The sequence below is a fragment of the Zingiber officinale genome, chromosome 6A (genome assembly GCF_018446385.1).
Source record: "Zingiber officinale cultivar Zhangliang chromosome 6A, Zo_v1.1, whole genome shotgun sequence".
Lineage (NCBI taxonomy): Eukaryota > Viridiplantae > Streptophyta > Magnoliopsida > Zingiberales > Zingiberaceae > Zingiber > Zingiber officinale.
The window spans coordinates 36,160,505-36,232,593 of NC_055997.1; the positions used below are offsets into that span (position 1 = coordinate 36,160,505).

Sequence of the window (72,089 nt, forward strand, 5' to 3'; positions counted from 1 at the left end):
AAACTAAAATTGTCTCTATTCTTCCTAAGCATATGTATCAAAACATAAAAAATTAAAACATGAATTTTCTTCTTTCCTAAGCACATATAAGCAGATACTCTATACTGCAAATAATAAAGAAAGCATAAAAGAAAATTAAATCCTTTCTTACTTGAAGACGGCAAGGATGGTGCTGATGTGTGATGCTGGAGAATGGGAACTGCTCTGATACCAACTGTAACACCCCCTCCTCCTCACTACTAGTTTGTGAGGGTGGGGCGCTACTGGACTACTAACTTATCTTAACTAACATTGCACACATGTTGATAGTAATTCCTAAAACTCTCGGAGAACTCAAAACTTACAATTAACTAGCAGCGGAAGACTAAATGACTCATCTAATACATTCTTAATAAATGGTAATCTTAATAAATTCTTATGCTAGGTCCCAAGGCTTCTATAGTCCAGGCATCACACATCCATCCGCACCTCCTTGTCGCCTTTCTTTGCTATAACTTTTCCTTTCCTTTATCTGCAGTAAGAGGAAAATGCATCAATAAGCAAAATTGCTTAGTAAGCGCTATCTAACTCATAAAACTCGAATATGCATGTGAATATACTGAAATCTAAAAGCTGAATGCTTAAAAGGAAAACTACTCATGCTCATCTACAAGCAAAAGAAACATACTGAAATGCTAAACGTGTAAAACAAATCTATACAATCATGCTAGCATAATCTTGCTAAATTTTAAACACTTTTTGAATGTTATTTCACTTGTTTAAAAACTTATACTTTAATACTTCAAAATAATAATCAACTTTCTTCTTGGGCCCAGGCGTAGTACCATCTTATGCGCGCTCCCTAATAGGTTGGGGTAGCGAGCCACCAATCCTAAAAGAGCAGACCTCGGTCTACCATGGCCAAGACCTCGGAATTGGATACCTAGATTTGTTTAACAAAACCTCGGAAGTCGGGTACTAGCCTCTTCAAATAAAGTAAAATACTTGTTATCTTTTATTACTTCTAATATATAATGCCTTGACATTTTCTTTAAGCACCTTGTGTGCCAAAATCCCTAAAGTCTTGACTTTGGGATCTACTTAAGGCTTTGGCCTTTTTCTTTCTCTTCTTTATCTTGCTTATACTTGTTAATACCTCTATTAAAAAGGTGTCTCATATAAAACTGCACTAAAATGCTTATTAACTCTGCACTGAAATGCTTAACAGAATTGCATGGAAATACTTAATAGAACTGTACTGAAATGCTTATTGAAACTGCACTAAAACTAAATATGCATACAAGCATAATCAAATCTGCCTACAAACTTAATCAAAATTCTGCACTATAAGCTTAATCAAATCTGCCTACAAACTTAATCAAAATTCTGCACTATAATCTTAATCAAATCTGCCTACAAACTTATTCAAAATTCTGTACTATAAGCTTAATCAAAATTTTGCACTATAAGCTTAATCAAATCTGCCTACAAACTTAATCAAAATTCTGCACTATAACCTTAATCAAAATTCTGCACTATAAGCTTAATCAAAATTCTGCACTATAAGTTTAATCAAAATTCTCCACTATAAGCTTAATCAAATCTGCACTATAAGCTTAATCAAATCTGCCTACAAACTTAATCAAAATCTGCACTATAAGCCTACATAAAAAATCTATACTATAAGTTTAATTAAAATCTGCTCTATAAGCCTACATAAAAATCTGCACTATAAGCTTAATTAAAATCTGCACTATAGACTTAATTAAAAATCTGCACTACAAGCTTAATTAAAATCTGCACTATAAGTCTATATAAAAATCTGCACTATAAGCTTAATTAAAAATCTGCACTATAGGCTTAATTAAAAATCTGCACTACAAGCTTAATTAAAATCTGCACTATAAGCCTATATAAAAATCTGCACTATAAGCTTAATTAAAAATCTGCACTATAGGCTTAATTAAAAATCTGCACTATAAGCGCTTCTCATGCTTCGAATTCAAGAAGAACAAAGGTCCGAAACTACTCCTACTGCAGGTGAGAAGCACTTACCTTTGCGTTCTTGGGCTTACAACCGGAAAGAAAACTTCTAGGATTTGTGGGAATTGCAAGCTTCAACCCCTCCTTCGTGCTCATGGTTTCCCCTTGACGAGAGGATCACAACCATGTGAAGATCTCCCGGAAATCTCCCTTGGCTGGCCACCGGAGAGGAACCCTAGATCCCCCCCTTTTTTTTCCTTCGCCCAAACAGGAGACGTTGTGCCGTCGGGAGAGAAAAGGAGAGGAGAGGAGAGGTTTAGATTTTGGAAAATAATCCCTAAGTTCTCCCTTTTTATAACTTAATATTTCTGTTAACTATCTTAAATAAATTCGCTACCTTTTCTAAACAGACAAATCCAAGATCAACTTATCCCTTTTATAATCCAATATTCTGTTAACTATCTTAAATAAATTCGCTACCTTTTCTAAACAGACAAATCCAACATCAACTTATTCCTTTTATAATATTCTATTAACTATCTTAAATAAATTCACTACCTTTTCTAAACAGACAAATCCAAGATCAACTTATCCCTTTTATAATCCAATATTCTGTTAACTATCTTAAATAAATTCGCTACCTTTTCTAAACAGAAAATCCATTTGCCCACCTGGTCAGCATGGTTTTGACCGAGTCAAAGGTCGTGGGTTCAATTCTTGGCTTGGACATTTTTTGTCGAAACTTCCTTCGTTTAGTAAAAATACTAAACGACCTCCAAAAATTACGTAAAAATACTCTAAAAATTTCTAAAAATCTCTAGAATTTTTATATAGCATTTCTAAATATTTTTAAGAACTTTTAGAACTCCTAATGAGGAAAATTAGGTCATTACATATATTCTTGGGATCAAAGGGATCACAAGAAAAGAATATATTTTACTTATCCCAAGCTTCATATATCAATACAATCCTAGCTCGTTTTAGCATGCAAAACTCCAAGAAAGGTTTCTTACATTTTCAGCATGGAGTAGCTTTATCTAAAGAGATGTCTCCAAAGACATCAAAGGAGATAGAGAAAATGAAGGCAGTTCCTTATTCTTCAGCTATCGTAAGCCTAATGTATGCTATGCACGAGACTGGATATCTGTTTTGCCCAGTGCATAGTTAGTAGATATCGAAATAACCCAGGACCGGGACACTAGACTGTCGTAAAGCATATATTAAAGTACCTGAGAAGGACTAAGGATTATATGCTAGATTACTAAGCAGATGATTTGATCCCTGTGGGTTACACGAAATTTGACCTTCAATCAGATAGGGACAATAGTAAGTCGACCTCGGGGTTTTGTGTTTACTTTAGGAGGTAAAGCCATAACTATGGAGGAGTGTTAAGCATAGGTGCTTTTCAGACTCCACTATGGAAGTTGAGTATGTGACAGCCTCAAAGGCAGCCATAGAAGCTGAGTAACTCAGTAACCTCAAGATGGACTTAGATATGATTTCTGGTTTGTCCAAAAATTATTACAATTTATTGTAATAATAGTGGTGCAGTAGCAAACTTGAAGAAACCATGAGTACATAAGGCAAGTAAACACAATAGAGCGTAAGTACCACCCAATACGAGACATCATATAACGAGGAGAAGTTGTTGCCGCCTATATTGCATCAAGTGATAACCTGTAGATCTTTTCACTAAGGTCCTTTAGGCAAGAACTTTTGATGGTCATGTTGAATGGATGGGAATCAGATGTATGGCAGCGTTTATGACAGCATAGTCTTTTAGTATAAGTGGGAGATTGTTGGAGTGTATACTAAAAGCCTAGTTTTTGTAAAAACATTTATAAGAATCACATTGGTCAAGTGTCTACATTTATATATACCAAATGTAGATGTTCAATTAATTTATATTGTAGATAATATAGTGTGTGGTGTCACACACAGAAGATCATGTTATCGGTTCATTATAAATTATAAACAGTAGCTCACGACCAAGATGGAAAGGAATAAACCATTAAAAGGTCGTAGTATAATTAGGTATTAGTTTATCTTAACTATATAATTACACTAGTACACTAAAAGTGTATTGAGTAGGACCATTAGAGGTTATTTCTTTTTATACTGACTTTATAAAGGAACAAAGACCTCAGTTATTATGGAAGTGTGTGCTCTTAATCCCAATATAATAACAAGCACATATATTTGATATTTATTTCTTTAATTTAGCAATGGGTGAGATTTAGTTCAATAAATCAATAAGCTCGATAAGTTGGAAATTGATATCACTTATAGTGTGTGTTGTTGATTATAGAAGGAAACTGTGTCCTAGTGATCTAGGTTGATAATGTCCCCAAGAGGAGCTCATAAGGATTATCATGTTAAACCCTGCAGGTGGACTTAGTCCGACATGACGATAAGGTTGAGTGGTACTACTCTTGGAACTAGATATTAATTAAGTGAGTTGTCAGTAACTCATTTAATTAATGGACATTTGATATCTTAAACACAGGGAGACTAACACACTCATAATAAGAAGGAGCCCAAAATGTAATTTGGGATTGGTACGGTAGTTCAATAATAGTTCTTTAGTGGAATGAATTATTATTGATGAAATTAAGTTATGTGTTCAGGGTGAACACAGGATGCTTAATTTCATCGGGAGACCAAAACCAATTCCTCCTCTTGGTCCCTACCGTAGCCTCTTGTATATAGAGAATTATACCCACCTATACCCACCTTTCTACCCACCTTAAGGTGGCCGGCCAAGTTAGCTTGGAGCCCAAGCTAGGGCCGACCAAAGCTAATGGTAAAGCTAAATTTAGGTGGTCGGCCAAAGCTTGGGTCCCAAGCCTAGGTGGCCGACCACTAGAAAATAAAAAGGGATTTTATTAAAATTATTTCTTATGTGGATATCATGGTTTTAAAAGAGAATTTAAAATCTAAATATTTCCTTTTATAGCTTTCTACAAAAGATTAAGAAAAGATTTGAAATCTTTCCTTATTTGTAGATTGAAAGGTACATTTTAATTTTGAGAAAACTTTCCTTTTTTAAACCATGTTCATGATTTAAAAGAGAGTTTAAAAATTAAATATTCTCTTTTATAAGTTTCTACAAATGATTAAGAAAAGATTTGAAATCTTTCCTTATTTGTAGATTGAAAGGTAGATTTTAATTTTTAGAGATAACTTTCCTTTTTGGAAATCATCCACATGTTTAAAAGAAAGATTTTAATTTATAAAATTTCCTTTTTACAAGCCACCATGAAGGGAAAAATTATTGGAGAAATTTTTTATAAATTTCCGGAGACAAATTAGGAAGTTTTAATTAAATAAAACTCTCCTTGTTTATAGCTTTAAAGTGGCCGGCCATGATGTTTAAGAAAAGAAAATTATTTTTTAATTAATTAATTTTTCTTAATCATGGCAAACGAATTGAGGAAGTTTTTATTTAAATTTCCTTATTTGCCAAGACTAAGGATTATAAAAGAGGGGGTAAAGGTGCCTTCATAGCTAACGACTCTATTTATTCTTCCTCTCTTTTCCTCCTTGGTGGTCGGCCCTAGCTTCTCCCTCTTCTCTTCTTCTTGTGGCCGGCGGCAACTTCTCTAGGAGCTTGGTTGGTGGCCGGATTTTACTTGAGGAAGAAGAAGAAGAAGGAGGTTTTGTTTCCTAACATCCCTTGGAGATTGGTTGGAGGTCTAAGTTCTTCATCTCTTGGAGAAAAGAAGGTGGCCGAAACTTGGAAGAAAGGAGAAGGGCTTGGGTGGTTCTCATCTCGGTAGATCGTTGCCCACACAACGTTCGGGATAAGAAGAGGAATACGGTAGAAGATCAAGAGGTTATTTGCTTACAAAGAAAGGTATATCTAGTATTTGTTTTCCGCATCATACTAGTTTTCTTTGTATAGTTATTTTTGGAAATACCAAACACAAGAGGCATATGATTCTAGAGTTTTTGGATTTGTTTTGAATTTATGTTTCTTTTGTTTTATTTTTCGAATTTGTGATTCGATTGTTCTTTTTGGTTAACCTAGAGTTATTTAAGGAAATTAAATATTAGCTTTCCTTAAAAGGCTTTGTCTAAGCGGTGGTGGTTGCTCCCATATCCAACAAGGCCATGTGCCTCGCCATGCAGTCCTGGAAGCCAATTTTGGAAATTAATATTTAATGAAATTAATAACATAGGTGGATTTGAATCAATAGTGTTACGTTTCACTTGCGATTCAAATCTAAACCATTAAGAACAGATAAGTTAAATTTTGAATCAATGATGTTAAGTTCCGTTTGCGATTCCTAATTTAAAGAACACAATAAGTTATTTAAGGAAAGGTTCAACACTTGTACAAAAAAATTTTGTACATTGGAACCGGTACGTTTTCCTAGGACTAACCAACAGTGACAACAGCTTCTGAGCCTGAATCGCCGAAATAGTTGATATGCCATCATCTCTGATGCTAGCGAATTCCCACGAGGGTTGGTTTGGAGGCCGGAATATGACCACCCTCGTTTGACAATCAACAGCGGCATGATATGCTGACAACCAATCCATGCCAAGAATAATATCAACTCGACCATTTCCAGTACTAAAAGATCTACCGTAAGTATCATGTTACCAAAGTCTAACATGCAACCTCTGACCTCCTGGGTGACGTCCAAAGTATCACCGGATAGTAGAGAGATGGTCAGTCACTACGGTCTAAAAGTGGGTAATCTACCAATCTCCCTCATAAAGGTACAAGATATAAAAGAATGCGAGCTACCAGTATCTATCAGCATATCAGCAGATAAGGTATAAATGAAAATCGTACCGTGGAAAATGGATTCATCAGCCCGCTGCGCATCTTCTCTGGTGACCACATGAATCCATCCAGTCTCTGGTGGAGGAGGAGGTGGTAGCGCTGCCAGTAGCGGTTGCATCTGAGCAGGAGTCGGCCACTGAGGCGGTGCTGGATACGGGGCCAGAGGTGGAAGTGAGGGTTGCGACTGATACTGTACTGGTGGTTGTGACTACATCTGGTACTAAACCAGATGCTGGGGCTGCAGATACTGGATTAGGGGCTGAGGCTACAGCTAATATGGCAATCCCACGACAGAACTCTGTGGTACTATGAGAGCACTGGGTGCTCCTGTCCATGCATGCCATAAGCAACAGCTGTAGGGGGAGCTATCCTCTGTTGGCGATGCAAAGTTTGGGCTCTATGCCCGCCTCGCTGAGTCACTATCTGACAGAGCTGACCTCTATGACCAGAAACTCCAGAAACAATATGCTGAGCCTTCAGCGAACAATCTCGGCTCATGTGCCCAGGCAGTTTACAATAATAGAAAACTGACTATCCCAGGGTACAGGCTGATGTGGTGTGCTCTCTGGACCCACACCGGGCGCAATGAATGTCACTGGCAGGTTGTTTCCGGGTCTACTGAGGAGGCTGGAAACGTCCTGATGAAGACCGCCTCGACTTCTGAGGCTGACTAGATGCCCTAGAAGTTCCCTGAACTATCCGACTGCGACCACTCTGCTGCTGTGTAGCCTATGGTTGCTGGATCTGTCCAGATGTCCGATCCATCTGTTTCTTTTTCTTGTCCGGGTATGCTCTCTAGTGAGCTGACTCTATCATCAGGGCTCTGTCCAATGCCTCTATATAGGAAGAATTACCAAAACCGGTAATCTTTACTTGCAGATGTCCATCCAGTCCCTGGATTGTGCTCTGTCACTGAGCAGTTGTTCTACCACAGACTCAGAAAATCCTGCCGATAAGTCATCTGATATGCTCGTGGGCAATACCAGCTCTCAAAAGCCTCCCTGAAACTCGCCTAGGTAATATTCTGCTCGCCTATAATGGAACGCTACGTATCCCACCAGATATCAACCTCATCTCGTAAATGGAAAGTAGCCAGCTCTGCTTTCTCCCACTCAGAGAAAGCCATATAGAAGAAGGTCCGCTCCATAGTCTCAATCCAGGACTGGGCCACGCTCGGATCAGTCTCTCCTCGGAATAATGTGAATCGACTCTTCATCGATTCTACCAATGTTGGGATCCGGGCTCGTGCCATGACAATATCAGTGAGGTGGGTAGGGATCAACGCGGGAACTGGTGGAATCCTTGGAGTTGGTGCTACAGGTAGTACTGCTGGATAGACCGGGGGAGGTACTCCCGGTCCTACTGCATAAGCTGGAGCATGTACCACTGGTGGTATTGCAGGGTCGATATGAGTGGCCGCGACTGGAGGTACGATAGTTGGTGGTACCGGAAATGGAGCAACCAGTATCGCTGGTGTGGGTGATGGGTACACTGTAGGCACTGGTCGCGCGGGTGCCGCTAGTGCCGGGTACACGGTAGATCCAGGTGGCGGTGGTGACGGGTACGCCGCAAGCTCTGCTAGTGGAGGTATCGGGTTTGCCATGAGTGATATAGTGTATAAGGTATAGGTGGGTACCTCTAATGAAGCCATCGGAGTTTGAGAGCCCGACGCACCCGCAGTATCTTGAGTTTGTCCCTGACCGACAAGCTCAATTCCAGTAGGGATCTCTTGCGAGTCCATTGCCAGAGATTCCAAAGTCCTCTTACGTGTCCGTCCAACACCACGTCTCGCAAATACTGTCCATGTAGATCTCCTCATATCTGTTAAGTTATAACTCAGATATTACTACAAGTAACAAAAATTATAAAATTACCTTTTTACTTATTTGTCGTCTGGAGATGTTCCGTCGCTGTTCAGTCCCATTTATAACCTTGGAATTCCGTACGAGAAAATTGATGGAAACTCATACAAATTCGAAAAATAAATACTCAAGTTAACTAGCAAACTTGGGCTAACTCTCAAATCCAGAACACGAAAAGTAGGTATCGTAACCCGCTCTGATACCAAAAAAATTGGTATCAGGTTAACACACAAAACCAAAATACAAAAACCAAGCATCAGAAACTTGGCTTTGATACAAAATAAATTGTCACGCCTTGGGGGAGTCTCTGCTAGAAGAAATTTCGACAGCATCTCCCCTATACGGGTGACAATCTAAGACATACCTACAAGCCCTCTGGGCCACACAAACCTCGGCCAACACAGCTGAAATATATATATATATATATATATATATATATATATACACACACAAGCACCCACACAGTTTAATAGTAAAAACTAAGTCTAAGCAATGATAAGGAAATCATCTCAAATATCCTACTCAACTACACCCATAAAACTCAAATCTTATATCCTACTCAACTACACTCATAAAACTCAAATCACCATCATACATCCAAACCTACCTCTTCTGTCGTCCGGGTAAGCATGTAGGAAGATATACCAAATGAAAACCCATCGATAATAAAGGATCATTCAAGATCCAAAGTGCCAAAAAGACATGAGTATGAAAACATAGATGATAACATAATAAGAAAACCAAAGAAAAGATCCAAAACGAAAATCCTCGCAATCTGGAGGGGGAACTAGTGACTGGAAATCCTTTGGATAGTCTCAACCTAAAATAGTAATATCAACGGGGTGAGTCAACTCCTAAGTGGATAACTACTGACATGCATAGTAAGAAATAACAACTAATAATAAATATGTGTACAGTGTCATAGATATATATCATATGAAAAATGTAAAACTGTAAGGAGCAGGAGTATCTATACTAACTAGGACCTGGGTATAGGGATAACAAGGTCGTCAGACCGAGAGTATTATAAATCCTGTATGCATGTCAAACATATGCATCCACCAAATATGCAGCATATAAAGTGTAGCAAACACAAGCAATAAATGCAGTCAGTGCATATGATGCAACATGTCCTGGTCACCCCTGACGCAGTCAGCCATCTCACACACGATGGTGAGATCGAGTGGGTAGGACTGTGATAACTGTGCACTCTGCCATCACTACTCCTGAGTGACCGAATGGATGTGATAAAGTCAGAGTACACCTATCCTCCTTACCCCAAATCATAAGTGGAGGAGCTCAATGCTCTCATCTCCCTGAGCTAGTCTAGAGGAGGGATCCCTGTCCTACTACCATGCTGTGTCACACTACCTATGAGTAGACCAGCAGAGCCCTTGACAGAGCAACCTATTGCAACACACCCTGCCTGATAAAAACCACTAACCCATGAGTGGTTATGTGTGCAGATCCATATAACTGGCGATGTTCTCAACAATAATGGAGCCAACAATCGCACAACATGCAATCATGCGAGATGATGTATGCCACTAAGCATGGAAATATCCTGATCCTATCCATCCCTACAAAATATGTACTAAAAGATATATGGATCAAATAATATGATCTAGGTACACAAGTCAGGTATGATAAAATAAATCAATGTCCTGAACATAATAAGGCATGGTATGTCATTACCTTAAGGACATAAATAATGGAAGAAACATGAATGCAAAAACAGGTAATAAATACAACATGCTCAGGTAATAGATAATGACATACCAATGTAGAAATGAACATAAATATTACTACCCGTTAAATATTACTATGCATATCAAATGACAATATCTTAAAAGATAAGTCAAAGTACCCACCTCCAATGTAGATCGAGCTAATCAACCTCTATATCGAAGTACTCATCCCGAATCTGAATCCTGTAATAACATACATCTAATTTAGCTACTCTAACTAAATCAACCTCCTAATTCAATTTGGAAACCCTCTTTATTAATCATCCTTAACTAATCATTGATTAACTCATCAACCCAATTTGATTAAATCAGGTTTAGCCAAATCTTAACCCATCCATAAACAAATTAGATTAGGCTAAGCATGAATCATTTAATCTTTCCTAATCATAATCCATAATCCCTTACTCAACCAATCCAGTATAATTTTAACTGAAATCTTACCCTATTACCAGATAGCCCCTATTGACCCACTACCAAGAGGAGTGGTTGCTGGAGAAGGGTAGCTGCTAGTGGTTTCTTGCTTATTTACAGCCGGAGCTCGATCACTGCCGAAATGGCAGCCGAACTAGTTTGATATCGCTGTCCAACATGAATATGCATGCAACTCAGCAATCTAACACTACATCTCCTAGACTAGAGGCTAGGGCCCGCAAATTACCTTATGTGTGGTAGCAAGTTATCTGCTGCCAGAACAATGGTCGAAGGTAGAGGACAATTTCAATGAATCTGGAAGAAAGCTCAGTACTGGATTGTGATCAGAGAAGGTGAAGGTAGCAACGATGTTGGGCATAGGAGGCGGTCGGCGCTAGGGCAGAGGGTGGGGCGGTGCCGACATCAACAATCGGGAATTAGGGTACCAGTGTCGCAGGATCGGGAGTAAGGTCGACGATCGGCGTCGAGTGGAAGAAGGGAGGCGACACTACTGCTTCGGGCTCACGAGGGCATCACCAGCCGTGAAGAACTGCTCCAGCGACGAAGAGGAAGAGGGGATAAAAAAACCTAAAGCACGAGGCAGGGGAGGAGAAGAATGGGAGGAATCGGGAGAAGAAGAAGAGGCGTGAGGCTTCCCTTGGCCACTTCTTTTGTACTGGAGGGGAAGAGGAGGCGTCACGGCGATGGTTTGGGGAAGCCGAAAAGGGTCGGCATTGCAACAGGGAGAGGGCGTCGGGAGAGCTTAGGGCACGCGGTGGGGGAGAGGAAAGAAAATGGAAATAGAAAAAGAAAAAGAATAATAAGAAAAATCAAACATCTCCTCGCTTAAATGGGGTAACCTAAACAGGCTTTCCCGTGGCCCAATAATTGATCCCCTTGAACTCGTCATACGAGCTCCGAAAAATTCTCAAAAAAATTCCTAAAAATTTCTTAAAATTCCTTTATGGTTATTCACCCTTTTTTTTTTGGCATTTTACAGCCCTCGTGGTCCAGGCACTCAGAATGCCAAATTTTATCTCATCACCAAGCTGGAGCATGCTGATTGGACGGGCCTACGTCACGGTCCAGGCGCCAGGAAGGGATCCAAGGGCCTGGAACAACCTATAAAAGTAGCATTCGACCAACACCTCAGATACAACATTCCAAGCAACTTTCACTTCTTCTTACTGCTGTGAAAAAGCTTCCTTGACGCTCAAAAGCTGCCCCGATGACCACTGCCTTGAAGATATAAATTTTTGAGTCATTGGTATTCTTTAATTTTTATAATTACTTGTAATAATTGTACTTGTACTCCTTTCGATTGATTAGTGATTTCCCATCGAAAGCACTCTCACGTGCGGGCGTTGGAGTAGGAGTCGCCACAAGCTCAGAACCAAGTAACTCTTGGTGTTTGCGATTATTTTGTTGTGTTTGTATTATGCTGCCTTTACTCTTTTCGATTGCTTTTTAAAATGAATGTGAAAGCCACGAGCGCTATTCAACCCCCCCCCCCTTCTCTCTAGTGCAACGATCCTACATTTCTGCCATTCTGGTCTTCTTGACCCATTTAGACTTTTGTCTGGTGTTTGGTCCTCAAGAACCATCACACTACAAGAAAAAAGCCTAACAACAACGGTTTTTCACCGTTGTCGTAGCCTATTTTGAACTTTTGTTAAAGGCCGTGTTGTTAAAAGGGGTGCCCAAAGACAACAGTTTTTAACCGTTGTCTTTGAAGGCAAAGACAACATTTTTACAACAGTGAAAAACTATTGTCTTTTCCTTTAAAGACAACAGTTTTTCACCGTTGTCTTTGAGCGTCTACCTTTAATAACAGAGTCTTCAACAACAGTTTTAAACTATCTATGACAACGGTGAAAAACCGTTGTCTTTTTTAGAAAAAAAATTAAAAAAATTAATACACAATTTTCCAATATTATAAATCATTCAAAATACTAAATATCAAAATAAAATTTAATATACAATTTTCTAACATTCAAAAATAATATCTATAACATTCTGAAGAAATTTCATAAGCAACCAACAAAATTTCATAAGCAACCAACAAAATGATAACACTATTAAAACAAAGGTAGAACAATATAACACAAGATTTTCTACTTAGATGTCGGTGAAGAGGAGGGATTGCAGCTCCTAGTGCTCCTTAATTTGTTAAAGTCTCTTTATTTTTTTAGCTTGTCGGCATTCTTCCCAATACTCTTGAGGACACCTAAAAAGAGCAGAATGAAATTATGCAATCCTGTGCACAAGAACTATGTAATTCTAAGTGGTGGATCATGTCTGTCACAAGTTCGCCACTAATTTTTTTGACCATTATGCACAGATTGTAGACAAGCATGAAAATAAGCAGAACCATAAATATAAGCGAATAAAGGATACCTTCCAATCTTCTAAATCTTCTTTTCTGGTTGGCCTGTCTCCTTTTCCTCTCTTCTTTTGTTAACTCTGCCTCTTCTTTGATGTTTCCTTTTCCATGAAAAATCTCCTCAGGGGCAAGGATAGTCGCATCTGAGACGGCCAATGGAGCAACCTGCAAAATCATTGTATTTCAGTGACTCGAAACTGTTTTTACCATAAACTAAAAGACAACTCCAAAAGATATTTTTACCTCTTCCATTGCTAGAGCAGGTACATTGACTTGTATAGACATGTCCTCAATAACCTACATCATAACTTATGGTCAATCAAGAAATAAATACTTAAAGAATTAAACACTTGATAAGCTTTATTGCTAACCGGCTTTGGAGCAAAATGGAAGTGAGACAGTGCATCCAACTTTAAGGAAATCTTTTTGAATAGCATTGTTCCTGCAGGCATAAAAGAAAAAGTGTATGAGAAAAGCTGAGAAGCTACACAAGCAGCCAGATGTTATCGCAGATCAATACAATAGATCTAGTGGATCTGTATTATTAACAAATTCATATTGCAGATATCCCAATGTCAGTTTTTTTTTGCTATAAAGTAAAGTCATTATATGCATCAGTAAGAAAGACATCTATCGATAATATAATCTTCCATCAGGACTTCTGAGAAAGTTTCCCAGGCAAACAAATAGAAAGGAGGGAAAACCCAAAGAGCTTGAGAGGTTTCAATATAATTTCTCAATAGTGAGAATACAACATTTGTAAGGAGCTTAAAGAAAATGCATCGATGAAGACTTATAAACTGACACCTAAGACATACAAATTCTCATTCTCATCAGCCATCAATCACTAAACTATGATTACTATCCTACCAGCAGTTGAAATTAGAAATTGAAAAAAATACAGATAATTTTGGTAAATATAGCTACTAATTGCCAGGGTTCAGTTTGAATTTTTATGACAAAATTTACCACATAGGAATAGTAAATAAGTGGACAAGTAAAATACCTCAATCTTAAGTTTATCAGAAGCAGAAAGAAGAGCTGGAGCTAGACCCGTCTTCTGCGCATATTCTTCCTAAATTACAAAAAAAAAGGAGAGAGAGAGAGAGAGAAGTGAGCATAGTCTATGTATCACGCATTAGCTGATTAATAAAAATGATTTGCATGAATGAAGCAGCGAACCTCATATATCTCAGCAAGACCCTTCTTACTCTTATTTTCATCCTGTTAAAAAGTCCATTATGACATTGTTCCCACTTAGAAGTGTTCAATTTATATATCTTAATGTTGCCAAATTTAGACAGAACAAGAAAATTACCATCTCTTTGGTCTCCATAGGGGGTTTAGATGGCAAGATAGGTGCTCTTTCAACGTCATCAAAATGACCCTGGAAGCAATCATAAACTTGAATTAGATTGTCTGATGATGGCACAAAAATAGTATCCACAATCCTGGAACTGACACTGATTAACTAGACTTAAACTGAATCTTTTATTATTAATTTTAAAATAAAGATGAACGCTAAGACTAGGTATGCACAATGACCGGTTAGCCAGATTGGATAGTTCATCTGCTAAGAAAATTACCATCAACAGAGGATAAATACTTTTGTAAACGAAAGTCCAAGAATAAAATGTTGTAAAGATAATTACTTAACACTTCTGTTAGATAAAAAAATATAAATTAATTCCATAAGTTTGCCTAAACATAATGCTAGAGCACCGAGAAATGCACTTCCTAAATGTTGTTAAATTGTAAAATGAGTGATTTCAGCAAATAAACCTACTCTTGACAAACTATATGTATTATCACACATTTTCAGTAAAAATCTTACAACAACTAGCACATTTAATTGCTCTGCTTGCACTATTGTACAGTCACAAAGAACATTCTTCATAAAGCTAAAATCTAACTTTAGAATATCTTAATCATTTTAGTAAGGACTGAAGAGTGAAGAGCATTAGTTGATCATTAAAGACAAGTGATAACAATTTTATTCTGCTCTTTTTTATGAATGACTATGCACATTGGTGGAAAACAAGTATCAAATTATGCTCTTTTTTTTAGGCAATTATGCAATCCTGTGAACTGTAGGCATATAAAATTTTGGTTTTTCTTGTTGGCAGGAAGATGTGAAGTTGATGCATGACATGGGCCTGGATGCCTACAGATTCTCTATCTCCTGGACCAGAGTCATTCCTAGTCGACATTCACCTTGCAATAATTTATTTTCCTGACCAAATAGTTTAAGCATTACATGATTCTAATTGGTGCCATGTTGCAGATGGTAAAGGGCCAATTAATCCAGAAGGGGTGCAGTATTATAATAACTTGATCAATGAACTCAAGAAATATGGTACAATTAGAATAGTGGTCATACCTTAACAATTTTCAGTCACAATTTTACCAAACTGTGTTTGGCCGGCAGGAATTGAACCTCATGTCACTCTTCTTCACTTTGACCTCCCCCAATCTTTGGAAGATGAATATTTTGGACTCTTGAGCCCAAAGATTGTGTACATTTCTACTACAACCCTTTCATTTGCATCTCCTCAAATAATGTCTAAGATAGTGTCCATTGTGATGCAGAGAGGACTTCACTGCTTATGCTGATGTGTGCTTTAGAGAGTTTGGGAATAGAGTGAAATACTGGATCACTGTCAATGAGCCAAACATTGAACCCATCCTTGGCCATGATCTGGGAATATTTCCACCAAATCACTGCTCTGGTGAGAAGGAGGCAACAAAGATGGCTGAAAGTTGAGGCGACGAGGAGGAGGCGGTGAAGATGGCTGAAAGTAGAGGCCGCGAGGAGGAGGTGGCGAGGCCGAAAGTTGAGGCGACAAAGAGGGTGGCGAGGAAGGAGGCAGCGAAGAGGGTGGTGAGGAGGGAGGCGGCGAAGAGGGAGGCGACGAAGAGGGCGGTGAGGAGGGAGGCGGCGAAGAAGGCGGTGAAGAGGGTGGTGAGGAGGGAGGCGGCGAAGAGGGCGGTGAGGAGGGAGGCGACGAAGAGTAGGGTTTTGGGAAAGAGACAGAAAAAAAACAAGGCGTAAACAACACTTAATAGACAGAAAAATGACGAATGAGAAAAAGTGGCGAAAGAAAAAACAATCGCATTCAACAACACTTAATAGACAACGGTTTTTAAAAACCGTTGTCGTAATCCTAAAAAAGCGCACATAGACAACAATTTTAAAAAACTGTTGTTGTACCCTTTAAAAACCATTGTCGTATCCCCAAAAAAACATAAATAGACAACGGTTTTTAAAAACCGTTGTCATAGGCCAAAAAAATTACTAAACGGCAACAGTTTTTGTTAAAACCGTTGTTAAAAGGCAAAAAGACAATGGTTTGGTATAAAACTATTGTCGTTTGAGTGTTGTTGAATGACGTTTTTCTTGTAGTGGAAGATCACGTTAATTCAGTTTACAAACTTAACAAGAATATCAAATACATGTGTTTTGACTTTAATCAAGTATTGATATACATCAAAATACAAGTTTGATTATTAGTGCATTCTGCACTAACATTTACTTCTTTTGGTGATTAGTTCGATGAAGAGCGGTCTCACTCTTATTCCAATTGTTAGGACATGTATAGAGCTAGGGGGTGAATAACTTCAATCACTTCTTTGAACTTGATTTTCAACGGAAAACTTGAACCAATGCTAACACCTTCATTTTACTCGGTATCCACCTCTTTGAGATGACTAATCCAAGAGTTCACTCCTCATTCTCATAGATGCACTATAAAATCTCCTTCCCTTAAATAAATATTTGATCCTCTCTTGACCTACTTGATTTCTTTTTCACATATTATCAAACATTGAAATTCAAGCTCGAGCCAACTCGATCGTAGTCAAATTGGTCAACCTTGACTTGAGGATGATTGCACCAACATTTGAGATATTGAAATTCTCAGCCGCTAGTGAATTATTCTCCAATACTTCTCAGTTAGTAAATCCTGGCTACAACCTTGTAAGGTTAAGTCCGTTTAAATTGAGTTCTACCATTGTCTCCTATGGGTATAGATCAGTCAATCCTCATTGCTCACTAGATGCTTACTTTTATAACTTGACTTTGTTTCGAATATCTCTTCCTTCAGGTTTCACGTCCTTCAGATGCAGTCAACCCACCGACTCCTCTCCATAACATCTTTCACGTCTTTGCCTGTGAAGTCTGCTTCCCTTGATTACCAATTTTGATACCTTATTGCTCCTCATCCTACCGTCCTTCACTATGCCTTATGTAATTAGGGGGTTAAAATGAGTCTCGTTTAAACTTGTTTATTTATTTAATGATCTTGTTTATGCTTGTTTATTAAAAAGTATTTTATTAAGGTCAACTAATAGAATTGTTGTCCTTGTAAATTAAATTTATCTAATACATCAAACTTATATTATTTTCTTATTTTTAAAATACTATAAATAATTCAAGAATATAAATTAAGAGAAATAAAGTTTAATCAAGTTTACTAGTGTTCAAGTTTGTTTATTTTATATAATCTTTTATTAATGAACAAAGATAAATAAAGTTTATTGAATTCAAGCTTGTTCATAAATGTCTGTTTTATGCTACAATTGCTACCATGAATGATCTGTTTTATTTACATCTCTACATATTCTTCAATTTTCATAGATCTCAAGCCATTAAATGACTAATCTGATTGCACTAGGTCAATATTATAGGTCTACTTTAGCATAGTCACGTTCCTCATCTTGTGATCTCTCTATTGTCCCATTACATCCTTCTTCGATCCCCTAACTTCCAAACCATTGAGTGTGTCACTTTGACCACACTAAATCGCGACCTTTTCATGTTTTATGTGTGTTCCTGTAGTTCTTATACACTTAAAATCATATTGAATTATAAAATAATGTATAACTTAAATCCTTTATCAAACATTAAAATTCAAAATCAAAGAAGTCATAGAAGATACAATGATGTATGTAGTTTACATACACATTTATGCATATTTTATTACATATCCATGGTTTTATCTTGATGTATGTTTTATACTTTTGCACTCCTTTTATCATTATTTCAACATATTTATTCTTTTGGTTTGGAGATCTATTTTTGTGCATTTTGTGATAATAGGAACACTTTTGGAGTAGAAACGAAGCGGAAATGTGCTAAGAACGAGCTTGTGGAGAAAATGGCAGAGCAGGGCCATGCCTTTTGGCATGGCCATGCTACTTTGGCCGAGTACAACGAGAACACGCTCGTGCCCCCATACATGTCCATGTGAAATTTCCTGTGGCCAACAATTCCAGGCCATGTAGTTCTACATGGCCGTGTGGTTCTTCTAGAGCTCAATTCGAGCAAGGTCGTGCTTGTTGGCACGACCATGTCTCACCTCCAAGGATCAACTTCACTCAGGCCATGTAGATTCCACACGGTCGTGCGCTAGTTCCAGTAGTCAATAGGCTTTGGCCGTGCCAAAGGGGCACGGCTCATGGCTGGGGCGGTGCTAGCCTATAAAGAGGGGTTTCTTCCCCAAATGAGAGGAGGAAGTTTTCTCTTTTGAGGAAGACGATTCAAAGCTATGCTCCTGGCATCTTGGAACTTTAACTCGACGATCCAAGGACAGATTCCAGTTCTCTATCTCTCTATTAGTAAGGATTGATCCGAAGATCACTCATCGACACTCATTAAGTTTCCTTTTCCTTACTTTCTTGATTTAGATGTGGAGATTAGTGTTCTTTATCTTTGAGATCAATTTTCCTCTTGTTATGGAGTAGATCTTTTGATCTAGGTGTTGGTCGCTACTCGGAATTCCATTCTGCTTCTCCTGTACAAAAATTTTTACAAGAACAAAACTTTCCTAACAACCTATGTGTTCCTCATGAGTTAAACTTAAATTGGAAATGGAACTTAACATTTTTACTTCAAGTTTAACTCATGTGTTCTTCAGTAATTAAAACTTGGATTGCAAACGATACTCAACATTATTAATCCAAGTTCATCCCATGTTACAAAAGTTGATTAAATATCTATTTCAAGGATTAGCTTCCAGGTTAAACATGGCGAGACACTTGACCTTCTTGGGTAGGGGATCATCCACCACTTCCTAGACAAAGCCTTTCAAAGAAATTGGATATTTAAACTTCTTACAGTAACCCTAGGTTTAACTACAGAGACCTCAATAGAAGCACAAGATTAAAACACTAAATCGAAACACAAAAACGAAACACGAAATCGCTAGCCTCTTGTGTTGGTATTTCAGGAACCATACAAAGAACACAAACTAATTAATTTGAAGCAGAAACAATTAATTAGTTATACCTTTCTTTGTAACTAAAGATCTCTTGATCTTTTGCTGTATTCCTCTCTTTCTCTTGGACGTCGTGTGGGCGACAATCTACCAAGATGAAATCCACCCAAACAACTTCTTCTCCTCCAAGAAATTCGGCCACCAAGGGAAACCAAAATAGGAAACTTCCTACTCTTCTTCTTCCTCTCCAAGCAACCGGCCACAAGAAGATGCCACTTGATGTGTCGTTGGCCCTAAGGAAGCAAAAGGAAAAAAGAAGGGGAAAAGAGAGAGTGTCGGCCACCAAGGAATCCATATGAGCGGCAATAGATAAAATTAAGAATCCGGATAGATTTAAGCATGACTACCGGTGAAAGGTTTCCTCATAATCGATTCCCTCTTTCTGAGTATACCCTTTTGCAACAAGCCTTGCTTTGAAGGTTTTCACCTTCCCATCTGTCCCTCTTTGATTAGAAATCCGAATAAATGTTCATTCAATAAATGTAATTCTTATTACAAAATAAATGTTCATTCAATAAATGCTCATATAAAAAGCTAGGTTTTTAGTATACATCCTAACACTAGAGACTAGGGAGTAGATGTGAATATAGATTTGTTATAAAACTCTTGGATTATACCAATGCTCTATTCAAATGATACTTTCATTCTTGTTTTTATTAGATCTAATGTGTATGTGTGGTTTTGTGCTTATTTCTCATGTTAGATTCATTTGATGGATGTGTGTGGATTGTTATCTTTGCAAGGCATGATCTCTAGATTGTATGACCGGGGGTTATAATGACAAGGATTATATTTCCTGTTAATCGAACATCTAGGATTGATTTAGATGAAGAGAGGTATTTCTCCCACAAGGGAGATCTTAACTTCTCTTAATAGGTTTTTCCTAATCCCATGTACATAGATGATCTGAGTGACTTAGGAATGTATGACCGGGGGTCATAGTGATAGAGATTCTCTCTTAACCAGACTTCTTAGGCTACTATCTTCATTTAGGTGCATTAGATGATAATAGGGATAGCACTCCGACAGAGAGCCACGGATTGGTGTTGGTACATTGGTTATGCTTCTTACACGTATGAGAGTTGATGATAGGAATGGAAGAGTCCAAGTACATTAAGCTCCTTCATTTAGAAACTAAAACCCATAGAACCTTTTACCAAGTAAGAATTCCTCAATCCTCTTATCTCGAGTTTATTTTCTTGTGTTTATGTTATTTACTTTTATGCAAGAAACCCTTTTCCAAAACTTGTTAATTTAGCTAATTCAAGATGCAAGTCTTTAGGTGTTCCCAATCCCTATGGGATCGATATTTTTATTACTGACGATGTAGCCATGCACTTGCGACTTCGTAACAAGTTTTTGACGTCGTTATCGGAGATTGGTCTAACACTTATTGATTGACATTTAGAGTTAATCTAAACTCAATTCATCTTTTCTTTTTGTAAATATACTTACACATGTATCTTGCATTTTTTTAACTTCTATTTCTACATTTCACTTATCTTGCATTTCATTTTCTATTTCTAAAATTCTTTTTTTCTCTACTTTTAAATTTTCTGTACTTTAATTCTTTGAATTTAATTGATTAGTATTGCTCTTGTATGTATGAACTAATATTGTTGAAAAATTATATCCTATTGATCCTGAGATTGATAGGAAATTTCACAAAAGAAAGAACCTGCAAAAACAACAAGTGGAGTAATCACATTCAAAAATGGTAAATAGGCCTCTCACGGACTATGCACTGTCTTATGCACATGGCTTGAGGTCAAGCATCATGATACCAGCCATTGAAGTTAATCATTTTGAAATAAAGCATGTAGTTATTATAATGGTGCAACAATACCAATTTGGGAGAGGACTCCATGAAGATCTAAACCAATACCTTGAGGTCTTTTATGAGATATGAGGGACTATGAAGATGAATGGTGTCCTTACAGATGCCATCAAACTAATGTTGTTTGGCTTTTTTTCAAGGGATAGGACTAAATTGTGGCTTACTTCCTTACCGATTAATAGCATCAGATCTTGGGAGCAATGTGATCAACAATTTCTTGATAAGTTCTATCTCTCCAGTAAAATTTCTCATATCCAGAATCTGTTGGTACAGTTTGCACTAATGGTTTAACTCAGATTTTGATGAATAACAAGTAAGTTAAGTTAGGTTTTGTTGTAATTCAACCACTTAATTAAACATGCAGGAGAAGTCCAGATCGGTTGATGGGCTGACTGGATATCTGGCAAGAAATATAGCTAGGTCAACGGGTGACCAGATAGTTGGTACGAAGTCCAGACAAGTCGACGGACTGACCGGATGTCTGGCAAAGTGGTAAGTAAAGGTAAGTCACTAGAGGAGAGTGACTAAGTAAGTATGCATCCCGGTTGAGGGGACAGTAGACGTCGGTTCAGTTTATGTCCATTTGGGATCCCTAAACTAAGACCCTGACTAGTTCCTGATCCTGGGAGGACAGGAACTAATTATTATTCTTTATTATTGATTGTTAGTGTTCTAATACTTGTTTTGCAGGTTATTTGGACTAACATTATTTTGCAAGAGAAATAAAAGGGGAGCAAATTTGCCTTCAAATGAATAGTATCCAAAGGCGCCTTCCATGGCTATGAAAGACGCCTTTCTCATGATGAAATTTTGACTTCACCGTAGATAAGTGCCGGGCTATTCAGGATCGAATTTATCATGTTGAAGGCGCCTTCAACTGCTATGGAAGGCGCCTTCCATGCCTTGTATAAGTGGGTCTCGAGAAGGCTTCAAAACAGAACAGATATACGAATTACTACGCATTCGATTGGGCTTCCGACTATTTATGCTTCCTGCTGCTACTCTAGAAAGTCTGTCTGCCTTCAAGCTATGCTTCTGAGATGTCTGATCATCTTCGGCAGATCAACAGCAACACACCAAACTCTCCAACTTGTTGGTAACCTGTTATTAGTGTTGCATTTTTTTAATTCTACTGCTTTAAAAGGAAAACGTAGGTTGTTACACTGTTCCTATTCTTGTACTCGATTCCCTCTTCCGGAGGTACCGGAAGAGGCTTATAGTGAATCGCCCATCGATAGGTCCGTGGGATCTGGGTCTTGGAGTAAGAGTTGTCGAAGGCTCCGAACCAAGTAAACCGCTCGTGTTTTTTTGGTGTTGTTTGTTTCTTTTCCACTGCGTTCATATACTTTAAAATTTAAAAAGATAAGTAAAGTTTCTAAAAATCACATGATTCACCCTCCTCTCTCACATGCACATCGATTCAACAAGTGGTATCAGAGCAGGTTCTGCTTTGAATTGGTGCAACCATCAATCAAGCCAGGGGGAATTATTTTATTTTCTTTTTAGATTTCAGTTTTTCGTATTTTGTTTGAATTGGTAAAGTTTACCTCTTTAAACAATTCTTTCTCGTTTGGTTTTTACTCGAAGTTGGTACAACACAACTCGAGTCGTCAATATTTCTTTTTTTTTACTTCAAACTCTATTAATCCAAGACCTTGTCTTGAGACTTTCCTTCTGATTTTTTTTTTGCAAAAAAAATGGATCACAAAGAGATGCTCAGACGAAACGTTAACAAACCACCACCATACGATCAAGATTTCAACGACTGGAGGCAAGGAATGGAGTAGTTCTTGGGAAGCAAAAATATTGACTACTTGTTGATATTAAAAAGGGCTTCTCGGGACTCAGAGTTGAATAAAAAGGTAATTGAGTCAATTTATACTATTTTATCTAACAATATTTTATGTAGATTAAAAAGGTTCAAGAATGCATATGAGCTTTGGTCTCAATTTATCAAGCTTCACGAGGAGCCATTGAAGCTAGAGGAGCAAGTCAAAAGTGAATCCAGAATCGAGTCAAACCCAACAGAAAAGACTACAGAATTAAGAGTTGCGCTTAAAGTTATTAATATTTACTAAAATACCCCTATTAGTAACAGTTTAAAAAATATGCATGTTAATTTAGATATTTATGAAAATATATATGAAAATAGTGTATTTGACAATACTTCCAAAAATACCCCTAGGATATTATCTGATAAAAAATCTAATTAATTTAAATTTTTTAAAAATTCAAAAATAATTAATTACCCTAAAAATGCAAATGATGATCAAATCAATATAGACAAAATCAACATATTTCTTAACCCAACATTTAATAATATAGATAAAATCAATTTGAGTAACTCTACCCTTGAGAAAAATTCAACTAATAATACTAAAAATATAGTTTTACACAAAAATAATTCAAAGAAATTAACAAATTTAGAAAAGTTAAATATTAATCTTAAACATTTAAATTTAAACTTAAACAAATCTAAAAATTTAAATGATAATAATGACAAAGTTAATATTGATCTAAATAAAATTAATAAATTTCTTAATAAAATATTTAATAATCTAAACAATATCAAGATAAATTCAATTCAAACCCAAGACTATTTAATTAATAAAAATTTAAATACGAAAGATAATTTAATTGATTTAATAAATTTAAAATTAAAAATTAATAAAAACTTAAATAATCTTTTAAACAAAGATAACTTAACCTGTTTAAAAAATTTAAAATTCAAAATTAATAAAAAGTTAAATATTAAAGATAATTTTTAAGGTAAGATAATTTAACCAACTTAATTAATTCAAAATTAAAAACTTGAACTTACATTACAATTAATTAAATCTTAACTAAAAATTTGATTAACCTTAATTAAACAAAACAAAAGTTCAATAATTTAGGAGGCACCATACTAGTTGATACCTCCAAAACAATAACTTATCCGACAGGGTAATTAGGACTAGTTTAAAAAGGGATAAAAGTTTAACTTGACCAACGGTACTGGTGAAGTTGTTTGGATGATAGTATGTTAGAGAAACTTTGTCTATGCATGTCTAGGAAGATATGACTTCGACCTAGTGCATTTGGCTTAGTGGAACTAACTGAAGCTACCCCTTACGAATCATAACTAGTTGACCAAAGTTTTGTACTAAGTTCAGTGGATATGACTATTTAGAAAACCTTAAAGGCATGATTACCCTAATGATATCCATGTGACTCACCATAACCCAGAAATTTATCCAAAGAATATCTATTTGTTGAGCCCAAAGCTAAACTCGAATCTAACATAGAGTTAAGCCCAACCCTAAAAATTTCATTTAACTCATCTCACCAAATTATAGATTTCTTGATTGAAAACATAAATCTTGCAAGATGACTAAGATTTTAACTTTGAAATAACATTAAATTAAATTAAATTAAATTAAAGAAAATTAAATTAAATTTGATTACATCAAAATAAATATTAAATTAATTAAACACCAAAATTAAAATTAAATTAAACTTAGGTTAATTCTTTTAAGAATCTTTTAAAAATTATTCTTTTAAAATATTTTAAAAATTATTTTAAAATTATTCTTTCAAAATCTTTTTTTTTAATTCTTTAAAAAAATTATTTTAAAAATTATTTTCAATTTTTTAAAAAAAAATCATTTAAAAATTATTTAATTTTTTAAAAAAATTCTTTAGTTTTTTTTACTTAATTTAAACTTAAATCTTAATTTAAATTTAAACATAAATTGTATTTGAAATTCAATAATTGTTCATCTTAGTATCTATTAACTTATTTGAATTAAGTTAACTAATAATCAATTAACTCAAATTTTAATTAGTTAGTCCTAATTTAATAATTCATTCAATAATATAAATTTTAATCATTTTGATCCATTAATAAAATTTAATTATTGTAAATTATTCAACTTAATTACTTTCCATAATTAATTCATTATTTACTAATAATTCAAAATAATTATAACTTATTTATTAATTCAAATTAAGATTAAATTATATTAAACTATAGTTAATCCTGATTAATAAGTTAATCGGAAATTTACCTATTAACTCATTCTTAACTTAATACATTAACATCTGATCTATTACTCTAAAATTATTAGATCAGTCAATATGAAAACAATATTAGACATTACTTAAATACAACTCAATCTAAAATTCTATTTCTAAATTCAGAATAACTAAATAATCCGTGATTAATTGATGATTCAAGACATTAATTAATCAAATTTAATTCATGATTAATTTTAGATTATTTAAGTTAGAATTTAAAAAAATTCTTTTAAAATTCTTTAAAAAATTCTTTTAAAAAATCTTTTTAAAATCATTTAAAAATTATTTTAAAAAATTGATTTAAAAAATTATTTTAAAATCATTTTAAAAATTCTTTTAAAAATTATTTTAAAATCCTTTAATTATTTTAAAAATCTGTTAAAAATTATTTAAATCTTAGACACTTACTTAAAACTAATACTCTCATTTATCAATCAATTAATATAAAATTTAAGTTGATAAGTGAATTAAGAGTTAATCAATACACTTTTACTGAGTTAATAATAAATTATTGTATTTAACTTGAAACCTAATTAATTACACCCAAGGTTAATTTTTGATGATTAATTTAAATAATCTTATTAAACAAACATAAATGAATAATTATAATAAGTTTGTAGAAATACTAATGAAAATAATATATTCGCTGAGTATAAGTGTTACTAATACTAAATTCCCTAAATATTTAGGTAGAACTTCTTATAGTTAACAAAGATAATCAGAATATGCTAAGACATTGAAATTTAACATATCCAAACCTTAGTACAAATTAAGGAGGAGTTTTAAATTAAGGAGGAGTGTCAAATTAAGGGAAAAGTGTTAAATTAACGGAGAGTCTTAACTTAAGAGTAAGAAAGTTAATTATTACCTTAAGGGTATGAATTAAGTTACTTTTTTTTTCTTAAAATTATTTTGACAATCTTTTGAGAAGAATTTTCTTCAAACGTAATTTCAAACTTTTGAAATATTCACTTAGAAAGTTTTGAAAAAGGATTTTTAGAATATTTTAAAAAAATTATTTTTGTTTGGAAAACGTTTACCTAAAAATTTGTGAAATTATTTTTCTTACTTTGAATTTTTCTTTATATTACTTTAAAAATATTTCTTCGATAAATCTTTCTTTAAAAAGTACTTTGAAAGTTTGTCTTAAAAAGTTATTTCGTTTAAAAGTACTTTGGAAATTTTTCTTAGAAAATTCTTCTTTAAAATTACTTTGAAAATTAAAAAAAAACATTCTTTGAGATAATCTTTGCAATATATATATATATATAACAACCCAAATTTCCTCATTTTGAGTCTTAATAGTATTTAAAAATATTTAGAAATGCTATAGAAATATTCTAGTGATTTTTAGAAATTTTTAGAGTATTTTTATGTAATTTTTGGAGGTCGTTTGGTATTTTTACTAAACGAAAGAAGTTTCAACAAAAATAATGTCCAAGCCGAGATTCGAATCGGAGACCTCCGGCCGAGCCAACTCTTAAGCAAATCCGGCTGACCAAGTGCCCAAGCGAGCAATGCTAATTTAGAAAAGATAGCAAAATATATTTAAGTGGTAGATAGTTAACAGAATATTAGAGTTATAAAGGGAGAACTTAGGTTTTACCGTGACCTAAAAACCTTTCCTCACCTCCCCTCTCTCGCGCGGTGTCGGCGTGTTCGGGCGAAAAGAAAATGAAGCAAGGGCTTCTCCGGCGGTCGACCAAGGGGGATTTTTCCGCGAGCTCTTCTCGGATCCAAGCCCCTCTCGTCAAGAAGGAACGGTAGGCACGAGGAAGAGGTTGAGATTTGCAAGTTTCTGAACCCTAGAAGCCCTCCTTGTTCGGTTGTGAGTCCAAGAAGCAAGGTAAGTTGCTTCTCACCTGCAGTAAGAGTAGTTTCGAGATTAGATTTCTTCTTTTGTTTCCATTGTAGCATGTTTGAAGATTTTGATGCTCTATGAAAACCCTAGGATCGGTGGGTATAAAGAAGGGTGTTTGTGTACAGAATTAGGAGTTGTTAGAGGTTAAGAGTAGCAAGTACTTTCGGTTTTTCCTTCTGTACAACATTAGGATGGCTTGAAATTTAAGAGCAGCAAGTGTTCCTTGTTTTCTTGCTTTCGGTTTTTCCTTCTGTATAGCATTAGGATGGCTTGAAATTTAAGAGCAGCAAGTGTTCCTTGTTTTCTTGCTTTAGATTTTCTGTACAGCGTTGGGATGGTTAGAAGTTTAAGAGTAGCTAGTGTGCTTTGTTTTCCTTGATTCGGATTTTCTGTACAGCATTATTTTAGTAGATGGCATTCCTTTTTCTTGTGCTAATTGACTTGTCTTTACTAGGAGGATTTAACTGTTCCTTTTAATTCTATTGTAGCAAAAAGAATAATTATGTGTTAAGTTTACAGTAGCAATTGTTTATAGCAGTAATTTCTGTTTGGTTTGTTGCCGTGGCACATAACAAGAAGAATAATCATGTTTTGGTTCCTTGTATGTTCTAGTAAATCATCATATTCACGTATCAACTTTTGATAGCAGCAGCATTATTTTAGTAGATGGCAATTTTATCAAGCCTGTGTGCAGAAGTTTATTAATAGTATGCAGAAATTTATTAGTAGTATGCAGATTTTTGTTAGTCATAGTATGCAGATTTATTTGTTTGTTTGAACTGAAATTTTTTGGAACTTCTCAAGCACAATAGTTTTAGTTTGTTTAAGTATCCAATTTCAGTTTGTTTAAGCATTCAATCTTAGTATGTTTAAATGTGCAATTTCAGTTTATTTAAGCATTTCAAAGTTAGAATTTGTATGAGACATTTTTAGAGGTATTAGTGTAACGCCCGAAAAATTCTCGAAACTGCATTATAAATATTCTATGATTTTTCTGGGATTTTTAGATATTTTTCCGGAATTTTTCGAGTAGCGGAAGCAGCAAAAATAATTAGAACCACAAAATAGCTTAGGCGGGAATTGAACCCGAGACCTATGGTTTATGGATAATTCTAGTAACCAATTGAACCCAGCAGGGCTGTGCTGAAAGGAAAGGGAAACATTTATATTTGAGTTTAAGTTGGGCCGAAATACCCACTTAATATAAATAGGGAATTAATTAGGTGAAGGGTTATTTTGGTTCGACAACTTCTTCACCGAGACCTAACCTCACGCCGCTCCCTTCCTCTTCTCCTTCTCTCGGCGCCAACCACAAGGAAGACCTAGGGTTCTCTCCCTAGGGCCCCAAGGACATCTTCCGGCGATAACTCCGGCACGAGGACGCTCTCCTTCGCGAGGGGAACGCTTAGACGCGAGAAGATCGTCGAGAAGTCGTCTCCACCGGAATTCTAGCGAATAATATTGCAAGGAAATTAGCGTACGAGGTAAGAAACCCCTCACCTGCAGTATAAGTAGCTCCGTTTGGTTTTCTATGCATTAGTTTAGTTATATACAGATTTTTCGGACACATAGGGTGTATTTAACCGTCCTCGCAGGTTTAGGGATTTAGTGAGTACCTTTGGATGGGTCGGACACGTCTTTCCCCCTTCAGTTGGAGGTTTTAGATGTTGTCGGGTGCCTAGAGGTAGTCTCCCTAATAGAGGGGAGAGTTTAGGCACACTAGATGTTCGATTAAATGATTAGCTCAGTAAAATGCAACTTAGGTATTTTTAATAGCTCAGTAAATGCAATAGAAGCATTTAAAATAGCTTAGTTAGCCTTACTACAGCTTACATGAGACTACGGTCCAATGGGTGGGCTCCCACAGTCGCCTCTAGGTTTAGATAACCTAGCTCTAGGTTCAGATAACCTAGAAATAGCAAAATAAGCAATTAGTAGTTATGTTCAGTATTTTATTTTCAGTGGCACTGTACAGGATTAGATATCCACTGGGCTGGGCTCCCATAGTCGGTCCCTAGGTTTAGATAACCTAGTAAACCTTACTAAATTCGGGATTTGCAACCTCGGGTCTAGTTAAGGATGCGCGCATAACATGTACAGTTGCCGGGCCCACTAGCAGTATGATTATGTACTTTAATCTATTACATTATTAGTTTTCAAAACTCATAAAATCAGTTATGTTAGTTGAGTTTGATTCCAGCTTCAGGTTAGCTTCAGTTAGCTTAGTTCTCTATTATTGTTCTATGTGATTAGCCTGCTATGCCATGCTTCAGCTTACATGTTCAGTTATTTCAGTTTATGCTTGCAACCATAGTATGCCATGCCAGTACATGTTTTCAAATAGCATTCTTTAAAAGCATGTTTGCATCATTGCATGTTTTAGTGAGGTAGTTGGTTTCTTACTAAGCTTAAAGCTTACAGATACTATTTTCCCTTATACTGCAGATAAAGGTAAAGGGAAGATGGACTAGCAGAGGAAGCTGGAGGTCAATGCAGAGATGATGTGTGTGGCAGGAACATGGAATAAAAGATCCTTAGGGGATCTAGCAAGCTTAAACAATTGAACCTTTAGTATTTCTATTTTCACGCATTTTTAATTGTTAAATGCTACGAACTAGTAAACCATGCGTAATATCCAGTTTAGAATGCTAGCTTTATGTTATTAGAATATATTTTATGGATTGTATAAGTGAAATGTGAGATTTTGGCACGAACAAGTGCTGAAATCAGAGTTTCAGTGCGAAATCAGAAACTTCGATCGATCCACGGATCGATCAGAGTTGAGTTGTGCCACTGGATCGGTCAGCTGACCGATCCAGTCGTGAACAGAGAGTTTAAGGATCGGTCAGCCGACCGATCCAAATGCGAACAGAGGGTGCAGCAACTCACTGATCGGTCAGCCGACCGATCAGTGAGCCACTGGATCGGTCTACCGACCTATCAGTGCACTCCTGGATCGGTCGGTGCCGCATAAAGCAGCGAGATGGCTTGCTGATCGGTCAGTCGACCGATCCAGAGTCTTCTTCCGTGCCAGTGTCAAGCTGGATCGATCACTGGATCGATCCGACAGCCCAATCAATCCATGGGTCGATTGAAATGCCCGATTACAGCTAGCAGGTCATCCAAGAGGCATAGATTACCTTCCCTAGCATGTGTACAACTCCTAGGTACACCTAGAATATTAAGTTCAGTTTACAGTAATTAGTTTAGTAAAAATTTTAATCAATCCAGATTTTACGCAATAGTAATTTAGCACAACATTACGTAACGATCGGGCTCGCAGCCTAGTCAGTAGGAGGTGGGTCGTTACAATTAGCAAGTATAAGAAAGATAAAGTATAAGAAAGAAAAAGGCCAAGGCCTTAAGTAGATCCCAAGGTCAAGACTTTAAGGATTTTGGCACACAAGGTGCTTATTAAAATGCCGAGGCATTATATATTAGAAGTAATAAAAGATAACAAGTATTTTATTTTAAAAAGGCTAGTACCCGACTTCCAAGGTTGTCGTTAAACAAATCCAGGTGACCAATTCCAAGGTCTTGACCCTGGTAAGACCAAGGTCTTTACCCTCGTAGGACTGGTGACTAGCTACCACAGTCTCTATTAGGGAGCGTGCATTGGTACTAAGCCTAGGCCCAAGAAGAGATTGAGTATTATTTTGAAGTAATAAAGTATAAGTTTTTGGAACAAATGAAACAAGCTTCACTTATGTTTAGGGTCAGCAAGTTAGTTTCTTTTAATTCGAAGCAAGCAGTATTAGTTTTATTTGTTTCCTGATTAGTTTATTAAGCATGATTAGCCTTGTCTTCCAGCATGCAGTTTTATTCTTGTATATCATGAGTATGCAAATTTTAGTGCCTTGCTATTAGATGAGCATGAGTAGTTTACTTCTTACAGATTCAGTTTTTAGCATTGCTGTATTTATATGCACATTCAAGTTTTTGTGAGTTAGACAACGCTTACTAAGCATTCGCTTATAGTTTGCATTTCCTCTTACTGCAGATAAAGGAAAGGAAAAGCTATAGCAAAGGAAGGAGACAAGGAGGTGTTCGATGATGTGTGATGCCAGGACTATGGGAGAGACTTGGGGTATTATTAAGTTTCTGTGTTTTAGTGGTTAAGAAATATTTGAGATTGTACCTTATATTCATGTCATTTGAGATTATTCTTATTTTAGATCGCATGCTAAGATGAGTTTTGTTTAGTAAGTAGATACGTTGTGTTTGCATTGAGATATAGTTTCATATGTTTCTATTATTATGAGTTATATGTGCATGTTCTGAATTTAGAGTATTGTATTGTATTTTAGTTCTGCTGAACTGCATATACTCTGCCGAAATTTTAAGTTTTTGGGAAAAATTTAAGTACAGTTTGTTACACTAGTTAAGTAAGAGTTTATAATAGTTATGTAACGGACACCTTTAGAGAGTAGTGAGAAGGGTTGTCGTTACAATATATATATTTTAATTTTAACATTTGAAAATTATTTGCAAAAATCTCTTTTCAAAGTTAGAACTATTATTCAAATGAACTTAGTATCCAAAATATTTTCTTAAAAATATTTATTCCTCCCTAAAATGAACCTGAGTTTTTACCTTTGTAAAGTTTTATTTGAAAGCATTGCTTGCAAAATTCTAATTGTTTTGAAAACTGACTACTTTAATTTTTGTAAACTGCTTTTAAACAAACTTGAAAAAAAAATCTTGAAAATTTTTGAAAAAGTTTCACTTTTGCAAAAATTAATCTTTTAAAAGCTTCAATCTTGAAAAAGGTTCATCCTTGAAAATTTTGCTTGCAAAACTTATTTCTTTAAAGTTTCATATTAGCTATTTAAACTTTAAAGTTAGTTTTTAAGTTTAAAGAATTACAAGTATTTTTGCAAAATTTCATCTTTCGAGCTAATTACTTTCTCCATAACTCTGAACCTTGTTTTTTTTTGCCAAGATTTCACTATTTTTGTTTGAACAAGTTTTTGTTCTACTGTCTTACTTATTAACTCATGTTATTTTGATGAATATCAAAGGGGGAGGGTTAGGAGAATTAAGTTAGAAAACAAAATAAAAATCAGAACAACTTAAACCCCATAAATAATCAAAACAACAAAGCTAAATTACTCATATTTCTTATACTTATTTTGCATATTTTTCCTAACTTAACCTAGGTTATCATTACATCAAAAAGGGGGAGATTGTTGGTGTAATTTCCACTAACGGTCTAACTCAGGTTTTGATAAATGATAAGTAAATTAAGTTAGGTTTTATTGTAATCTAAATACTTGATTAAGTGTGTAGGAGAAGTCCAGATAGGTCGACGAGCTGAACGGATATCTGGCAGGAAATCCAGCAAGGTCAACGGGTCGATCGGATAGCTGGTAAGAAGTCCAGATAGGTCTATAGACTGACAGGATGTCTGGAAAAGTGATAAGTAAAGGTAAGTCACTAGAGGAGAGTGGCTAAGTGAGGGCGCATCCCGGTTAAGGGGACAGTAGGCGTTGGTCCAGTTTAGGTCCATTTGGGATCCCTAAACTGAAACCCTGACTAGTTCTTAGTCCTGGGAGGGCAGGAACTAATTATTACATTTTATTATTGATTGTTAGTGTTCTAATACTTGTTTTACAATTTATTTGGACTAACATTATTTTGCAAGAGAAAAAAAAGGGGAGTAAATTTGCCTTTGGAAGAACAGTGTCCGAAGGCGCCTTCAAGCAGTGAAGGAGCCTTCGTACTGTTCATATGAGGCGCTTTCCATGGCTATGAAAGGCACCTTTCTCAGGATGAAATTTTGACTTCGCCGCAGATAAGTATCGGGCTGTTCGGGATAGAATTTGCTAAGTTAAAGGTGCCTTCAACTGCTATGGGAGGCGCCTTCCATGCCTTATATAAGTGGGTCTCGAGAAGGCTTCAAAATAGAACAGATATACAAACTACTACGCATTTGATTGGGCTTTCGACTATTTATGCTTCCTGCTGCTACTCTAGAAAGTCTGTCTACCTTCAAGCTATACTTCCGAGACATCCGATCATCTTCGGAAAACCAACAGCAACACACCGAACTCTCCAACTTCTTGGTAACCTGTTATTAGTGTTGCATTTTTTTAATTCTACTACTTTAAAAGGGAAGTGTAGGTTGTTACACTACCCTATTCTTGTACTCGATTCCCTCTTCAGGAGGTACCGGAAGAGGCTTATAGTGAATCACCCATCGATAGGTCCGCGGGACCTGGGTCTTGGAGTAGGAGTTGCCGAAGACTCTGAACTCAGTAAACTGCTCATGTTTTTTTTGGTGTTGTTTGTTTCTTTTCCATTGTGTTCATATACTTTAAATTTTATAATGATAAGTAGAGTTTCTAAAAACCACATGATTCAACCCTCTCCTCTCATGTGCGCATCGATCCAACAGAATCTTATAGCAAGCTTCAGACAAACAGATTCAGAATCATTATTCGAAACATGAGATAGATTCAAAAATATGCTCAAGCAATGCCCACATCATGGACTTAAGAAGTGGTTGGTTCTACACACTTTTTATAACGACATCAATTATCACATAAAGGTATCCCCTGACTCTAAAGTTGGAGGGGCATTAATAACAAAAGTCTACATGAGGCCAAAGATATTATTGAGAGTGTAGCTCAGAACCATCATCAATGGGAGACTGAAAGATATGGAGGCTCCTTCTCTAGAAACCCTATCAAGGAATTAGGAAAATATGATGTGGCTATGATTACTCTCATATCTGCAAAGTTGGATGCCTTGACCAAAAAGCTTGAGAATATGGGTATTGACACAGTTAATGCAATTGTATGTGTGTGTGATTCTTGTGGAAGCATGGATCATGCTCAAGAAACTTACCCTCTGGGGCCATTTCTGCACAAATAGATCAAATCAACTTGAGCAGTGTCAATAGTAAGTTACAATCAAAGACAAAATAATCCATACTCTAACACATACAACCTCGAGGGGAAGAATTATCCAAAAGTTTCTTATTGAAACAATCAAGATCAAGGACCATCTACAGGGGCAAGGCCAAGTTACCAACCTGGATAATAAAGCTATCAACAACAACCGTCACAAGGCTATCAACTATCCTAGATAGAAAAGATGGTTGAGGAAATTTTTACTGAGCAAAAGGAGATGAAAAATAAATTCAAGCAAATGAGTAAAAGGATAGACTGTGAAAAACATTAGAAAATCCAGGATAGCCAAATTGCTCAGATAGCTTCATCTTCTACAAGAACTCTAGGGTCATTTCCAAGGAAGACATATGTGAATCCTATTGAGCATTGTAATAGGATTGAGCTTAGGAGAGGATGGACTTGGGGAGACCCCAAGTGGCTGCTCAAAGTCATACTTACAATGATGGAGAGCTCTCTACTTCATTACCCAATGATGAAGGCAATAAAGAAAGGGAGGAGAGTACCGATAAGGTTGAGGAGTCATCACTGTTGGTATGGTTCGCACTAACGGTCTAACTTGGATTTCATGAATGACAAGTAAGTTAACTTAGGTTCTGTTGTGATCTAACCACTTGATTGAGTGTGTAGAAAATCCAGCTAGGTCAACGGCCAACCGAATAGTTAGTACAAAATTCAGCTAAGTCGATGAGCAGATCGGATAGCTGATACGAAATCCAGCTAGGTCGACGGGTCGACCGGACAGCTGGTATAAAATCCAGCTACGTAGATGAGACGATCGGATAGCTTGTACGAAATCTAGCTAGGTCGACAGGCCGACTGGATAGCTAGTATAAAGTCCAACTAGGTCAACGGGCCGACCAGATAGTTGACATGAAGTCTAAACAGGTTGACGGGCTGACCGGATGTTTGGCAAACTAGTAAGTTAAGGTACTAATTACAACTCTGTATTATTATTAAATTATCCTAATACTTGTTTTGCAAGGTATTGCTGGACTAACATTGTTTTGTAGGGAAGAAAATTACCTACGGATGAACAGTGTCCGAAGGTGCCTTCAAGTAGTGAAGGCGCCTTCGTACTGTTCATGGAAGATGCATTCCATTGCTATGGAAGGCACCTTCCACAGGATAAATTTTGATGTCGCAGCAGATAAGTGTCAGGCTGTTCAGGATCAAACTTGCCTTATTGGAGGTGCATTCCATGGCTATGGAAGGCGCCTTCCATAACCTATATAAGGCATTCTCGACCAAGCAACCCACAACAACTACCATACGAGTTACTACGCATTCTTTTGAGGTTCCGATTGCTCTAGGCTCCTATATGACTCTACTGCAAAGATGCTACACCTGATGACTGATTTGAGGACTTCCAATCATGGCTGGAAACTAACATCAACACGAGCACTCCAACATCGATCCCTAAAGTGTCAGTAAATCTTTTTGTGTAATTAAATACTGCAAAAAGGACAAGTCCAGGGCGTTTCACTTGTTCTAACTTTCCTTGTACTTCAATTTCCTCTTCCAGAGGTACCGGAAGAAGTTCATAGTGAATTACCCATCGATAGATCTGCGAGACCTGACTAGTAGGAGTCGCCGAAGGCTCCGAACCAAGTAAACTGCTTTTGTTCCTCTTGTGTCAACTTTTCGTGTTTTTCTTTTCTGTTGCATTTGCACTCTATTTTTTAAAAAATGTTAAAGAGAGAATTTTTGAAAATCACGTGATTCACCCCCCTCTCATGTGCGTAATCAACCAACAATCTCCACCTATTATTCAAACACAAGTGGTTTCATTCCCTCAAAGATTGGCCAACCTTAAAAAAGATGAAGAGTTTAGTAAGTTTTTAGAGAAAGTCAAGGACTTGTGTATTGAGGTTCCACTCATTGATGCACTACAAGAAATGCCTAAGTTTGCCAAATTTCTTAAAGAAATAATGTTAAGCAAGAGAAGGAAAGGGGGCTACAAAACAGTAGCGTTAATGGAGGAGAGTAGCGCCTTGCTACTAGACACCACACCTCCAAAGCTCCAAGATCCAAGAAGTTTTTCCATCCCCTACAAGAAAGGGAATACTTTGATAGAAAATATTTTTTGTGATTTGGGGGCAAGTGTGAGCCTCATTCCTTACTCGTTTTATAATAAGTTAGGCATAAAAGGCATTAAACTTACTACTATGATATTACAATTGGCTGATCATTTATACAGATATCCGATGGGAATAATTAAAAATGTGCCAGTAGAGGTGAGTAGATGTTTGGTGCTCACTAATTTTGTGGTTATTGAGATGGAGGAGGACTCCAAATTCAAATAATTCTAGGAAGACCCTTCCTTGCTGCGGCTGGAGCCATAATCGACGTGCAAAATCATAAGTTGGACTTGGTTATGTAGGATCGAGAAGCGCTAGAGGGGGGTGAATAGCGCTCATGGCTATTTTATTCGATAAAAAACATTTTAAGAGTAAAGCAGCGGAAATAAGTAAAGCAACCACACAGAAGACACCAAGGGTTTACTTGGTTCGGAGCCTAGCACGACTCATACTCCAAGGCCCGCGATCGTTGATCGCTTTCGGTGGGCAACAACTATAATATCGCAAATCTTTTACAACTTTCGAGTACAAGAACTTAAATAAAGAATTTGCAATACTGACAATACAAATGTTGAAGGAATAAGTCGTCAGATGTCAGAGTGGCAAAGCGTTGTTTGAGCGTTTGGAGCAGCGTATAAGTGCGCAGGATGTTTTGTTTGAATTGATTCCTGAAGCTACAGCTCAAAGCCCCTTTTATAGCTTTTATGGATCTGATCCAGATCCTCGAAGTTCAGGATCATCTTTGACCCAAGGCGGATCGGTCGATCGATCCCGCGTTCAATCGACCGATCAAGTGATCTCCTCCTATCCGATCCACCCGATCCGCTCGTTCCTCTTCGATCTGGTCAAATCTTATCCTGGGTTCGATCGACTGATCCCATCGTTTGGTCGACCAATCTACTTCTCTGACCCGATCAACCTGGCCTGATCCAATCGTCGCTGATCCTCGGTTCGATTGACTGATCCCAAGGTTCGGTCGACCGATCCTCTGGTAGAGCCTGGTCCAATCTCTGGGATTCTGATCTGCTAGCTTAGGGGTTCGGTCGACCGATCCCAAGGTTCGATCGACCGATCCCGGTCAATTCTAGCCCTGCACAAAACTGTTAGTTTCCTGCAAAACAGAGTTAGAACAAAACAGAATATAAGAAGCTTAAGTTTGACAGTCTTCGGATTGTCCGGTTCTGACTTCAAATTTTTGACCAGAAATCCTAGGTCGAACCGACGCCTACAGTTCCCTCTTCCAGGGAGCGCGCCCTCACCTAGTTCCCTCAGGAGAGATTACCTGATGTCAGTCCGATCTTCCAAACTGACTGGACTTTTGCTTGGCGCTCAATGCTTTCGGACTTTCTGTTGGACGCCCGCTCCCCGACCCGTCCAGTCTTCCACCTAGTTCGCGACACCAGGACTTTCCACCTAGGGTTATCACCTCCTAGGACTTTTTGCCTGAAGCCCTCGACTTGCCAAGACTTTCCACATAGGGTTACCACCCCCCCTATGAGCTAGGGTTACCACCCCCTATGAGCTAGGGTTACCACCCCCTAGGGTTTTCAACCTGCCTAGTCGCAGCTAGGACTTTTCCCTAAGAACACTTAAGACTTTCCTGCAAGCTCATTCAAACGGTTAGATCATAACACAACTTAACTTTGAACCCTTTGCCATTATTAAATCACGGGTTCGATCATCGGATGCTTCCCACACCAATAATCTCCCCCTTTTTTATTATGGCAACCGAAATTCAAAGTTAAGTAAAAACATGCATAAGTAAATAGATGCATAAGTGACAATTTTTTAAAGTTTTAGTATAAGCAAGCATAAACAATTTTAGACGCACAAAAATCTTAAGCTAAAACTTTACAGTGTAAGGCTCCCCCTTAACTAGAGCTTTCTTTTGAATTTTATGTTACTCTCTGTAACGACCACCCTTCTTTACTAACCTCTAAGGATGGATGCTACTTAACTATAACTTTACTTAAGTAATGTTGCTTATGCTAATAAAAACAAAGCTTTTTTTTAAAAAAAAAAACATTTCGGACTGCCATGCAAAACTAATCCACTGTTCATACTATAAACCCCCTTCATGTCATGCAATTTAAACATTTCTATATGTGATTACATGCTGAGGAACGGAAAGAACTCCTTATAAAAAAAAACTAAACTCAAACAATAAACTAACATACCTAGAAATTGTCATAGACAGGGTTATAGAGAAACTAATCCTCAGTATGCTACATTTTTCTTCCAGGTACACAAATCACCTTCTTAGCATACAATTTAAGACACCATAACAACAATTCTGATAGGAGTATTTCCAACAACACGGCATAAACAAGTCTAACATGCACTTTACTCATTTCAAAGCTTGAAAGCAATTGCAGCACATTTATGAACAAATGCAGGTTATGGATGTATCATGCAATTCTATTTGGTACAGCAACTGAGCATGCAAATCTTTCTGAATTTAAACAGCAGTGTATCCCAACACAAATAATGCTACGACATTGATAAAAAGATACGTACATGGCAGTTCAAATGAAAGAAATTTCAGAAATAACTAAACTCCAATAGTGCAAGGAATAACAATACTGAACCTAATTTTTAACATGCAACCAAAACAATCAAGTGGCATACCACAGTTTAGCTATACAGGCATACTATTTACTGCAATTGAATCTATCACTGCAGCAGAAAAAAAATTAAGATGATCATGCGGCAGATTTTCATTGAAGCAAAACTCTCTTCACAAAACTTGAAAACTAATCCAGAAATAAGGAAAAAGGACATGTTCCCAGCATTAACAGTTAATCCAACTAAATGACAGGAAGATAACGAAATCAGAAATGCAAGGAAACTACTCTACAGCAACCTCCAACTAACTGTTCTAACACTTAAAAAAAACAATCTAAATCAATCCTTAGCAATGCAAAATAACTCCACTCTAGTAGTAACAATACACTAGCAGGTACGATTTCTAAATTCTTCTAGCAAGGTCCCAAGCTTTCATATCAGCCACCACACACACACCATCGACGTCTCCTTGTCGCCTTCCTCTATAACACTTTAGCTTTTCCTTTACTTTTATCTATATCTGCAGTAGGAGGAAAGTAGTATCTATAAGCTAAAAGCTTAGTAAGTGCTATCTACTCACAAAAACTCGATAAGAAATGCATGTGCATAAAGGAAAGCAGGAAATACATGCTCCACATGAAAATAGCAACTAAAACTAAATCATGCATCTCTAAAAGGAACAACAGATTTAACTTGCTAAAATTTGCAACTTAGATAAAAGAACTTGTTCCATTTGTCCCCCAATTTATACTCTTATACTTTAAAATAATAACCAACTTTTCTTGGGCCCGGCATTGTACCACTTTGCGCGCATTCTTAGTAAGAATCGAGGTAGCTAATCCCGAAACTACTATGATACTTCTAGGCCTTGTGCCTAGGGGCATCTTGGAGCCCATCCCTTGGACCTTGTGTCCGGTACATGCCCTTTAAAAGTAAAATACTTTTTATCTTTAAATACTTCTTATCATAAAATGCCTTGGCATTTATTTAAGCACTTAGTGTGCTTTGATTCTAAATCCTGGAATTCAGGATCAATCTGTGACCTTGGTCTTGCTTTGCTTGTACTTCTCACATATATACGTTATGCAAGAGATTCTAAAACCATATGCCACTGATATATAACAGTACATATTCAAAACAGAACTCAGCAGCAATTAAAAACTACATGGTCATAGGAAGTAAATTTAGTCAAGCTCACGGCAGCAGAAATTTCCAAATAACAAGCTTGTAAAACTAATTTATTGTTGAATCTTAACAATCTTTTAGGCATGCTGTAACTTGAAGGAAATATACTACTTAGACATGCATAAAATATAGGGTAAATACATCTAAGTAGGCATGCTGTAACAATCAAGGAAGACCATCAAAATTTCTGTCCGTGCACTAAAAACAACAAAGGATTGGAACCAAAGCTTAAACTAAACTGCTAGAGTAAAGGTCAAAATCCAAAACCATATGCTAGAATGGAAGCTTCTATTATTCATTTCATAAAAAAATGCAAAACAAAACCCCGAGAGCTACTCCTACCGCAGGTGAGAAGCACTTACATCGGGTTCTTGGACTTACAACCGAAGGGAAATGCTCTAGGGTTTCGGTGGAGCTTCGATTCTACCGGTTCCTTGTATTTCCCGAGTTCTCCTTGTCGGAATGGTCACCCACGGGTGAAAACCAGCCGAAAAAACCCTTCGCCGACGCCGGAGAAAGGAAACCCTAGCCTTGGCTGTGGTTTCGCCCGAGAGAAGGAACGACGCCGCGTGCATGAGGAGAAGAGAAATTTCGAGAGAAAATTTTAGGTTTTCCTCTCTTAACTTAACCTCTTTTTATAACCTAGGTTATTTTATTAAATACTATACCTTAAATATTTGTCCATTCTTACCTTAATTAACAATAGCTACTGGCACAGTTGGTTGGCTGCGTTCTGCTTAAGGTGCGGCTCGCAGGTTCGAGTCTCGGCTGCAACTATTTTTCTTCCTATTTATTCTCTATTCATTAACTACTGCTTAAATATTATTCACTCCATATAAGGTTAACAAAACCGTGTAGCTCAGCTGGTTGGGCCGATTTTGCTTGGGTCAGTCCGACCCGAGGTCGTGGATTCGAACCTCGCCTTTAACAGTTTTTGTCAAACTTTCTTTCTTTTGTAAACATACTAAAAGACTTCCAAAAATTACGTAAAAATACTCTAAAATTTTCCAAAAACCTCTAGAATATTTTAAAAGCATTTCCAAATATTTTTATGGACATTTGGAACTCGAAATAAGGAAAATTGGGTCGTTACACTCTCCCCCTTTTCTATATATCAAAATATAAGGAGAGTAAAGAAACCATAGTACTTAGGTCGATTTGAAAAAGATTTTGAGAAAGGTTTAGTCATACCTTGAAAAAATACTTAGCTTTTTAGAAGAAATGTTCTTGTAGGACTTTTAGCTAAGTCATAAATTATTTTCTTTGTAAAATTTTAATAAGTCTTTTGAAAGATAGCTTTGAAAATGTTATTAGTGAATATCACTAAAGTTGGAAAGTACTTAGCTTGATTTTGAACTGAAAAATATTGAATTAAATTTTAGTTGCAAAGAGGGAGGAGCTTAACTCGTAAAAAAATTTAATTGAGGTCATTCATTTAAATTCAAGTAATCTTAAAGTCCAAGCATGAGTAATTTTGAAATTTAACATAAATCATTTAATTCCCTGAGCCAAATGTTTAACCACTAGCTACTAACTGTTTACCTAGAGGGTAACAACTTTCACTTGGTTAGTCAAGTTAAGTTGAAAATCTAGTTAGATTTGACTAAGTCAGGATCACTTAATTTGATTACTGTATTTTTGGTATTTAACGCCCAGACTTACTGCGATACACAAAAATAAGTATACTTAAGTCTAAGTTGTACCCTATGTATCTCACGTCGTTCTAAGTTTATTTCAAACACAAGCAAGTTAAGCCTAGGGTATTTGTGAGATAATCTGGCTGAAACTAGGGGAACATGATTTCTAGGGTTAGTGCCTAGGCTAAATCCAAATTTTTGAAAGTCTAGTAAATTTGGGATTTTGAAAACAACATTTTTCTTAGAATTTTACAAATACAAAAATCAAGCTGAAAACATTCTATTCTACTAAACACATTCCTATCTGTCTTCTAAGTGCACTGAACTCAAATTTAGGTAAGGGTTTTGTGAATATGTCGGCTAGGTTTGATTTAGACTCAACATAGTTAAGTACAATATCTCCCCTAGCTACGTGATCCCTTACAAAATGATGTTTTACATCGATGTGTTTAGTCCTTGAATGGTGAATTGGGTTTTTGGTTAAATTGATTGAACTTATGTTGTCAATTGAGATTTTAGTATTTTGATATTCTAGCTGATAGTATTTAAGGGTATGCATCATCCATAGCAACTGAGATGTGCATTCACCTAGGGCTATATATTCAGCTTCAGTGGTAGATAAAGCAACATAGTATTGCTTTCTGCTTGACCAACTTACTAGGCATTGTCCTAGAAATTGATAGCTACCACTTGTGCTTTTTCTATCTAGCTTGCACCCGGCATAGTCTGAGTCAAAGTAGTCGGTTAGGTCAAGGGTTCAAGATCTAGGGTACCATAGTCCTACATTTAGGGTTCCCTTAATATACCTAAGGATTCTTTTGACAAGGGTTAAGTGAGACTCTTTTGCACAAGATTGGTATCTTGCACACATATCTACTGCGAAAATAATGTCTGGTCGGCTCGCGATTAGGTACAATAGACTTCCTATCGCACTTCGATAGTATTTCAAGTCTATTGGTTTACCTTCTAAGTCTGAGTCAATTTTAGCATTAGTAGCCATTGGTGTATTAATAATTTTTGAGTTCTCCATTCTAAATTTTCTAATTAATTCCTTAGCCTATTAAGTTTGATAAATATAAATTCCATCTTTGGTTTGATTAATTTGTAAACCTAAGAAGAAATTAAGTTCACCTACTAGACTCATTTCAAATTCATTTTCCATTAGTTTGGTAAATTCTTTTAGAAATTTAGAGTTGGTTGATCCAAAAATAATATCGTCTACGTAAATTTGGGATATAAAAATGTTTTTTTCTAAGGTTTTTACAAAAAGGGTTGGATCTATTTGACCTTGATTGAATTCTTTTGATATTAGATAATTGGACAGACGTTCATACCAAGCCCTAGGTGCTTGTTTTAGTCCATATAGGACATTTTTTAGTCTAAAGACATGGTTTGGTTGTTCTAAGTCCTCAAATCCTAGGGGTTGACCTACATATACCTCTTCTTTAATAAATCCATTTAAAAATGTGGATTTTACGTCCATTTGATATAGCTTGAATCCCTTATGTGTTGCATAGGCCAGCAGCATCCTAATGGATTCAAGTCTGGCTACAGGGGCATAGGTCTCATCATAGTCTAACCCTTCTACTTGATTGAACCCTTTAGCTACTAACCTAGCTTTGTTTCTAACTATTTCGCCTTGATCATTTAATTTGTTTCTAAAGATCCATTTAGTATCAATTATGGTCTTGTTAACGAGTTTAGGAATTAATTCCCAGACCTGATTTTTTTCAAATTGGGCTAATTCTTCTTGCATTGCTAAGGTCCAGTCTGGGTCTGGTAGGGCTTCATCTATAGTTTTGGGTTCAATTTTGGAAATCAGGGCTATTTGACTTAGGTTCCTGTAAGATGACCTAGTTCTGACTCCTTGAGTTGGGTCACCCAAAATTTAGTCAGATGGGTGATTAGTGCTTGTTCTAGTTGGTCTTATATTTAGGTTGGTAATTGGTTCTTGTGATTCATTAAGTTCAGGTTGAATTTCATCATCATCTTCTGTGTTTCTTGAATTAACATTTTCTGTATTATTATTTATTATATTGGGTGATTTATTTTCTTCATCAAATATCACATTTATTGTTTCTTCAACTTTTAGGGTGTTTTTGTTGTAAACTCTATATGCCCTACTGGTTGTTGAGTACCCTAAAAATATCCCTAGGGTTGTTGTAAAATACTGAAAATTAGCGAATAATGATAAGGGATTTTTCCGGAATTTTTAGAAATTTTTCGGGAATTTTTCGGAGCTCGTACGGACGAGTTCACGGGGATAAAAATGGGACCCGGAAAAGCCTGTTTAGGCTACCCTGTTTTAATAAGGAAAAGATTTATTTTCTTTTCTTTTTCCTTTGTTTTTTTTTCTCTTATTTTTTTTTCCGAGCCCTCACCCGTACCTCTCTTCTCCCTCACTCCCGAACCCGACGCCAAAAGCCCTAACCGTTGGTGCCGGCGGTTTCTTCCTCTGCGCCGATACCTGCCGCCTCCCTTCTCTTCTCATCATTCCTTGCGACGCACCCTTCTGCCCGACATCACCGTCGTCATGCCCTAGCACCGCCGCCGACCCATCTCCTCACTTCTTCTCTGTCTTGGTGCCCTAGCCGTCGACGACACACGGAGCCAGCGCCGCACCCCCTGTGCCTTAGCCATTTCCGGCAGAATGGCTTTCCCTCTTCCTCCCGAGCCGCACACAGGCGCCTCTGCCCGAGCCACCTCGCGCCGCCACCACAGCCGATAGCCGGCCGCCACTGAGCCCTGCCGAAGCCGCTGCCTCACTGGACCAGAGCAGCGCTGTCGCCTCTGCCCTAGCACTCCTGTTTTCACCACAGCCGACGCTGCCACTTGTTACCGCTCCTCAGCCCTAGTGCCGACCCATATTTTCTCTGCCTTAGCCGAATCTTGAAGGTAAGGGCCATACCTAGCTGTGGAATTAGGGCTGTGGCTAGATCGCAGTTCATGTTCTTCTTTGCTGCTAATCTAGGTCACGGATTGGTGAGGTTTTATATATTGTGGGGTGATTTTGATTTTGGCAGTAACCCCATCCTGCAGTAGTAAGGTAAGTGCTTGGTTTATGGAGTGAGTTGGCACACTTTTGATACATGCTCTAGGTATGAAATGATACGTAACTAATTTGGTTATAGGGTGATTTAGGTATGTTATGTTTTTATACATGATAAATTGTAGTCATGTTTCGAATTTGATATTTGTTAGGTATGATAATTTTTGTTGTAGATAAATTATATTCGATAGTTGAGATTGTTCTTGGGTTATAATAATTGGAGTTCAGATGACCATTTTGGATTGATTCAATTTAAATTTCCTTAATTGGAAAGGGAATAGGTATATTTATTCGGTCCTGATATTCAGTTTACCTAAATGATACTTGTTAGAGTAGCTAAATTGAATATGTGTATGCAGGACCCTGATTACGGGACGATTGTTTCTGACGTGAGGATTGTTTGGTATGGACTACAGATAAAGGCGGGTACCTCTTGACTTATCTTTTATGATATCGTCATTTGGATATGCATAGTATTTTATAGCTGCAAGCAATGATCATGTTTGCCTTGGTATGTCACGGTTTGATACCCATAGCATGATCTGTTGGCCGTTTGTTATGTATCCATGTCTACGTTTCAGGATTATTGCCATGAGTACCTTGGTTCCTAGAGTAAGTGGCATACCATACCTATTGAGGTTCGGACTAGGTTCTGGATTTTATTTTTCTGGCATGTGTATCTAGATTATCTGATACCTAGGTTTTTATACCATACCTGACTTGTGTACCTCTATTTGTATATCATATCTGATTTGTGTACCTAGACCCTTTTTCTTTGATCTGTGCATGTTGTTGGTACATATGCTATGGAAGGGGGATATGTTTAGGATCTAGGTTGTTATATCATAGAGGACCTGTATACCCTAGATCTGTGGATTTGACCTACTGATACTGTGGTACCCATATTATGTATATATGGATATGGATATGCTGATCAGTTTTGCTATGCTTAGTGTCATGCATCATGATTGCATGCTGTGAGATTGTCGGCTCCACTATGGTTGAGCACATCGCCAGTTATATGTACTGCACACACCACCACTCATGGGTTAGTGGTATATCAGACAGGTGTGTGGCGGTTCTGCTGTTTGGCTCCGTTGGTCTGAGGACTCAGCGTGGTAACCAGCAGACAGTTCCGCTATGTTCGGCTCCGCTGGCATTTAGTGTAGCAGCGTAGTAGCCGGCAGATGGTGGACTCTGTTTGGCTCCGTTGGTCAGGTGACTCAGCGTGGTAGCCGGCAGAGACCTCCCATCATGTACTGGGAGTTGAGAGCATTGAGCTCCCCATCTATGATTTGGGGTCACAGGAGAGGAGTTCCGACAAGATCCCGTCCACTCGGTCACTCATCAGAGCGATGGCAGAGTGCACGGTTGTCATAGCCCTACCCACTCGGTCTCGCCATTTGTGTGAGAGGACTGACTGGTGTTGACAAGGCATCATTAGCATCATATGCATTGATGTATTTATATTATTGTGATTGTGTTTGCTGTAGTTGCTGTATTTTGGTTGGATACATACCTTTGACTGCATCTGATTATTGACACTTCGGTTTGTGACCCACTTGTCGGATAGGAGTTCTGGTGAGTCTGACTTCCTCGATTACCTTCGGTTTTGCATATTCCTATATATGATTAGGAAGTCGTATTCCATGTTTGTTGTTGTTAGATATATCTTACTACTCATGTCCATTGGTATTCGCTGAGTTGTTGAACTCACCCCCGTTGACACTATCTTTTTCAGGTACCAGGTTATTTATGGTGTCGCTTGGAGCATCCTGTCTGCTGGTCCCCACGTCACATCAGAAGACTTATCGGTTTCACGTATGTTTTATTTGTTTTATATATCAGTTTGTTTAGCTCTGTACTCTGGTTTTATTTTTGGAGTGTTGATGTTGTTATGTGGTATTTTGTATTTGTTATTGGTTGTGTAAGCCTAGCCGGCTAGCAGTTTTGTGTTTTGATTTTGGTACAACCGAGTGGGCTGCTTTATTTTTAACTGCGTGGTTGTGTCAGCCAGAGGCTGAATTTGATATTAACTGCGTGGTGTTTGTTTTCTTTTATTGTTATTATTCCAGCCGCATGTGGCTGAGGTATATGGTGCTTGTAGAAAAGTTTCAGATTGTCCGCCGTACAGGGGAGATGCTGCCGAAATTTCTTCGGACAGAGACTCCTCCGGGGCGTGACAATTTAGTGGTATCAGAGTAGGTATACGATACTTGCTATGTGTTCTGGATTTTTTTGAGATCTATCTGATACCAATTTATTTGGTATCAGAGATCGGCTTACGAGTTTTATTTCTCGTGTTTCGGATTTCATGTTTTAGTCTTCTCGATGTGACTTTTTGGATTTTGGGACTTGGCAGAAGCAGGACATCTCCAAGCTATAGGAGGTATGTTGGTATATGTTATCCTACCTTTTTGATTAGTTTATGCCCTGTTCATTATTACAGTCTATAACATGTATTAGCACTCTTTACTAGTACCTGTCTGGTTGTTGTAGCATATATTATAGGTGATGGGTTAGCCACTGATCTTGATTGACCTTAATAGAGATTGAGGGATTACAGTTTCTGGCGATTTTTCATATCATACACCAGTAGTTTTAGTTTATGTTATTACTAGTTGGTTAGCAGATTGAGGCACATACCAGCCTCTGCTATTATTAGCTAGGTAGTGACTAGTAATTATATATTCTAGATGACCTAGCCAGTAGAATACAGATATACTTTAATTAGTTTTCGTCGGTAGATGATTAATGTACTCTGGTTAGATCGGTCAATAGAAAACTGATTTACACATGTTGATTTAGTGGTCGTGAATGTATTTACCTTAAATGCTTATGGAGGATTAATGTAATCTTGATCAGTTGATAGGTGACCGATTTAGTTTTGTTGGACCGATCAGTAGAGGACAATCATAACCTATTTTATGGAGATGCTGATCTTTGGGTTGTTTGTGCTTAGTTTGGTATCTAGAGCACATTTGAGTACATGTTTTGTACTGACGTGGAAAAGACTGAGTTGATCGTATATCATTGTTAATTTTGGTCAGTCTTTAGAGGATTGATTTATCCTATTCCGTGGGTACCTTAAATTTAGACTGTATGTATCTTGTAGGATAACTTAGAAGGTGGCGTAGGGTTTGTGTGGTAAATTGGATTAAATATGCTGATTATGCATATCTATGAAGTGTACATATGATTGTTATGAGTTGAAGGAGTTCCATGATGGATAGTTCATTTGTGGATAGTGAGGGTATTCCCATCTAGATATGGTTATTGTAGGTTTCTTGTGGATTATAGCTATTTAGTTAGCTGTACGTGCTTGATTGACATATTGGAGGTATCTTATCGATTTAAATCTGTGTCGTGGTATGTGCACATGAGTGTGAATGTCATGTTGGAAGTATCTTGTCGACTACATCGAAGTTGTGATATGTGCAGATGTATTCGGTGTAATATTTGAGGTATCTTATTGATTATATTTGATTTGTGGATGCACTTGTGTCTATTAGGCTTGTTTGGAAGTATTACGTTGATTAAACTTTTGGCATAGGTGTATATATACCATGTGAGGTTGTTTGAAGTGTATTGTCGATTATATCTATGTTGATATATACACACGAGTTCGGTAGGTAATGTTGGAGGTATTACACTGATTTATACCTGTGCTATGAGTGTGTTTGGTGTGTATTAAATGGATGATTATGTCGATCATACCTATGGTGTGTGTGCACGTGTGCCAGGTGCATTGTTGGTAGTATCATGATGATTCTACCTATGTTGAACGTAGAATGCTTGGTATCTACGTTATGTTATTGGTTGTTTTACGCTGTCAACTAATTCTCCCGTTAGTGGGTGACCGACCCACTAGGAGGATGATAGAGTTGACTATGGATTTGATTTGCTTACTGGGTGGTTATACCCTAGGCTACCCACAGAGATCTGTGGTAGAGAGATCTCGTGCAGTCTCTAGCTAGATAGTTAGGTGCTTGGGCACTTATGTATTGTAAGTATGGATCATTTGTGGTAGAGCGTAGCTTCCACATATTCTGAATTCCCACATATTTAGGGATTGTTTTGTAGTGGAGCGTTGCTCCTACATATTGCGGAATGTTTGTAGCGGAGCATTGCTCCCATATTTATTGTGGATACATATTTTGGATTACTTGTGGTAGAGCGTTGCTCCCACATATGTGGTATTTCGTGTGATAGATCATTGCTCTCACACTGGAGGTTCTAATCTTTGGTGATTATATATCGTTGGTGATTAGATCTGTTTATTGTTGGGGATCTTATTGTTAGGAATGTCTGTGATACGGACATTATGTGTCTTGGTTTTACCATTAGTGCTTGCGGTGCCCTAGATGTTATCATGGACTCGATGATTTGGGTATCCCTGGAATGTTTGGATCGGTTTCCATTGTCTTTGTTGACGATGTTGTGATCTATTTTGGATCCGCGGTGAGTCACATACACCACCTTTGCTTAGATCTAGAGATGTTTCGACGAGAGCATCTATATGTGATGATCAGTAGTGCTTATTTGGATTGTCTTATGTGATGATGATTAGGACACGCGGTCACCAGTAGGAGTATACTGTGGTTCCACAGGAGATCGAGGTTGTTACCGTTGGGAGTAGACGGAGTCGATATAAGAGGCTCGCAACTTCCTTTGTTTGGCTTGATATTTCCGGAGATACGTTGAGGGTTTCTCACGGATTGCAATGTTACTTACACGCCTGATCATGAAAGGCGTGAAGTTTACTTGGACTGTGGAATGCAAGACCAGCTTCTAGGAGCTGAAGCGGAGTTTAGTGTCGGCTCCGATTTTTGGTTTTACCTTCTGGAGAGGACGAATTCGTGCTCTATACCGACGCATCTCTACCGGGTTTGGACGCTGTTTTAATGCAGCACGATAGAGTAGTCTCCTATGCTTCTCGTCGGTTGAAGAAGCATGAGAAGAACTACCCTGTACATGATTTGGAACTAGTCGCCATTATTTTTGCCATGAAGATTTGGCGACATTTATATGACGTTACATTTGAGATTCTCACTGACCATAAGAGTCTCAAATATCTGTTTTACTTATAAGGAACCTAATCTCCGACAGAGGAGATGGATGGAGTTCCTGAAGGATTTTGATTGTACCATTAGCTATCACCTAGGAAAAGCTAATGTGGTTGCCGATGCACTTAGCAGGAAGTTGAGAGGGACTTTAGCTTGCCACGGAGTTGTAGTCACAGACTTGATTCAGGGCTTCTCCGAGTTAGACCTTAAGGAGAAGGGACAGACAGAGCAGGGTATTATTGTTACCAGGGTTGCTCAGTCGTCGATCAGGACAGGATCAGAGAGCCCTAGGCTGCTGATCAGTATTTACAGTTTATTTGCAGCTGGATAGTTTCCGGGCAGCAGACCGAGTTCACACGAGACGAGGAGGGTATTATATACTTCCGAGGTAGATTATGCGTACCTCAGTCTCATCCGGTCTTATAAGAGTTACTTCCGGAGGCTCATCGCTCATGATTTGCTGTCCACCCAGGCGGTACCCGTATGTACCAAGATTTGAGGTGTTTCTATTGGTGGAACGACATGAAGGAAGACATCACGGATTTTGTAGCTAGATGTCTCGTCTGTCAGCAAGTGAAAGCCGAGCATTAGAGATCTGCCGGCTTACTTCAGCAGATTTCTATTCCTAAGTGGAAATGAGAACATATTACTATGGACTTTGTGGTGGGTTTGCCGAGGACACGACGAGGTCATGACGCGATTTGGGTAATCGTTGATCGATTAACCAAATCCGCGCACTCGTTAGCGATCCGGAAGACTGATTTTCTGGATCGATTGGTAGATCTATTTTACCGGGAGATCATCAGATCACGTGATGTTCCATTGACTATTATTTCGGATAGAGGCCCCGGTTCACGTCTCGTTTGTGACATAGTCTGCAGCAGGCCTTGGGCACGCAGCTCTGTTTCAGTACAACTTTCCATCCGCAGACAGATGGACAGTTAGAGCGGACCATTCAGACTCTAGAGGACTTGCTGAGGTCTTGTGTATTGGATTTTGAAGGCAGTTGGGAGGACCATCTGACATTGATAGAGTTCGCCTATAATAACAGCTTTTATTCGGCTTTCCCGATGACACCGTTTGAAGTGTTATATGGTAGACCTTGTCGGACACCCACCCTCTGGGATGAGGTTAGGAAGGCCCAGCTGTTGGGACCTCATAGAGCTCAGTAGGAGGCAGAGTTGGTCCGTATTATCAGATGGAGGATGTCAGAGGCGTAGGACCGCCAGAAGTGTTATGCTGATCAGAGACGCAGACCCCTAGCGTTCTCTATTGGCGACCATGTATTTCTGCGAGTTCCACCCACGAAAGGGGTGAAGAGATTTGACCTCAGAGGTAAGCCAGCTCCGCGATACATTGGTCCTTTTCAGATCTTGGAGAGGATTGGAGCGGTAGCTTACTGGTTAGCACTACCACCATCCTTGGTAGGCGTGTACGATGTGTTCTACGTGTCTATGTTAAGTAGATACCTACTCGACCCGACACATGCATTGACAGATATCTCGGTTCTGTTCAGCTCGACATCACTTATGAGGAGGTTCCGGTACGGATACTGGACCGGAAAGAGCGTCGGGTGTGGAACAAGACTATCCGGCTGGTTGATGTCGGATGACAGCATCATATAGACGAGGAGGCAACTTGGGAGCTTGAGGATATTATGCGAGCACGATACCCCATCTTTTCACTTGAGGTGTGTGATATTATTTACCGTTCAGCATTTATACTCTTTACCTGTTGTTAGTATTTGCTGATGGTAGATAACGAAATTTGGGGACCAAATTTTTATTAGTGGGGGAGAATGTAAAATACTGAAAATTAGCGAATAATGATAAGGGATTTTTCTGAAATTTTTAGAAATTTTTCGAGAATTTTTCGGAGCTCGTACGGACGAGTTCACGGGGATAAAAACGGGACCCAGAAAAGCCTGTTTAGGCTACCCGGTTTTAATAAGGAAAAGATTTATTTTCTTTTCCTTTTTCTTTTCTTTTTCCTTTGTTTTTCTTTTTTTTTCTCTTATTTTTTTTTTCCGAGCCCTCACCCGCACCTCTCTTCTCCCTCACTCCCGAACCCAACGCCAAAAGCCCTAACCGCCGGTGCCGGCGGTTTCTTCCTCTGCGCCGATACCTGCCGCCTCCCTTCTCTTCTCATCATTCCTTGCGACGCACCCTTCTGCCCGACATCGCTGTCGTCGTGCCCTAGCACCGCCGCCGACCCTTCTCCTCACTTCTTCTCTGTCTCGGTGCCCTAGCCGTCGACGACACACGGAGCCAGCGCCGCACCCCCTGTGCCTTAGCCATTTCCGGCAGAATGGCTTTCCCTCTTCCTCCCGAGCCGCACACAGGCGCCTCTGCCCAAGCCACCTCGCGCCGCCACCACAGCCGACAGCCGACCGCCACTGAGCCCTGCCGAAGCCGCTGCCTCACTGGACCAGAGCAGCGCTGTCGCCTCTGCCCTAGCACTCCTGTTTTCACCACAGCCGACGCTGCCACTTGTTGCCGCTCCTCAGCCCTAGTGTCGACCCATATTTTCTCTGCCCTAGCCGAATCTTGAAGGTAAGGGCCATACCTAGCTGTGGAATTAGGGCTGTGGCTAGATCGCAGTTCATGTTCTTCTTTGCTGCTAATCTAGGTCACGGATTGGTGAGGTTTTATATATTGTGGGGTGTTTTTGATTTCGGCAGTAACCCCATCCTGCAGCAGTAAGGTAAGTGCTTGGTTTATGGAGTGAGTTGGCACACTTTTGATACATGCTCTAGGTATGAATTGATACGTAACTAATTTGGTTATAGGGTGATTTAGGTATGTTATGTTTTTATACATGATAAATTGTAGTCATGTTTCGAATTTGATATTTGTTAGGTATGATAATTTTTGTTGTAGATAAATTATATTCGATAGTTGAGATTGTTCTTGGGTTATAATAATTGGAGTTCAGATGACCATTTTGGATTGATTCAATTTAAATTTCCTTAATTGGAAAGGGAATAGGTATATTTATTCGGTCCTGATATTCAGTTTACCTAAATGATACTTGTTAGAGTAGCTAAATTGAATATGTGTATGCAGGACCCTGATTACGGGACGATTGTTTCTGACGTGAGGATTGTTTGGTACGGACTACAGATAAAGGCGGGTACCTCTTGACTTATCTTTTATGATATCGTCATTTGGATATGCATAGTATTTTATAGCTGCAAGCAATGATCATGTTTGCCTTGGTATGTCACGGTTTGATACCCATAGCATGATCTGTTGGCCGTTTGTTATGTATCCATGTCTACGTTTCAGGATTATTGCCATGAGTACCTTGGTTCCTAGAGTAAGTGGCATACCATACCTATTGAGGTTCGGACTAGGTTCTGGATTTTATTTTTCTGGCATGTGTATCTAGATTATCTGATACCTAGGTTTTTATACCATACCTGACTTGTGTACCTCTATTTGTATATCATATCTGATTTGTGTACCTAGACCCTTTTTCTTTGATCTGTGCATGTTGTTGGTATATATGCTATGGAAGGGGGATATGTTTAGGATCTAGGTTGTTATATCATAGAGGACCTGTATACCCTAGATCTGTGGATTTGACCTACTGATACTGTGGTACCCATATTATGTATATATGGATATGGATATGTTGATCAGTTTTGCTATGCTTAGTGTCATGCATCATGATTGCATGCTGTGCGATTGTCGGCTCTACTATGGTTGAGCACATCGCCAGTTACATGTACTGCACACACCACCACTCATGGGTTAGTGGTATATCAGACAGGTGTGTGGCGGTTCTGCTGTTTGGCTCCGTTGGTCTAAGGACTCAGTGTGGTAGCCAGCAGACAGTTCCGCTCTGTTTGGCTCCGCTGGCATTTAGGGTAGCAGCGTAGTAGCCGGCAGACGGTGGACTCTGTTTGGCTCCGTTGGTCAGGTGACTCAGCGTGGTAGCCGGCAGAGATACCTCCCCGTCATCGTGTACCAGGAGTTGAGAGCATTGAGCTCCCCCATCTATGATTTGGGGTCACAGGACAGGAGTACTCCGACAGCATCCCGTCCACTCGGTCACTCATCAGGAGCAGTGACGACAGAGTGCACGATTGTCATAGCCCTACCCACTCGGTCTTGCCATTTGTGTGTGAGAGGACTGACTGGCGTCAGGGGTGACCAGGACGCATCATTAGCATCATATGCATTGATGTATTTATATTATTGTGATTGTGTTTGCTGCATTTGGTTGCTGCATTTTGGTTGGATGCATACCTTTGACCTGCATACAGGATTATTGACACTTTCGGTTTGACGACCCTCTTGTCTGGATAAGAGTTCCTGGTGAGTACAGCTTCCTCAGTTACCTTTCAGTTTTGCATATTCCCTATATATGATTAGGAAGCTGTATTCCATGTTTGTTGCTGTTAGATATATCTTACTACTCATGTCCATTAGTATTCGCTGAGTTGTTGAACTCACCCCCGTTGACACTATCTTTTTCAAGTACCAGGTTATTTATGGTCGCTTGGAGCATCCTGTCTGCTAGTCCCCACGTCACATCAGAAGACTTATCGGTTTCACGTATGTTTTGTTTGTTTTATGTATCAGTTTGTTTAGCTCTGTACTCTGGTTTTATTTTTGGAGTGTTGATGTTGTTATGTGGTATTTTGTATTTGTTATTGGTTGTGTAAGCCTAGCCGGCTAGCAGTTTTGTGTTTTGGTTTTGGTATACTTTTAACTGCGTGGTTGTGTCAGCCAGAGGCTGAATTTGATATTAACTGCGTGGTGTTTGTTTTCTTTTATTGTTATTATTCCAGCCGCATGTGGCTGAGGTATATAGTGCTTGTAGAAAAGTTTCAGATTGTCCGCCGTACAGGGGAGATGCTGCCGAAATTTCTTCGGACAGAGACTCCTCCGGGGCGTGACAGTTGTTTTTGACGAAAATTTCCCTAAGTAGTCTTTAGTGTTTAAAATGAATACTTTACACCCAAATACTTTTAAATAGTTTAAGTTAGGAATTTTATTATAGTAAATTTCATAGGTTGTTTTATTCTGAAGTTTGTTAATTAAAATCCTATTTTGTATATAACAGGCTGTATTAATTACTTCAACCGAGAATTGATTAGATAGTTTGTATTCGTTTAGCATGGTCCTAGCGGCTTTTTGTAGAGTTCTATTTTTACATTCTACTAGACCATTTTATTGAGGGGTCCTAGGGCAAGAGTATTCATGCTTATACCCATTAAGTTCACAAAATTCAATAAAGTTATGATTTTCAAATTTCCCCCCATGATCACTTCTGATCCTTTTTATTTGAGTGTCTTTTTCATTTTCTATTAATTTACAAAGGATTTTAAATACTTCAAAAGTTTCATCTCTTGTTTTTAAAAATTTTACCCAAGTAAATCTTGAGTAGTCATCGATTATTACTAAGCAATATTGGTTTTTGATTAGTGACTTGGCTCCATGCGAATCAAACAAGTCTAGGTGAAGGAGCTCAAGTATTGAAGTTGTTCTATTTAGGTTGGTTAACCTATAGTTTGACTTGGTTTGTTTACCTTGTTAACAAGCATCACATGTTGAATTATCAATGAATTTAATTTGGGTAGACCTCTAACTAGACCATTTTGACTCATTTTTGAAATGAGTCTAGTATGAGTGTGACCCAGTCTCCTGTGCCACAGCTCAGTTTCCTCGTGTTGTGTCAGGAGACACTTTGAGGATATTGGTAGGTTAATTGTGTATACATTATTTGTCCTAATGCCCTTAAGTATAATTTCAGGGTTATAAGCATTTTTAACTGTACACCTAGATTTGGTAAAGTTAACTAGGTAACCACTATCACATAATTAGCTGATGCTGAGTAAATTAAAGTTAAAATTTTCAACTAATAAAAATTTTCGAATAATAAAGTCTGAATTGAGTTCGATGTTACCTCTTCCGATTACCTTAAGTTTACCGTCATTGCCGAATGCAACTGAGCCTAGATTCTTTAACTTGAGCTTTGTGAACTTCAATCTATCTCCAGTCATATGTCTGAAGCATCCACTATCCACTATCCATTGATCCAATTCCTACACATAAAGTATCTGAATTGGAATCATTTTGATGAAAAGATAGTTCGATTGAATTTAGCTCCCTAATGAGTGATTGTGAGATGATTTATTGATTTAATCTAATTTGATTTAAATAGGTGTTGGTTAAGTTAATTAAATTGATTAAGGTAATTTGTGATCCTTTTTTTTTAAAAATAAGTTTTTAAAGGAGTTTTAAACTCAGTTTTTAAAAGAATTTTAAATAAGTTTTTAAAAGAGTTTTAAATAAATTTTTAAAAATTTTTTAAATAAGTTTAAAAGAATTTTAAATAATTTTTTAAAAGAGTTTTAAATAAGTTTTAAAAAGAGTTTTAAATAAGTTTTTAAAAGAATTTTAAATAAGTTTTTTAAAAGAATTTTAAAATAAGTTTAAAAGAATTTTTAATAAGTTTTTAAAAGAGTTTTAAATAAGTTTTTAAAAGAATTTTTTAATAAGTTTTTAAAAGAATTTTTAATAAGTTTTTAAAAGAATTTTAAATAAGTTTTTAAAAGAATTTTTAATATGTTTTCAAAATAATTTTTAATAAGTTTTTAAAAGAATTTTAAAAAAGCAGTTTTAAATAAGTTTTTAAATAAATTTTAAAATAATTCTTAAATAATTTAACTTGATTTTAATTAATTTAATTTGATTTTAATTAATTTAATTTGATTTTAATTTAATTTTAATTGATTTGATTTTGTCCTTAGTCATCTCACCCAATCTAAAATTTTCAATCAGGGATCCTATAATTTTGTGAGATGAATTGGGTTCAGTTATAGGATTTGGTTTAAGTTTGTGTTAGATTCAGGTTTAGTTTTGGGCTCAACAAATAGACATTCTTTGGATAAACTTCTGGGTTATGGTGAGTCACTTGGACATCATTAAAGTAACCATGCCTTCAAGGTTTCCCAAATAGTCCGATCTACTGAACTTAATACAAAACCTTGGTCTAACTGGTTATGATCCATAAAGGGTAGCTTCGGTTTGTTCCACTTAGCCAAATGCACCAGGTCGAAGCCATATCTTCCTAGACATGCATAGACTAAGCTTCCCTAACGTACTATCATCCAAAATTTCGCCAGTACCATAGGTCAAGTTAAACTTGTTCTCTTTTCTAATTAGTTTTAATTACCCTACCGGGTAGGTTAGTTTTGGAGGTGCCAGTTAATCTGGAGCCTCCTCTATATTTTTGATTTACCTTTTATGGTTTAATTTATAACTTAGATTTAAAGTGTTATTTTAATTTAATTTAATTTTATGTTTAATTATTTTCTTTTGATGATTTATCTTTTTATTAATACTATTTTTCTTTTGGCTCCTCCTGGATCATAGCCTCGATATGGTCTATCAAGGTAGTGTACTTGATCCTTGGGGGCCCATTATTGACCAAGCCCAACTTGATTAACTAAGTTGGACTTAAGTACTCATGCTTGGACTATTTGACTATTATTTGGTCTGTTCACTAACTATAAATAAGATCGATATTTAGTTTTAAATCCTAATCCGGATCTGTTGTAAATGACACTTTGTTTTCCAAGAATTAGGTCAAGGTTCTTGGAGCCCAAAGAAAACCGTTCCAACATTTTCTTCAAATCCTTGACCTGAGTTTTCAGGCTGGAATTTTCTTCCTCAAGCTTTTGGACTTGAGTTGAGTTTCCAGTCTGAACTGGGTCAGGCAAGGATTCGAAGTTAGTCACTTCTTTAAGGGTTGTTACCTTCTTTAGAGGTGACTTGATCCTAATGTTTATTTTTGCTAATTTTTGCATTAAGTAATTTACTAAATTGTGTAAACACAGGATACTTACAGCGGGGTCAGGCCCTTCGGAAACGATACGGATCCGTGGCTTCTCTCGGACTCAGCTTTCGATTCATCCTCGCTTTCTGGATTCTTTGATGTAGTCCCGGGCTGTCATCGCGAGAAAACTCGTCTGTTCGAGTTCTGCGTCGTTGGATTCTTCCGAGGATGACTCGTCCCAGGTTGCCTTCAGAGCCTTCTTTTTCCGTTGCTGCTTCTTTACATCCTTTTGATTTGGGTAGTTGGCTTTGATGTGCCCCTTCTGATTGCAGTCGTAGCATGTTACTTCGAATTTTACCTTTGACTTTGGTTCAGTTCTGCGCCTCGACCTCGGTTCGTGCGTTCTGCTGCTACCTGCAACCAAATCTATACCCTTCTCGACCGGGAGTGCATTAGTCTGCTCATGCAGTTCAAATTCAGAGAAGAGTTCATCTAATTTAATTGAAGACAAGTCCTTGGATACCTTATACGCATCTACCATGGATGCCCACAAGGTATGAAGGTGTTGAGTGCATACCTTATTACATCTCTGTTCTCTACTTTCTGTCCTATTGCGTGGAGTCCATTCAGCAGATCTTGAATTCTGGCATGAAGTCGACTTGCTGTCTCTCCTTCCTGCATTTTAATGTTATATAATTTATTGAAAAGCTGATCTCGCTTACTTACCTTGGTTTCTGATGTGCCCTCATGTAGTTCGATTAGCTTTTCCCATAGCTCCTTTGCACTTGAGAATGCTTCTACTCTGTTGAGTTCCTCCTTTGTCAAACCACACTGGAGTATGCATGTTGCCTTTGCGTTTGCCTCAACTTTCTTTATTATGGATGCGTCATAGTTCTGGTATAATACTAATTTGCCTGAGCCATCAAGTGGGAGTTCGAGGCCTATCTTGGTAATCATCCAGACTTCGAACTAGGTTTGCAGGTACGCCTCCATCCCGACCCTTCCAGTACCCGAAATCGTCTCCGGTGAAGAGCGGTGGTCGAGCGGTGCTATAACCTTCTTGAAGTGTCATTTTAAAACCTACACAAAAAAAGGGAATCTTTTCCAAGATTGGGTCTTGGAATAGTAGTGCGGGATGTATAAAGAACAAAAAAAGCAAACTCGAGTGGTGTTGCACCAACTTTGAGCAAAAATCGATTCGAGCGAGAAATAGATCGGAATATAGTAATTATACTGATTCTGGTCGACTCAGAAAAAAACTGAAAATACCACGAAAAATTTCTTGATTGGTGGTTGCACCAAATCGAAGCTACCCCGCTCTGATACCAATTGTAGGATCGAGAAGCGCTAGAGGGGGGGGGGGTGAATAGCGCTCGTGGCTATTTCGTTCGATAAAAAATGTTTTAAGAGTAAAGCAGCGGAAATAAGTAAAGCAACCACACAGAAGACACCAAGGGTTTACTTAGTTTGGAGCCTAGGGCAATTCCTACTCCAAGGCCCGCGATTGTTGATCGCTTTCAGTGGGCAACAACTATAATATTGCAAATCTTTTACAACTTTCGAGTACAAGAACTTAAATAAAGAATTTGCAATACCGACAATACAAATGTTGAAGGAAGCAGTCGTCAGATGTCAGAGTGGCAGAGCATTGTTTGAGCATTTGGAGCAGCGTATAAGTGCGCAGGATGTTCTGTTTGAATTGATTCCTGAAGCCACAGCTCGAAGCCCCTTTTATAGCTTTTATGGATCTGATCCAGATCCTCGAAGTTCGGGATCAGCTTTGACCCGAGGCGGATCGGTCTACCGATCCCCGCGTTCGGTCGACCGATCAGGCGATCTCCTCCTATCCGATCCACCCGATCCTCTTGTTCCGCTTCGATCTGGTCAAGTCTTATCCTGGGTTCGGTCGACTAATCCTGCCGTTCGGTCGACCGATCTGCTTCTCTGACCCGATCAACCTGGCCGGATCCAATTGTCGCTGATCCTTGGTTCGGTCGACCGATCCTCTGATCGAGCCTGGTCCAATCTCTGGGATTCTGATCTGCTGGCTTGGGGGTTCAGTCGACCAATCCCAAGGTTCGGTCGACCGATCCCGGTCAGTTCTAGCACTGCACAAAACTGTTAGTTTCCTGCAAAACAGAGTTAGAACAAAATAAAATATAAGAAGCTTAAGTTTGACAGTCTTCGGATTGTCCGGTTCTGACTTTGAATTTTTTACCTGAAATCCTAGGTCGAACTGACGCCTACTGTTTCCTCTTTCGGGAAGCGCGTCCTCACTTAGTTCCCTCAGGAGAGATTACCTGATGCCAGTCCGGTCTTCTAAACCGACTGGTCTTTTGCTTGGCGCTCGATGCTTCCGGACTTTCTGCTGGACGCTCGCTCCCCGACCCGTCCAGTCTTCCACCTGGTTCGCGACACCAGAACTTTCCACCTAGGGTTGCCACCTCCTAGAACTTTTTGCCTGAAGCCCTCGACTCGCCAAGACTTTCCACATAGGGTTACCACCCCCTTTGACCTAGGGTTACCACCCCCTAGGGTTTTCAACCTGCCTAGTCGTAGCTATGACTTTTGCCTAAGAACACTTAGGACTTTCCTGCAAGCTCATTCAAACTGTTAGATCACAACACAACTTAACTTTGAATCCTTTGCCATTATCAAAACACGGGTTCGATCGTCGGATGCTTTCCGCACCAACAGGTTATTAGTGAGGAAAGACTTACATTTGATTTATCTAAGTCTTCTAACCATGTTGCTCTTCTATTAAATGACTACAGAACTTTCGAAGAGTATCACATCGATCAGTGGATATTTCATCCACATGGGAGTCCGCCGAATGCGGAGTTGAGCTCGACAAATACTGGGAGAAGGCCTCCCATTCAAAATGAGGAGTACCTCTGTCCGACGAGAGTGTGGATGAAGGGAGAATCTACCATCGGAGGAGAAATCCATTCCTCCAATACTTAGCTCTTAAAGGAGCTTATATAAGGTCAAGATAAAGACCTTAAAAACAAACACTTCTTGGGAGGCAACCCAAGGGTTCTTTAATCTACTTTACATTTTTCTTATTTTTTTGTGGAGATATTAATTTTGTTTTCATTCTTGTCCCTTTTTAGGTTTGTAGAGACATTTTGGCAACCAATAAGAAGGTAAAATTTCATTAAAACACACACGCACACCCTAGTTATCTCATTTGGCATGGCCGTGTGACATTGGCCGAGCTAAATAAGCTCAGGTCGTGCCCATTGGGCATAGCTGTGTGATTGCGACTGAGCGTGATCTAGGCAAGGCCGTCTCATTTGACATGACCATGCCTTGGTGGCCAAGGTGAACAAGGTCAAGCCATATTAAATGACACAACCCATGAGAAATAATGAAATAAGGGGTTGACACGGCCATGCCTTGTAGGCATGGTCGTGCCCTAGCCAACGACCCATACACAGTTCAGGCCATGCCCTTAAGGCACGGGCATGGGGAGGCGCACATGCCCCACCCCCCAACCACCACCACAACACACACACACACACACCCCTTTTCTCTTTTTGTTTTTCTTTATTATCTCTTCCTCCAACTATCCTTCTCTTCTCCATGTCCAAAAAATAATTCTTTCACTTCTTCTCAAGATCTCTTCCATCCTAGATCTTTCCAAACCACTCTTCCAAAGTTTCCAAATCTCTTTCTCCACTCCTTTCTTCCATAGTTTTTCCTTCTTATAATCCATTGCATGCATCTAGATCTAGATCTAGATGTAGATTTGAATAGTGATTTTCTTTCATCCTCACTTCTTCTCTCCAATTCTTCTTTTTAGATCTTTCTTTTCCTTGATAATAAGCACTCTCTCCATATTTACTCTATCATGTCTATTTTGAAGAGTATTAGGCGAGGAAGCGGTGGCTCAAGCGGAGGGGATGATTCGAGAATAGACAAAGGGAAAGAAAAGGCGACTTCCAAAAGCATAGGAAAGTGAGTGGCACACGACGAAGGTAGCAAAAACGAGTACAATATTATTTTTAGAAATAATGAACAAAAGTCTAGATTTGAAAATCTTGTTACTCATAAACTTATTTGCACTCGTTATATGGATATAGACACCATGAAGCTTTAGGATTAAGGATGACATAGATTGGCTAATTAGTACCATAGATTGGAATGAAATGACGTATTCACACAATCCTACTTATCCCCGCCTTATCCTAGAGTTCTTAAGTTTCTATAGGGACCAACTTTTTTATCTGATGAGGACTATGATGGTAAGATTAGCTTCAAATTGATGAACCAAGACTTCCAATGAACTCTATATAACTTCAATACTTGTTTTGGTTTGCCCAATGGGGGACCTTGCAAGTTTGCTTATAACTTCAATAGTAATTCCTTTTGGAGTGAAATATGCTTAAATGAACCCTATGACCCATCGAGATCTAAAGCTTTCAACATGCAAAACCCTATCATCTGATACCTCCATTGGGTGATGAGTAAAACTATCTTCAGTAGATGAGAAAGTGATGGAGTGGCATGGAAGGTGGAGATTTATTTGTTTTGAGCCATGGTTAATAAAGTTAACTTTGACTCAGGGTTTTATTTCTTACAAACACTTGTGAGGTCCGATAAAGCTTCTTCTGGACAAATAGTTTTTGGTGGTTTGATAACAAACATTACTTTATCTTTTGGTTGTCATCTGTATGGTTTAGATGTTTCTCATGGCAATATGAAATCGATACTCACACATGCCTTGCCATGAAGATGACTGTTCGGGATGAGAATGACTTTGCCTTCTCAAAGAGGGATGGATTTCCTCCCTCTTCCTAATCCTTATTGCACCATAGTTTGCTATTTAGCTAATTGGGTTCTTGTAGATATAGTTCCTGAAATTGCTCCCCCTCCGTAGAGCATTCTGAACCCTTGTCATCTAGACACCCAGAGCCACCCCTTCCATCTGGAATCAGGTCAACATTCTTTCGCCTACGGCACGGGTCCCTCTAGGTTCAATTTATTGAATTTCTGTTCCTCCTTAGACTTGCTTCATGAGAAGCATGGTGCCCAACAATAATTGTTGGAGGGTCACTTCAAACTGAGTGATAATTAGTTTTAGGAGGTACAGAATCATTTTCAGTATGCGAGGGATTTTTAGGATCAAGTGGCAATATTCATTGGGGATTATAATGACGATCAAAGGAGAATGGAAGAATTCAGACATTCCATGGAGATTACTAGACAACAGGTGTCCATAATTTATCAGTATCATGAGCATATTGACACCATGCCTAAGTTGCCTCAATTTACTCTACGACGTCTATAACAAAAGAAAATTGATCTCAAAGACAAAGAACACTAATCTCCATATCCAAATCAAAAAAATAAGGAAGAGGAAACTTAGCAAGTGTCGATGAGTGATTTTGGATCAACCTTTAGAGAGATAGAGAATTGGAATATGGCCTCGGATCATCGAGTTGAAACTTTCGTGATGCCAGTAGCAGAGCTTTGACACGCCTTCCCCAAAGGGGAAAACTTCCTCCTCTCAATTGGGGAAGAACCCCCTCTTTATAGGCTGGCACGACCTTAGCCACGGCCGTGCCCCTTTGGCACTGTGCAAAATCCACATGGCTTGAGTTGATTTGATCCCTAGAAGTATGACACGATCATGCCAAGGCACAACCCTGCTCCAATTGAGCTTTGGAGGAACTACACGGCCTAAAATTATTGGCCACAAAAAATTCCACACGGTCGTGCTTGGGGGCACGGGTGTGTTCTCGTTGCACTCAGCCGAAGTAGCACGACTATGCCAAAAGGCACGGCCCTACTCTGCCATTTTCTCCACAAGCTCCTCCTTAGTGCATTTTCGCTCTGTTTTTGCTTTAAAAGTATTCCTATCATCACAAAATGCACGAGAGCATATCTCCAAATCAAAAGAGTAAATATGCTGAAATAATGATAAAAGGAGTGCAAAAGCATAAAACATACACAAGATAAAATCGTAGATGTGTGATAAAGCATGCATAAATATGTATGTAAACTACGCACATTACACCCCCAAACTTAAACCTTTGCTTGTCTTCAAGCAAAAACCCGCAATCAAGACACAAGTGTTCAGATAATTCATTGTAATTCCTAATGAATGGATCCTTCTCTACCAACTAGTTCCATTTTGTGAGCATGATTGTAGAATACTATGCGTGTAGCCTAAAGTTAAGTTCTCGTGTGCAGTGCAATAAATGACTTATGCTCTTCAAGTCTCAATTCCTAATCCTAGTCAAGTCATCGTCAAGTTGAGTTTCTCGTGCTCCCAGCGATAGGAACTTACCTACCACATGCTTGGTTCATCCTTCTTAATCTACCCAAGGTCTCAAAGGCGTGCTTGAAATCAAGAGAAACATAGTATTTATTTTCCCAGTAACCTAACTTGATCTCAAAGAGGTAACTTTCTAGTTTCTACTTGCAAAACTATTTTTTTATATCTCTTATTTATATATATTTTTTTCTTTTTTTGTTTTTATCCACCAAGTTATTACATTGTTCAATACTTAGTTTTATATATATATATATATATATATATATATATATATATATATATATATATATATATATATATATATATATATATATTGATTTTTTTAAATAAAATTTTTAAAAAAAAATTACCAAGAAAAACAACACACTACTCAATGAATCATGACTATTTTCAAGGTTATCAACCATTCAAGACATAAACTAAGTGAAGTGAGAAACTCAACATCAACCTAATACCCAAAAAGTATTCATAAAAATTCATTGCTCATTTCATGCTACAAGAGATAGAAATAGGAAATCCATTAAAAATACTAGAACAAATCTTACAACACATGTATCAAGACAAAAACGTGCTATGATTTCTGCTTTTGGACAAGTCAGCAAGTAAAATAGATGATGATGTAACTCTTTTATCCCAAAATTGAAAAAAAAAAGAATACAACAAAAAAACCATAGTATAGTAGATGAAAAACTAAAACTGAAACAAACAAACTACAACTCCACTCTCCCAGACTTGAATATTTTCATTGTCCCGATGAAATCAATATGGAGGAGGAGGAAAATAATCTGATGGTAGAGGGTAGTCCAATGGAAGAGGAGGGTAAGGGTTTTCGGGGGTGGAGTTGGGCCTCTTGAGAGATCTGGGTAAGAGTAGATGTGAATGTGGATTTTGATATAAAAATTTTGGATTATGTCAATGCCTTATTCAAATGATATTTTCATTCTTGTTCTTGTTAGATCTAATGTATATGTATGGTTTTGTGCTTATTTCTCATGTTAGATTTGATGGATGTGTGTGGATTGTTATTTTTGCATGGATTCATCTCTAGATTGTATGATCAGGAGGTCCTAGTGACAATAATTCTCTCTTAACCAAACATCTAGGATTGATTTAGATGAAGAGAGGTAATTCTCCCACAAGGGAGATCTTAATTGCTCTTAATGGTTTTTCGCTAATCCTATGCACATAAATGATGTGAGTGACCTAGGAATATATGATCGAGGGGGTTCTAATGACAAAGATTCCCTCTTAACCGGACTTCTTGGGCTGCCATCTTAATTTTGGTGCATTGGATGACAATAGAGATAGTACTCTGACACATAACCACGGATTAGTGTTGGTACATTGGTTATGCTTCTTACACGTATGAGAGTTGATGATAAGAATGGAAGAGTCCAAGTACATTAAGTTCCTTTATTTTGAAACCAAAACCCCTAGAACCTTTTACTAAGCAAGACTTCCTCAATATCCTCTTATCTCAAGTTTACTTTCCTTTGTTTGTGTTCTTTACTTTTATGCAAGAAACCTTTTTCCAAAACTCGTTAGTTTACCTAATTCGAGATGTAAGTCTTTAGGTGTTTTCAATCACTATGAGATCGATATTTTTATTACTGATAACGTAGTCGTGCACTTATGGCAGCTTCGTAACACACTTATTCCATATATTTTTCACAGTCCGTTTTTAGATTATATGAAGGAAGATAAATCACAAGATCAATTTATAACAACCGTCAAATTAAATAGAGGGTGGAAGGTCATAGAAGAAACAAGACCCTACCTGAGTGACAAATGACTATGATAATTTTAAGGATTGGATAGAAAGGTAGGTGCAAAGCAACTTAATATAAAGTGAGAAATAAGGAAAATGATAAGCACTCAACAAATGTAAGATAGCAACAACATTGACCTACCTCCACTTAAGCTAAGAATAGATGAAGAGACTGTTATAATTAAGTTGAACTTGTGATTTATCTTTTTTCAGATAATTTAGAGATAGACTGTAAGAGACGTTTGGATGAGCGTAATCACCTTTTGTTACAAAAGAATAGACGAACAGAGAGCCCCATGCACAACACAATGGTAAGAAGCACGATTAATCGATTTTTTCGCAGGGCATATCAAACTAGGTCGTCATGTCGGGAGCTATTTGTATTTCCAGATTTATCCGATGGGCAAACTAAGGGGAAAGTTGCCCACCTTTCATATTAGTTGAACCAAAGGGCTTGATACCTTGATTAAAAAAAACAGAGATATGCATGTGTACTTTATGATTCGATGAGTTTTTAGATACTTATATATTAGTGCAGTTTAATAATTACAACAAAGGTGATAACACTAACTCAGGAATCCCTCTAGGACTGTCCCATGTGATCTGGAAGTGAAATAAATCATGGAGAGCTTCACTCAACACAGTGACTCTTTGGGGTTAGGTAACTTGCGATGGATTTTACATATACTAGGAATCTAGCATAGCAATATCATATATGAGTATCAATGGTTAAGTCCTACAACGAATAAACAAGGGATCTAATATTTAAATCTCAGCTGATGCATTCGAATCTCAACTGATGCACACTATAGAAGATTTTTTTTTTTTAATAAACAGTGGATCTAAGAATATTATCGATCTAAGACTAATCTCTATGAAAAATTTAGGTAAGATCGGACTGATTATTCGAAATTAATCAGTAAAATAAATATCCGTCCGCGAGGGCTTAATGCAGTTTAATAATAATTATACGATTCATAAAATTCATGTAAAATATAATGTTTTACCGCAAAATTAAAAAAAGAGATTTTTTTTGGGGCCACGAAAAAAGAGAAGCCCACATAACGCCTATTAAAAATTCCTAGCACCATCATTGCTTTTCTATCCGCCGTCCACACCACGATACCAGATCGAGAAGCCGTTGTTGGACAGTTGTGATTGATTGATTCCCTATCCATCGTTCTCAGCTGTTGCTTCTTCCATCGATCGAAAGATCGAACTCTTAACGGAGTCGTCGTTCGATTCTTCCGTTGAAACTGGAATACTGTCCTCGCAACGCGATCGATCTCTCTCCATCGGGTTCCTACCAGGTGCGATCTCAACCTAATCATCTTTCTTTTTCGCTCATCTCCGGTTTAGTTTCATGTCCTTGATCCATGGATTGCTCTCCTTGCCGTCGCCTCCCCGACCTATTTCGGAACCCTAAGAATGAGGATTCTTAAAGAATATTTCCGTGATTCCAGTTGTTTTACTTTTTCTAATGTGATTTTTCTTCTTTCTTTTTCCCTATGCCTGAAACCATTGTTGGGTTTTGTTACCGGTCCGCGCCCGATTTCATCTCGCGGTCGCAGTAGGTCTTAGTTTCTGGATTCTATGAATTAATATTCTTATAATATAGTACTGTGCAGTGAGAATGGGGGCAATTAAGGGCGTCCTGCTGATGTTTTTCGCAGCTTCGGTTCCGCAGGTGTTTGGCCTCCCTGTCACGGCGCCTGCCTTTATGTGGTCGCCCGATCATTACGGGTATCAATTCCTTCATTTCTTATATATGACCGAGAAACTGAGACTGAGAACGGATAGATACATGTGACATGTTTTTAAACTCTTGCTTGTTTTTTCAATTACTGCGTTGGCTACTAACTGACATAGTCTCCTTTGGAATTATGATTCGATTAAGCAGTTAAGTCATGGAAGTTTGCGTTTCCTTCCTTTGTCTGCTTATGTGAAAAGAAATTGGTTTCTGATTGAGACGTTCTAGCTATTTGTCTCATGAATACTGAATTTTTAACATTCAGATGTTGATGTTAAAAAAAGCCGTATCTCTTAATGAATTTGCACAGTTTATTGTATCTTCTTGTCCTAATTTTAGTCATATTGGTACTAGTAAAGCTTACTGTTTGACAGTATTCTGGAAGTTCTGGTGAAAAGATTTAGATTTTCTTTTTATACTAATATTTCTCACAAGACCAGAAGCAGTTAAATGATCGTGGAGTGATGACACCAAATTACAGAACTTGGGCTCATACATTGTCCCATTGGTCAATACATGATTCATATAATCTCTCCTCTTTTCTTCCATTGTTCTACGAGTGGAACAAAAGACAAGTTAGCTTTGATTGGAAGAGAACCAGATTACCTGGTTTATTTTTTTATGATAAAAGGGATTCATTAAATTTTGGTTTTTTTTTACAAATTGATTATTGATTATTGGATATTCCTTTAGTCTATTGTTTAGCTCCATTTTGTATGTGTGACGTTTAACAATATTGTGCATGGCCTTTTAGCACAGAGTAACAGGGTAAATAATAACAAAAATTTCTAAAATTTATGCTTTAGAAGATGGAGTCCAGTAATGTTGAAAGAATATGTTACATTGATGTGGTATGCCGGCCAACTTTTTGGAACAAAACTAGTGTGAAGCTACTCTTCTCATAAATTCATGTGAAGGCTCTTGATTTAACTCCACATCTGACTTTGTTAAATCTCAACCACTTGCTAGGGAATGGTTATCATTTACAGCAAATGTGAAATTATTATTAGTTTATGCACTTTTATTTACAAATAATTTAGGTGACCAGGGATCAAGTTACAAAAAATAGTCATTTTGCTTGCCAGAATAAGTTGTGTGCATTGATACTATCCAAGTCCGTATCATAGGACCCCTTGTGTTCGGGAATATCAGTCCATAATTTGTGAATTGGTGGAAGAGGTTAGAGGAATGAATGATTCAGTTCACCATTTATATGGAGCATCTTCAAAAACAAAGGCACATTTGATACCAGAAACATTTTTGAACAAAATTGACAGTTTGTGAATAATGTATATACTTAATCTTATCTATATGTAGATGACTTAAGGCAGTGCAATTCAAACGACTAGTATCACCAGTACACCTTTGTATTGCATGGTGTCTTACTTTTCATGTTGAGGGAAAATCAGTTCTTATGTTTTCCATGTTCCTGCAAGTGTTTGAATATGGAATTTCTAACCTACTTATGTTGCAGATCATTAACTTATGACAAGAAAGAACTTGTTGTCTACCAAACAATCACCCCAAAGGATTTAACTGGATTGGTTTTGTCAGAAGGAGGTTGGTCAGACTTAGTGGTGAGTTATTCTGTTAATTGTAAACTATATTTTCTGGTCCACTTTCCTATATTCAAACCATTTAAACGGGTGAGCCAATATTAACTCAGGAATATTTTTCTGTAGTGTTCTCAAGGAGATGTAGATGAGAATATTGATGTAGCTATCCTTTTCATTGGAAGAAAGGTAATAAGTTTGGAAAGTTCAGCATTTGTCACTTTCTTTTGATAAGCATCAGTTTTGTTTCAATGTGGATTATCTTGTTACATGAAAGCTTAGTTATTTGATCTAACGCCATGTTTCTTGTTCTGGGTGAACCATGTTATCTCGATATGGAAGGTGAACCATTAGATAAATTTATCTGTATTAACTTTTCAATGCCAATATTTTGGTTTTGCTACCTTGTTTGATTTGTTTATGATGCATCTATGAATATTTCAACTGTCACTATCTTGATCATGCATCTCTACTTCAGCTAATGACCAAATTGCCTGTTTATGCAGTTGCAATCATCAGATATCTCCAGTGACAATGTAGAAGACCCTTCTTTGATAGAAGTGCTGAAGGTATGCTGATTTTTTGTTCTGTCAGTGTGCTCTGATCAAGCTTTTAGTTATATTCTGATATGTGAATTTATTTTCTCCATTGTTGCTCAGCTGGCATTCACCACGTCAAATATCTCTATGGCATTTCCATATGTTGCAATTGATGAACAGGAGACATTGGAAGACTCTTTGGTAAAAGGTTTGACAGAGAATTGTGGACACAGATCAGGAGTGAATCGTATTGCCTGCTTGAACACTTGTTCCATTAATGGAGGAAACATTGCAAAACTTGAAGGCTTGCATTCACTTAATGTAAACTATTTGTTTCTAACTTGCTGGTCATGCATACCGCTGTGATCTAATATGATTCTAACATTAAATTCGATAGGGCTTTTTTGATTCAAGAAAGAGTGGGAAGACCGACTTGATTGTTATTTGTCATGGAAGTTCCGAAGAGTCAGATAACATTCGCTCTGAAGGTTTGTATGTTTCTGAAAGTTGTATTTTGGCCATTTCCCACAGTAGATGTTTTCCTTTGTCTATCATTAATTTGTTTTTGCTTTGCTGATATGCAGGGGAGGTTCTGTTGGACATAGTTAATTTACTAAAGCAGTTTGCTGCCAAGTACACATTTCTTTATGCTTCCAGACCTCACCGGATTAAGTATCCTGCTCATTTGGCAGTGCGGTATCTTGAAGAAGACGCTGGCAATTCATCTACAAACTCAACTTGTGATGGAGTTTGCCAATTGAAGTCATCACTCCTCGAAGGAATATTTGTTGTAAGAAGCTCTTCAACTCTTTGCTGCTCATCTTGTATTTAATTTTTCTTTTTCAAGTTTATAGTTGAATAGTTCAAATTCCGCTGCAGTTACTTTATTTTAAATCCTCACTTCTTTCATAAAGGTTCATTATATGCAACATAATGCAAAGAATCTTAAACTGAGCAGCTTTATGGCAGTAATGGTGTCAGGGATGGTCAATTAACAATATTCATTTTCCGAACCAGAATATTCATGACTCAGAAATGGTTTTGATCGTCTTAAATTTCGAACTTGAAGATTCATGCCTCAGAATCTGGATGGTACCTTAGGAATATTTGGAACATTACTTTCTGAACAATAGAGCCACTTTTAAGTACCCATGATCAATCACTAGAGGCAGTAATGAATTTGATTTTCATTCAGAAATTGCATATGATATGTTACCTTATCTTGATGTATCTTCACTACATCCTCCTGCATTAACAAGACACTATGGTTACGTTTGATGAGGGATAATTAACCTTGTAAGATAATCAAGATTATATTACAATATTGATTACTTTGTTGGTTACAGTTTTTAAGTTGTAATGTAGTGTAATCTGGATTACAAAAGATAATAAAGTTTTGTAATCTGGATTACAAGACCAACACCATGTAATCTAATTACATTCTAAGTTCAATGTTTAACTAAAATTTAAATGTCAAATATACCTCTAGTTCATTTTCGGCACCAACCGGTCATTGATGTAGTCGTTGGCTGTTGGCCGTCGTCGACAGTTGGCCGTTGTCGACAGTAAAGGTCGTAGGATATTTTTGTCATTTTATAATAATATGAATTATATTTCTTATAAAAAAATAATGGACACCAAATAAAAAAATATAATTATCCTTGTAATTAAACATTACATACATAGTATACTACTTTTTCATCAAACGTAATAATGTAATATTAATTATATTACATTACAAATTTTATTATATTACAAGCTTGACTATGTTACCCATAACCTAACGAAGCCTATATAATATTTGGTTCCCTTTTGCAGGCAATTGTTCTACTTATAATATTGATATCAGGTCTATGCTGCATGGCTGGAATTGACACACCCACAAGGTTTGAGACTCCCCAAGAATCTTGAGATGGTATATCATAGAATTTTGTGGGAACTGAATCTGCAAACTTATCAACTTTTTTATCTCGATAACCGTCATGTGGGTTGGTTTTGCCAATCAATAATACACTTCTGGTAGCTTATGTACATGAGCAAGGATTTTGTTCTTTAAAACTTTGACCCGTCAGAGGTCAAAGGCAAACACTTCATGTTGTATTATGAGTTTATATTGCTTTAAAAAAAAGAAACATTTCACACTTTTGGAATTGAACTTGGTTAATTTACTTGGATGGATAATAAACAAAGATAGACCAACAAGGAGAAATGAAAGCAACACAAATTTGCACTCGAATAATTTTATGATTCATGAGTTTAAGTTAGGAACACATTTCTTTCCACTTTGATTTGATCATGCAATAATTTCATTATCCTCAACTTTGGTTTTTCTTTTAGGAACATATTTATTTCAAAAGGAAATTACAAAGTCGATTTTATATTTTTCTTATCAAATGCTAATTAAATGCTATAGTTTTTTTATAGAAAATATGTGGCATTGTTGTGTAAGTAGTAAGTTGTTACGACTTAATTATTTTAAAAAATATATAAGAGATTTTTGGAAAATTAATTTCGCATGTTTTTTACGTCCCATAAATTTTATAGATACCATCCCTCTTTCTTAGCCGACTTTAATTAGAATTTAAAGAAAAAAAATAAAAATTAAAAGGACTTCTCTAATTATTTGAATCATAGAAATACTCCAATGCAAAGTTTTGAAAGAGATTCATGATTTTTTTAAAGGATGATGGATTTATTATAATTGGATAAAAGATCAATTCC

General features: G+C 37.5%; 2 protein-coding genes, 1 long non-coding RNA gene and 1 other non-coding gene across 5 annotated transcripts; 2 read left to right on the forward strand and 2 right to left on the reverse strand.

Moving 5' to 3' along the window:
- Positions 1–8,520: 8,520 nt before the first annotated feature.
- LOC121994752 (U3 small nucleolar ribonucleoprotein protein MPP10-like) lies at positions 8,521–15,371 on the reverse strand. Its single transcript, XM_042548682.1, has 8 exons — positions 15,330–15,371; positions 14,480–14,548; positions 14,344–14,385; positions 14,164–14,236; positions 13,533–13,600; positions 13,405–13,458; positions 13,187–13,326; positions 8,521–8,578 (listed from the first exon to the last, which is right to left on the reverse strand). The coding sequence occupies exons 1-8, from the start codon at positions 15,369–15,371 to the stop codon at positions 8,521–8,523; spliced, it is 546 nt and encodes a 181-aa protein (XP_042404616.1).
- Positions 15,372–15,466: 95 nt separating this feature from the next.
- Positions 15,467–15,790, forward strand: LOC121993875. Its single transcript, XR_006115457.1, has 3 exons — positions 15,467–15,517; positions 15,590–15,677; positions 15,751–15,790. It is a non-coding gene; the product is annotated as an uncharacterized LOC121993875 (long non-coding RNA).
- Positions 15,791–33,578: 17,788 nt separating this feature from the next.
- Positions 33,579–33,685, reverse strand: LOC121998972. The gene has a single exon (XR_006116748.1). It is a non-coding gene; the product is annotated as a small nucleolar RNA R71 (small nucleolar RNA).
- A 32,955-nt stretch (positions 33,686–66,640) lies between these two features.
- On the forward strand, positions 66,641–71,518 carry LOC121996281. Of its 2 annotated transcripts, none has more exons than XM_042550195.1 (9): positions 66,641–66,836; positions 67,145–67,269; positions 68,751–68,853; positions 68,959–69,018; positions 69,336–69,398; positions 69,489–69,689; positions 69,766–69,856; positions 69,953–70,158; positions 71,187–71,518. In XM_042550195.1, exons 2-9 carry the CDS (start codon positions 67,160–67,162, stop codon positions 71,277–71,279), a joined length of 927 nt encoding a protein of 308 aa, XP_042406129.1. In that variant the 5' UTR covers positions 66,641–66,836; positions 67,145–67,159; the 3' UTR covers positions 71,280–71,518. The 2 variants fall into 2 exon arrangements, with proteins under 2 accessions (XP_042406129.1, XP_042406130.1); XM_042550196.1 differs by having other exon boundaries at positions 66,642–66,836; positions 67,155–67,269.
- Positions 71,519–72,089: the final 571 nt, after the last annotated feature.

Excerpts from the sequence above, each read along its gene's own strand:
- LOC121994752 (XM_042548682.1), bottom strand. The coding sequence starts at position 15,371 with ATGTCGACTAGGAATGACTCTGGTCCAGGAGATAGAGAATCT. Across the intron at positions 13,459-13,532 it reads TCCATTTTGCTCCAAAGCCG|GTTATTGAGGACATGTCTAT; the intron begins GTTAGCAATAAA and ends GTTATGATGTAG. Across the intron at positions 8,579-13,186 it reads AACCAGAAAAGAAGATTTAG|ATATGAGGAGATCTACATGG; the intron begins AAGATTGGAAGG and ends ATAACTTAACAG.
- LOC121996281 (XM_042550195.1), top strand. The coding sequence starts at position 67,160 with ATGGGGGCAATTAAGGGCGTCCTGCTGATGTTTTTCGCAGCTTCGGTT. Across the intron at positions 69,857-69,952 it reads AGATAACATTCGCTCTGAAG|GGGAGGTTCTGTTGGACATA; the intron begins GTTTGTATGTTT and ends GCTGATATGCAG. Across the intron at positions 70,159-71,186 it reads TCCTCGAAGGAATATTTGTT|GCAATTGTTCTACTTATAAT; the intron begins GTAAGAAGCTCT and ends TCCCTTTTGCAG.